A 72089-nucleotide genomic window follows, 5' to 3' on the forward strand; every position below is an offset into this window, starting at 1 on the left:
ACAATAATACCAAAATAGCTAGATGACTCACATAAACGGAATAACATAATAAAGTAGTTCAAGTAATATAAGAAAGGTAAAAGCAAGTAGAACGTGACACAACGAAAATATACAACTTATATAATTAGAAGCATGTAGCAGAAGCAGATATTGGATGAGAAATATACAAATCGAAACAAGTAACAATTAAACAACAATAAGAGGTAAGACATGGATAATAATTAAGAACATGTAGCAACTAAAGCATGTAACAAGAGATAACATAGAATAAAAGAAGACATGGAATTAAATAGCCCAATCCGGCATGCATTAACCCCACGACAGCACATATATACTCGTCACCTTGCATATACGTCGTTTCCCCACTGTATAATGCCAAAATTGGGAAGTTCGACTTTGAGGCTAATGTGTCGCTCCATGCCTAACCTCGAAGAAGTCTGAAGCAGAGCGTGAGGTATGACCCCAAGGTGTGTCCCTCGAGGGAGCACATCGAAGGCTTACTATGGTCGACCTCGGAACACTACAATTGATGATCATCATGGAAAGGCAGGAACGTTTCCAAATACACGTGGTTAGGGAGGGCCAGGTCTACAAGAATAGTACAAATCCGTACTAAGTCATTATACAGCTATACCAATAGCATTTCCTCGTTATTATTAGACATGTACTATGTTGGGATTCCCCCTTTGATATAAAGGGGACCTTTGTCATTTTGTAACGGACACAACATATTGAATACAATACAACATTCTCTGCTCTTTGCTTAAACAATTGTTCTACACATTTATTGTTTATTCTTTCATTATTCTTTCATTGTTCATTCATTGTTCATATGTTGTTCTTCATTTATTGCTCATCATCAACCCGTTAAAGGCTGCCCTCGAGGTTCCACGTCGCAGAGCTCGAGACCCTCAGCCTTATAACCACTTCGGTTTGTTTATCATATCTTGCTCATTTACACTTAGCATTATTCACCTAACAACTAGTATTAAGATCATTCACGTATTTTTAGAACCACAAATCAAATATATTGTGAATACTATTTTCAAGGTAAACACCCACATAATTCACATAACAAGCAGAACAACAAGTCCTAATTTCTTCAAGTCAAAGTTAGACACAACACTTACCTCTTTCTGCAGTCAAATCAATACCCAACTACGGTCTTTTCTTTAGAAATAGCCTCCAAACCAGTCAAATCTATCCAAATATGGTTCATATAATTCAAATTAAGCTTTAGAAACTACTCACGAGTGAAAAAGATTCAATCTTTAATGAATTTGAAAAAAGAACAAAAACCAACCCCGAGCCCGCTTGGTCAAAGTTCGAGATTCGGACCAAAATCCGATTACTCATTCATCCCTGAGCCTGGTTATGTGATTTGTTTTGAAATCCGACCTTAATTTGAGGTTTAAAGAATTTTGGATAATCCCTAATTTCTACCATGAAATTCATAGATTAAAGGTTAGAAATCAATGGGTGATTATGGAAATACATCAAAACTAGTTAAAAATCACTAACCAATGAAGTGGGGATGAAAAATCTCTTAAAAATCGCCTCTAGGCCGAGCTCTAGCTTTCAAAAATGGTGTAGAATGACAAAATCCCGATTTAAGGTTTTCATTTAACTGGATGTCAGGTGTTCTTCGCGTTCGCGAAGGCTATTCCCCAGCCAAGCCTTCGTGTTCGCGTCCCAGGGGTCGCGTTTGGATGAAGACCATCACCTGCCTCCCCAGCCATCCCAATGCTACGCGTTTGCGAGTGGTCAGTGGAGCTCACGAAGGGCAGTCCCCCCTGGGCCATTCGCGACTTGCCTCTCGCGTCGCGGAGAGCAACCAGCCCTAGCCCCAGCCCCAAACTTCCCCTTCGCGTTCGCGGAGACTAACCAGACACTAGAAAGGTAGTTCCACAAGTTCAAATGTGGTTCGAAGCCTATTCGAAACTCACCCGAGCCCCTCGGGCTCCAAACCAAACATGCACACAAGTGTAATAACATCATATAAACTCGCTCGCGCGATCAAAACACCAAAATAACATCTAGAACTATGAATCGGACATCAAAACGCATGAAATTCAAAAGAAAACTCAAGAACATCTAGAATCACAACCAAGCGTCCGAATCCTATCAAACCAACTCCGAATTACACCAAAATTTACAAACAATTTTCAAATAGCAAATCAGACCTATTCCAAGTCCCAAAACTAGAATCCGAACAAGATAACCATAAAGGCAACCTACGGTCAAACCTAGGGAATTTTCAAACATTCAAATTTCTAACCTTTGGCAAAACAAGCCAAATCAGCTTAGGGACCTCCGAATTCAATTCCGGATATATGCTCAAGTTTAAAATCACAATACAAACCTACCGGAATCATCATAATACCAATCCGGAATTGTTTATCCAAATATTATTATAGTCAACTCAAGTTATTTTTAAAGCTAAAAATCACATTTTCTTCAAATTTTCACGTAAAAATTTTCCGGAAAACAACATGGATTGCGCGTGCAAATTAAGAAACATCAAATAAAACTAATAGAGGTCTCGGAATACGTAAATAAGGGCTAGTATTCAAAACGGCCTATCGAATCGTCAGAGTATTGTTGCTTTATCACGGTGGAAAATCCCCAAAACGAAATTAGCATCAAGGATTAAAACATCGTGCATCCTAATATCAAAATAATCCTTGTTTTTCAACGTCTAGGATGGCGTTGAACCATCTGGTTAGACTACAGCTTCCAAAGGTCTAGTAAGTACGATATCTTTAAATTTCCACCGATAATTGGCTACATTCATAATTCTTTCACTTTCAATTATACACAATGTTATAATATTATTATTATAGTAATAATAATAATAATATTACCAAGGCCTCATTATTTGATTTTTAATAATAATTGGCTACATTCCTGAAGATAGTTATTTTCTTTGTAATAATAAATATCGCTTTTAGCAAAGTGATTAAGGCCTCATTTGCTTTTTTTAATATTAAGACGGTCTGAATCTGAATACACATCTGAATATCAAGATGTGTATTAAGATTAAGACATCTGGATCTGAATACACATCTGAATATATTAGGATGTGTATTAAGATCTGAATACTAAATAATTAAGACTGTTTGATTTTTAATATCTGAATGTATAAAATTTATCTTTGTTCGAAAATTAATAAACATAAAATTCAAATGAAATACTAACTAACCTAATATTCTATGAATAAAATATATAGTTTTTCAAAATATGATAGTTGTTGGTGGCAATGGCTAACAGATGAATGCCGACTAGAGGCGGTGGTTGGTGGTAGTTTTGGTTGATGATGGTGGTTCATGCTAGTAGCTAGTAGTGATTGGTAGTGGTGGTGATTATGATTGAGGATGTTGGTGGTGATAGTTAATAATGGCGGGTGGTGGTAGTAATTGTGGCTGAGGAAGGTGGTGGGTGGGTGGTGGTAGTAATTGTGGCTGAGGAAGGTGGTGGGTGGGTGGTGGTAGGTTATAATGATGGGCAGTGCCGGCTGTAGTTGTTGATGGTAGTGGGGTGGTAAGTTATGGTAGATGATGTGGATGAGTGTTGATTGTGGATGAGAACTGGTCGAAGTGGTGGGGATAGTTGGTGGTGATGGTCGATAATGGTGGCGGCTATTATCGAGGATGATGGTGGCGTGGTGGAGGTGGGGTTGGTGGGGTTGGTGGAGTATGGTGGTGGTGGCGGCATGGTGGTAGTTGATAATGGTAGGCACTGGTGGCAGTTATTAATGAATATGTGATAGCATCTTAATGAAATTAAGTCTCTGTTATAGATCTTAATCATACAGACCTATTCAGACTCATTAAGTGGTTGTGAAGTAAAAAAAATAAACACACTTAATGATTAAGATGTGAATAATTAAGATTCAGACTTTAAAAACAAACACACTTAATTTCTGAGATCTGAATGATTAAGATTCAGACCTCCCTTAAGTGCAAACAAACGAGGCCTAAATGAACAAATAAATAACCTACTAATTGAGAAAAGATATTTATAATTCAAAAAATGCCACACACACAAGCAAGTTTTTTTTCCTTTTGTCTTTTTTCGCGTGGAAAAGAAAAGAAAAGATCATCCAATGAAGAGAAAAAGAAGAATAAGGATTTCATCCAAATTGTCTCTTTCATATTTTACAACCTTTCTTCTCTTCTCTCCATTCCTTATCTTTTGGAACTTGGAGGGACTATATTTTCCTGTGCAATCCAAAATTATATATGTGTGGATAAGATTTTCAATATAACAAATTGTCTCAACTCATTTCTTCTCGGATAGTATAAGAAACCAACAAGTTGCAGTAGTACATGCAAGTAAACCGTCACACTCTCTCGGATAAAGGTACTCCCTTTTCCTTTATTTTCTTCAAAAAGTCACTTAAGCTTAAATTGGTTTTTTTCTTAGTGATTCTTGAATATTTTTTATTGGGTTGATAGTTAGTGTTTCTACTGGGATGATTTTGTTACCTTTTATCTTGTTTTCCCAGTTCTTTGTGTTGTGTTTAATGTTTTCTTGGTCTGACCTTTTCTTTTTTTGTTTTGAGAAATGGGTTTTTTGTAGAGTGCGTAATGCTTGTTTGGTTGATTGCAGAAATGGGTTAATTTGGATTTCAAAAATTTCTTGTGTAAACTCTTTGCCGTGTCTTCTTTAACTGTGGGGGGTTTGGGGGGGAGATGTGGTCATTTTCTCTTTTTAGAGCCCTTTTCTTGTGTTACACTAGTCTTGACTGATTGATCTTCAAATTAATTGATTTTGGGTAATTTCCATGAACTATGATTATCCTATTGTTGTTGATTAATTGTGTAGAATTCTACTATGTCTAGTAAATCAGTACTTACTTCCTGAAACCTGCTTCCAGAATTTTCACTATTTTGAGTTGACATTTTATATAATTAACTCTATAGCTGCTTTGGGCAGACTTACTTTCTATTAATTGCATCAGCGATAAAGGTAGTGTCAGCTTCAGTTTATAGAACTAGCCAACACTTGGAAAGGTGATGTTTATCTCATGTAGAATTGGTCTACAAAAGAGCAGCTCGTTCAAGTAATAATGGTAAATATCCAACAAAAAAGTCATGCTCCCTCTGCCTTGATATATTGAGTTTGTGAATCACGCTTAACACGAAAAGTTACTAGAAAGAAAATTGTTAAGATCATAGTCCTACTCATCTGAATTATTTTGGTCAGTGGACATGATTCTTCGTAAGAATCTGTTTGTTCTTGTTTTGGCTTGAAAGAAGAATATGCATGAATTCCCAAATTCAGGTGTAAATGGGTATAATTTGCAAGAATATGTTTATTCTAGTATTTCTTCTACAGATTGGAGGAGGATTAAGTTTTGAATCCCCAAATTTAGGAAATCACAGGAAGAGTATTACAGATATTAGATATTAGATCAATTCTGTATCTCCATTGAAATGCTTGCCTTTCATTCAGTGGATTCTCTAGTTTAGATGCTTCATATTTTGTAGAACTTGACCAAGTGCAAATGATAAGTCTCTAGAACTGGTGTTGTTTTAACATTTTCAAGCTTTATCCGAAACTGGAAATCAACCTTGAAAAGAAACCTCACTATTATTAAAGATTCTAAAAGCAACATTCATTTTCAACAGTGGGACAAATTCCGCACTTAGCTGGACTGTGCGACCTGAATAACTGTTCGGAAATATGTTCTGGACAGTGCACTGCAATTGTTGTCTACATTTCATTGGCCTGTAGGTATAATGGACTTAACTTACTAAATAGCAGTTTATGTTGGTTACTTGCTTCACATTGATCTACTTCAATTCTTAATTGTTTGTATACTTCCTGAGTGTGAATCTTTTGTCATTAGTAGGCCTTGCTTTAGGTCAGTTTCAGTGAATTACCCAGTGGAAAAACGTCGATAATCATATCGTGTTTAAATTCCTGCACTGATCCCCCTTAAATACACTTTCTCGTGATATTTCCTGCAGTCTATTAACTTCACATTTTTGTTACTGTTGTCCCTTCAGGGACATCTGATAATGTTTCTAGTTAATTTGTTTGTGGAGCTTCCAAAGTAAGCCTGTTTACATATTTTCTAAAGCCAATTGAGGACACCAGTATTCACTTGGCAAACATTTTCACATTTTCAGGAAATTACATGGATGATTTTGGAAAAGAAAGGCAAAACTGTGAAACATATCGCAAGAAGTCGGGTATGAGGACCCTTATCAGAAAAGAGTGGCTGCATGCATCACCAATCAAGGTACATTTAATGTGATAACATGTTACTCAATTCTTCCAATTTATGTGACCCTTCAAATTTTGAAACATTTCAAAATGTTTGATATCATACTATTTTTAGACGACTCTCACAACTTTCAAGAATTCAAATCCATTAATTTGACCTTAATTGTTGATATGATGTTTTCCCTATCTATCTAATAGTTCATTTACCTTCATTATCACTATTATGACATACAAATTAACATCTTAAACTTTGTGCCCAATCAAATGCCGACATACAAGGTAAAATGAAACGTTGGAGAATCATATTATGCTGTAGATTCTCTACTTTTTGGCATACTGCTTGTATACGGGAGAGTTTTCCATTCTTAATAAAATTATTTACATTTAAAAAGATCTGAAAACTTCAGTCTACCAGAGGACTACCTGTTCGTTTGCGAAAGTTTTTCTTTCTTTTTATAGTTTACGATTGTGATAGTGCATCTTTGTCTGTGTTTGTCCTACGCATGCCGCACACTATCTAATCTCTAGGTTGATATCATCAGTCCACATTAATTGACTAGTTAACACTCTACAATTTTAAGTCCTCAATCTACGCCACCTAACATGTGAAGTTAGCAGTCTATGTCAGTTGACTTGTCAAATCAACAGGCAATATTCAGCTCACCAGTAGTCTGTCTCAGTTGACATCAAGGCATCGACCCACTTTTACCTGGTGAGAGCCATTTCTTTGCAGTCAGAGCCACATCATTAAAAATCATCACCTAGTGTGGAACCAGCTTGCGACATACTTGTTTTTGTCAGCAATTTGATCAAGCTGGCAGCATAAATGCCTTTGACTTCTGTTATGTTCTACTGATTCACAATAGCGCTGTGGCCAAGTTAGTCTCATATTAGTGCCAAATCAATTTTATTTTCAGCAACACTTTCCAGTTTGAGTTGCAAATACAAGTTGCTTTACGTTAAGGGTGCATCTTAAAAATCAAGAAAATCTATTAGAGTATTTTGTAGAATATTCTTAATGATTATCTCATTATTGAAAATCAAGAGTCATTAAGAACTTTGTGAAAATAATTCCTAATGATTATGTCATAATAATCAGAAATCCCAAGAATTAGGTTACTTTCCCTTTATCATGTTACTCAACTCCTATAAAAGGAGCCCTCTTATATCTTATTAACCACCAATTTCAACATAATAGTTTTCTCTCCTTTTCTCCCCCACATTGTGCATCCGAGTCACTTAGTACACGGTCTGCCCATTTTGGGTAAACATATGAAGGGGATTATTGCAGAATGTTTTGAGTTGAGAGAAGACGGACACTTCCACCGGCATATGTTGGTAATTCTAGCCTATCTCCTGTTAAAAGTCCTTGGATTTGCTAAGAAGAAGGCATCATTGGTTCTATCCAAACAAATTTGAGGTCCACGTCGAGACGAGAACATATAATTGTGCCTTCTATGCCACTAGCAAGCCTTTTAGAATGTAGAATAGTTTTTCCATTTTTTTTGGTTTTGTTCTTTTCCTTCAAGTCTTCCTTTGGTAATTTGTTTCTGTACATTCTTTCCCTTGTCCTGAAAAGAATGATGGTTTTCATTATATATAAAACTGACTCCAAAAGAAATTGTCTTTAGTGTAAATATGATTATATGTTTGTATGATTGCCTGCGGTGTTAATAAGGTTGAAGGATGTCTTTTTCTTTTTTTTGGAGAAGCACTATAGAAATAAATGAAACCGCTAAATAATATTGCTTTGAACAACAAAATTTTTGTCATGGGTATTGAATTAGGGAGTAATAGAATGTAGGACTGGGCTTAACCTGATAGCAAGTCCTAACACAGGGTTGATGTTTCTTTTATTGATTCTAAATGCGGGGTTCCTTTTTCATTTTTCTCTAATAGTCCTCTTATATAGAGTACCACATGAAGTTGAAACATCAAAATCTGAAGCTAATTTATTAGATTTCATTCTTTACAGGTAACTTTTACAGTTATCTTTGATTTAACGGAAAAGGATTCAAAATGCCCCTAAACTATTGGAAAAGGTTTAAAAATACCCTTCATCCACCTATTGGGCTAAAAATACCCCTTCATCCACCTTTTTGGTTCACTTATGCCCTTTGACGGTTCGGTCAATGTTGAATTAAAAATAATTATTTAAACAAAAATATTTTGCAAAATATTTTCGTTTTTTTAAACTAATGCACTAGTAGTCCACTAATTTAGTAAAGTTTTCTTCTTCATTTTTCAGTTTCTACAAAAAAATATTTTTTTTCAGTTCTTTTTAAAGCATTTTTTGTAAAAACTGAAAAAAAATTATTTTTAATAAAACATTTTCGTTTTTTAAAAACTAAAAAAAATATTTTCAACAAAACTGAATTGTTTTTTGTAAAAACTGAAAAAAGAAGAAGAAGACTTTACTAAATTAGTGGACTACTTGTGCATTAGTTTAAAAAAAACAAAAATAAATATTTTTTTAAGTAATTATTTTTAATTTAGCATTGACCTAACGGTCAAAGGGCATAAGTGAACCAAAAAGATGGATGGGGGAGTATTTTTAGCCCAATAGGTGGATGAAGGGTATTTTTTTTTTCCGTAAAAAAAAGAAGATAATTGCTCTGCTGTTGTGGTTCAAGATCAGGGGTTGTTGCTAAAATATAAAAACCTTTATGACTGCAGGAAAAAGATCCAGACGATAAGATGCCACTGCGACCAACACCTGAATCTGGCCACTGCACCTTTTGTGTGAATGGTAATAGCTGTAGAACTGTTCGCTCAAGAACAAAACTGATGAACACTGTTTTAGAAAGAGGGAGGCCCAAGGAAGCCGAGCTGATCTTTGATAGTTTGATTAAAGGAGGGCATAAACCATCTCTAATTACATACACTACCCTCTTAGCAGCTTTGACAGCCCAGAAGCGTTTCAATCACATCCATTCCATTATATCTGAAGTGCAAGAAAATGGTATGAATCCAGATCCAGTTTTCTTCAATGCTGTTGTTAATGCGTTTTCTGAATCTGGAAACATGGAGGAAGCAATGAAAGCCTTCTTACAAATGAAGGAGAGTGGGATAAAGCCTGCAATCAGCACTTTTAATACTTTGATCAAAGGGTATGGAATTGCTGGAAAGCCTGAAGAATCTATAAAGATAATGGAGTTAATGTCGCAGGAAGTTAATGTGGAACCAAATCTGAGGACATACAATGTACTTGTTAAAGCATGGTGTAACAAAAAGAATTTTGCTGATGCATGGAATACTGTGGATAAGATGATAGCTTGTGGTTTACGACCGGATGTTATCACTTACAATACAATAGCAGCAGCTTATAGTCAAAATCATCAAACTGAAAAGGCGGAAAGAGTGATTTTAGAAATGCAAAGGAACAATGTGCACCCTAACGAAAGGACTTGTGGCATCATTATATCTGGATACTGTAAAGAAGGTAAAATAAAGGATGCCTTGATGTTTGTGTACAAGATGAAGGATCTTGGAATACATCCTAACCTTGTCATTTTCAATTCACTGATCAAAGGCTTCCTTGACATGTCAGACGGAGACAGTGTTGATGAGGTTAGTATTGGTATATCTTTTGATTAATAACTATTAACCTTCTATTGTATGTCAAAAAAAAACTGAAAGGGAAGTCAAAGAGTCAATAGAGTTTGAATGACTAAAACATTGTAAGCCATGAAGAAAAATTAAAAGCTGAGAGAATAGAAAGTCAAATATTCAAGCAGAGTTTGAACAACTGAAGCCCTCTCCCTATGCAGTCTCTAGTAGTTTGGAGCTGAAAGTTGAAAGCACCGTTCATAAGTTGCATACAAGAAACTTGAAACATCAAGCAACATCTTTAACTAACTGAAAATTGTTATAAAATGATGCAAATGATGCAACACAAGTATTATTCTTGTTGTACAAGGCTGACAATTTTCATTCCCCAAATCTGTATTGATTTACTTAAAAGTGCTGTTTGAAATCTTCTGTATATATATGTGTGTGTGTTAAGAACCACTTCACAAGTACATTTCCACTTGAAATGTTAGCATAGATCAGTACAGTCTAGGAGATAGGACACTAGTTAGAGCCACGTTTGAGGTCGTATTTGTGCATGTAAGCATGATTTTGAATTTGCCTGCGTCATTCATTAGCCAATTCATTCATAGAATGCTTGCATTGAATGGCTGAATGTTACAGTTATATGCTTTTTTAGGAATGTAGAACTTCTGCATCTTTTTCTGTTTCTCTTCACATGCTTGCCAAATTCAAATATTTTATTAAATATGATGTCCACTAAAAGGTTTTAATCTCCATCAATTTGATCAGGTTCTTACATTAATGGAAGAGTTCGGTGTCAAACCTGATGTCATTACATTCAGCACCATCATGAATGCCTGGGGTGCTGCAGGATATATGGCTAAGTGCAGGGAGGTCTTCGATGACATGGTCGAAGCTGGCATTCAACCTGATGTCCACGCGTATAGCATTTTGGCCAAGGGTTACGTTCGTGCAATGGAACCAGAAAAAGCAGAAGAAGTCCTGAATACCATGGTTAAATCTGGGAACCCTCCAAATGTTGTGATTTTCACTACTGTAATTAGTGGATGGTGCACTGCTTGTAGAATGGATTGTGCAATGAGGATCTTCGAGTGGATGTGCGAGTGTGGGATATCTCCTAATCTGAAAGCTTTTGAAACTCTGATATGGGGTTATGCTGAAAATAAAAAGCCTCGGGAAGCGCAAGAGGTAATCCAAATCATGGAAAAATTCAACATTCAACCAGAGGAAAGCACTTATATGCTTGTTGAAGAAGCCTGTCGTGGTGTCGGATTAGCTGAGGCAGCAAATGGAGTGGCCAACTCAGTTGAAAAGCAAAACTTGACTAGTAAAGTTGATATGGAAGGCGAGGCAGAAGTGGAGAACTTGGAAAAAGTCTACCAGAAGAATGCTGTCCATCATTTTTATCCCAAATTGTTGCAGATACCCAATGAACTAATTAATGAACCAAAGGGACCAGTAAGTGCAGCCAAAAGAAGTCGTATGGTGCTAAGGGAAGCTGAATTTTCATCTGATACTTTGTCTGCTGCGACAAGATCATTGCATATTAGCTGTAAACTTGGAATGCGGGCTCCTGTTGTTTGCCAGAGACAATTTCAAGTGCAGCTTTGTGCATCTGGTCAGGTTGGAAACTCATGTACAGCTGTGTTCTTGAACTGAAGAGAGAAAAGTTGTTGTGATTAGTGCACCTGAATGCAGCTGGTTGTGAAAGTAATGTGATTAGAGTTTTGTACATATAAAGGGTGACTTCAAATTGCTCATCTTTCCGAGTACATCTGTATCCACAGGTTTTGTAAAGCTTTACTGATCATTTAACTCAAATTTCTTGTTGTCCATTGTATCTGCATACTGTGCAGCTGTAGAAATCATATTTGGATATATGCAAAAGTCCATTTGTAAATGCACAGTCGATCCTCAGTACTCTTTACCTCCATGAATGACTCAATTGTAAGGGGCAATTTTATGTTGTTTGAAGTTTTACTGAGAACTATGTCTTTGTTTTATTCTTGGTTTTGATGAGAGGAAGTGGAGGTAGCAATACCCCAATCACTCCCTCCGTCCCACTTTATGTGAGTCCCACTTTATGTGAGTCCCACTTTATGTGACATGCTTTCTTTTTTACCCTGTTTCAAAAGAATGATACTTCGTTTTTTTAAACTTCCATTTAAGTTTAGCATCCCAATTTATATTGGGACTCTTACATTACTCATTTAAAATGAAAGTACATCTGAAACCTACACCACCACAGCACCACTCATTTAAAAAGATAATTTTGATACTTATATATATTTGGTTGTTTTCTTTAGTTCTTAAATTTTGTACTCAATCAAATATCGTTGCATAAATTGGGATGGAGAGAGTGACGTTTTTCTTTGACTTGTTTTTTGGATAGAAATCCTCCTAGTTAATAAGATTTCTTTAGAAAGACTAATAGCTTGTTTGGCAAGCTTCTAAATCTAACTTATTTTGAAAAGTGTTTTTCTCAAAAGTACTTTTGGTAACAAGCAGTTTGTATTTGGCTAATTCATTTGAAAAGTGCTCTTGAACAACAATTAGTGTTTGGCCGAACTTCTAAAAAGTGATTCTAAAGTGTATTTTTTTCAAAAGTGTTTTTCAAAAAAGTACTTTTGGGGAGAATTTACTTTTTTCTGATTCTCAAAAACTATTTCTGCTTCTACCTCAAAAGCACTTTTTTCGTCTAAAATCTTGACCAAACACATTAACTTTGGGGGGGGGGGGGAATACTTTTGGCAAAAACAAAACAAAACAAAAGATCATTTTTGGCCAAAAAGAATCTTGGCCAAACAGGCTATAAATAACCTTTCACTTTGTAGAAACTTATAAAGAATAACACAAGGAGAATGCAATGTATCAAAGTCTGTTCTTCCTACAAAGACTGATGTTAAAATGATTTTTACAAAGTTAACACAAGGAGAATGCAATGTATCAAAGTCTGTTCTTCCTACAAAGACTGATGTTAAAATGATTTTAACAAAGTTTGCTCTTATTGCAAGCCCACTTGTGGAAATACACTGGGTTTGTTGTTGTTGTTGCTGCTCTTATTGCTGTAAAAATTACACGGGGCGCCCTATTTGGTCGCCCCCATTTAACCTATACCCATTTTTTTTAAAAGTTTTAACTTGTACTCACTTTTTAAACAATTTCAGCCCCATTTCTCCTCCTCCTTCTCCAATACTCGCACCATTATAGAAAACCAGCTTTGCCATAGGAAACAAAGGCTTCTCCCATACTCGCACCATTATAGAAAAAATAAACAGTGCAGTCCCTGTACTTGTAAGGTCCAAAATTGGTGTTCTTGACACCAAATTCAGCATTCATTGTAATGTTGAATGAAGAGTTTTCTGCATTTTTGGACAACACATCAAAGGTAGCGGATCGGACGTTAAACTTGGAGAAGTTTTATTTTGTGTCTCATACAACTTACATTAGTTGTATGAGGCTCTTTTTTGTCTCACAAATTTGTGGACCCTAATCTTACACTTCTGGGTCCACAGAAATCTGGGTCCACAATAATGTGAGATAAAAAAGTTGCCTCATACAAGTAGTGTCAGTTGTATGAGACACAAAATAAAACTTTCCTGAAACTTGGAAGTACTGACTTTCATTATGTACAATGAAAGAGAAGAGAGATTGCAATTTGAAACAGAGTAGAGAGTGCAACAAAAAATAAGAATTTCTTGCGTTTCTTTTTGCTCAACTCTTTGGATTGTATGGAGTTGGCTGATTCTTCAGCTTGCTTTGCATGTCCGTTAATCTAAAGTTGATGTTCCCCTTCTACTGCCATTTAGTTTCAAGTCAAATTTTATTTCAAAAATTTCAGCTTATATAGTGCTGAAATTTTTACAAATGAACTAAATAACTTCAGCATCTTCTACTGATGTTTTTGAAAAAGCTTACCAGGACAAAAAAAACTTCAGCGTTTTTAGTGCTGAAGTTTTTACGAATGAACTAAATAACTTCAGCATTACAAAACTCAGCTACTAGAATGCTTAAGTCCAGCAAATAGAGAACAAAACTTCAGCACTAGAATGATTAAGTTCAGCAATTACAAACAAAACAAGTTCATCAAATAGAGAACAAAACTTCAGCACTAGAATGCTTAAGTTCAGCAAATGGAGAACAAAACTTAAGCACTAGAATGCTTAAGTTCAGCAATTAAAAACAAAAATTTTAGTACACTTGGTCTACTTCAGGCCTGGCTACTAGAGTGCTGAAGTTTTGCGTGATTGCCTTTGCTATTTCAGCCCCGTATGTTGAAGTACCGCAAAAAAGTGGGTACACTTGCAATTTTTTTTTGCAAAGCGGCCACAAGTTAAAACGTGACCCAAAAAACGGGTATAGATGCAAATCCCCCCTTATTGCAAGATCTATGAAGACAGATTGTTAAAATTAAAAAAGAAAATGCTATATTTTGATTTTATATTAACTGTTTAATCACAAGTGTTTACGAGACAAAATTGAATTTTGAAGTTAAATCAGCAGATATCCACCAGCTCAATGTTCACATAATCGGCAATATCAACAGCCTAAGGTATCAATATCCCTGCAGTTTAAACTGCTTCAAGTACAGAATGGAAAACACAAAAAATAGCAAGCATATGCATAAAGAGTTTTTCATCCACCATAACATATTACTATATCAAAAATAGAGGCAGAACATCGATTCACTGACAAAATATTTGTTTCAAAACTAGATAACTAAAAAAGATACAAAAACTAGACAGCCTTCATAGTGGCTTATCACTTGTTAGATTTATGTTCCATGAATCACTCAACAGCTGAAAAATCAGATAAACTTAAGTAGCTGTCTTAAGCTCAGCAGCTACAGTGCTCGAATAAACCGGGTGAAGCGCATGACCATCCTTGGGCTCAACATGCACCCATTTGCGCCCACTCAGCTTGTGGCGCTCAAACTTAACACAGCCTTCTTTCAAAGCATAAAGCGTGTGATCCTTCCCAATTCCAACATAGTTTCCAGGATGAAATCGGGTTCCCCTTTGACGAACAATAATATTTCCAGGTATCACTCTCTGCATGTAAAAAAACTGTGTTACAAAAAGAATACTGATGTTGGTAAGAAGGCATGCTCTATATGCAACATTGGAACAGAAAAGTTTCTCCTAAACTGATTAATGCTTCATCCCATTTTTCCACAAGCAGAGATTTTTTTACCTCTCCACCAAATTTCTTCACGCCTAGATTCTTCGGTTTTGAATCACGGCCATTCTTTGTAGACCCTGCTGTCTTTTTAGTAGCCCACCTCCTAAACATCAAGCTCAATCCATCTCCGGAAACATCTTAAATTTGCCCAAAGGAAACATATGTCAGAGTTTCTAAACATTTCATCTATTTCCAAAGCACATGCTTTAGCAAAGAGTGCAACAAGATACGTACCCCTAGCGGTATTGTAAGCAGGTGTGCCTGTTACCAGCTCTCTGATATTTAACCTCCTAAACAACGATGCTGCAGTATTCATCATGTAATTCACCAAAACCAAATCTGGGGTTGAAGAAACGGATTAGAAGTTACGTTAACTACAAGTCTACAACATTACTTCATCTATGCAACGGTATGAGCATTTGCAACTAATCAACTATTTGATTAAGCTCATATACAACAAATTCTGAACAGATCCACCGTATCATGTAAACGGTAAAACTAGGAAGAAAAGGAAAACTGAGTCAAATTGACACCTCGCCCTCCAGAGTCCTGCCATTGATTCTGGGGATCTGGAAAGTGAAAGTTCCAATTATTTGGATTTTCCTGTGGTTTTGCTTGCTGCCCCTTCTCTCAAACCCCGTTGGGAATTTCTGATCTCTACTTAATACTTACTTTAAAACCTTCCAACCACCATTTATTTCCCTAATACTCCACTCCGTAATGAAGGGGATTCTACCCAGCCACAGAGCAGCAGAGACAAAGCATTTTTTTTATTGATTCCACTTTCTACTAACTAGTAGTTCGGGGCTAGTTGATTTGTCTCTCTACTAACCAATAATCACATTCTAAATTGTTAGAGAATTTAACTATCAATTCTCTATCATATTAACGTCGCTCAGAGATCGGTTTAGATGAATTAATTTAATTCTATGGAAATTTTAAATTAATTCAAGGCTCATTTGGAAGGAGGAAACCCTAATCCTTTCAACCTGTCATAAAATGCCTAAGAAAATTTAGATTTGAAGCACAATGTCTAATCAAAATTTGGGTCTGTAATACAAACTCAATCCCGGTTATTTCAGCCTGTATTTGGAATTTTTTTTCAATTGACAATTAGATGACATTTCATCTTCTTTTTCTAAAAAAAATCCAGATATTTGCATCCAAACGGATCTATGTCAAATACTACCATTTGGGATTGTTAGAAATAGGAATTGTGTTGGCTGAATAATTAGAAAGATTTGGTAAATGACTTTACATTTTGAAATTGCACCCAACTGGTAAACGCTCAATATAACCTGTAATATAAGTTTTAGTCTTCAAATGATCAAATTACTAATACTCGCAAAAGAAAAGCAGATTAGTAAAGCAACAACTTTGGAAGTATTTAGGCAAAGTATCTTATGCTTCAAAGCGAGTCTCAAAGTGTGAGTGTAGGTATTCATTAAACAGCAGAATGCATAGTCAATAATACAAGTCTTCAGAAAACTGATTAATAGTGCTTAAAATGAGTGATTAGTACAAACAACCTCATTACCAATAGAAACAATTATCATATATAGGAAGCAAGCAAGAAGTCTGTACACATAATAATTTGTAGAAATCACATCTTACGAGATAGAGCGAGAAGAGGGCTTACAAGTTACAAGTCGGATATCGCAGGAGGAGGGGAAATTGGTGTGGACTTGGCCGGAGAAGATTACCGTAATTGAAATTGGGCCCCAAAGAATTGGGCCCAGTTGAGTCAAACTAACCTGACAGTTGTGTGACTTCTTCACAAAAAGACCAGATTTAAATGTAAAAATAGCACGGTATAGCTGGTTTTCGGACTGGTCATTCAAAAATAGTCACCGGTTACGAAGTCAATGAAAAATAACCACTATTTTTCTGCAACAGAGATCGGTCCAGCATAATACACTGGAGTTCGGTGCACCTGTGTATGAACTCCAACATATTATGCTGGACCGATATACTTTGCTGACTCCAGTATAATATACTGGAGACTGGAGCACCGGTGCTCCAAACTCCAGTATATTATACTGGACAATTATACTTGCTGGAACTCCAGTATATTATGCTGGAGTTCTAGTGTACTTATGCTGGAACTCCATCATATTATGCTGGAGTTCCAACATAATTATCCTGGAACTCCAGTATAATATGCTGGAGTTCAAACATACTTATGCTGGAACTCCATCATATTATGCTGGAGTTCCAACATAATTATCCTGGAACTCCAGTATAATATGCTGGAGTTCAAACATACTTATGCTGGAACTCCAGTTTAATATACTGACGTATTTTCTGGATTTTGAACGGTGTTTTCGCTCAAATTTATTTTTACATGAAAAGTGGCTAAATTTCGATTACTTTTGAAATTAGGCTATTTTTGAACGTTCAATTGTAAATCTAGCTATTTTTGAAGTTTTGCCGATTTAAATATGCTATGTGAAGAGTTAAAAGAGTTACTACTAAAACTAGAAAGAGACATTCTTAAAACGGAAAGTAAGACGCATAAATTAAACGGGATATAAGTTACCAGAAATTACTCTTCTTTTGAGTATCGGATTAGCAAGCTTAGAAACGTTCCCTTCTTTTTCTTCCTTGTTTCCAAAGATAGTTTATTTCTTAAGTTATGTCATGAACATAGTAATTAAGTATTCTTTTCACAACACTAATCAAAATTTTCCAACAGCATGTTGCTCAGAATTCTCATTTCACCACCCTGCGCCTAGTAAGAAAAGGAGGAAAACCTAATTAACCGGAACACATTTGGCCTTGAAAAAATAGCAGCCAGTTGATTATGCATAGGACAGAAGAACCTTTTCACAAGAGTATTTTGTGGTTTAAAGTACGGACAAACAATAAATAGGGACATGATCTAAAACCATCTAAGAATTTTACAAACACTAGTCATACAGGTGAAGTTACGAAAAAATTGTAGTAGTAGTAAATTACCGTTAGTATTTAGGAAAATTGTTACCAGCTGATCTCTGCATTAACTCCTTTTGATATCTTCTAACTGAAATAATTTCCACTGGTTGTATTTTGTATGCATTTTTTGACCACACAAAATCGGAAAGTCGGTGGGGTAACCGAACCAAAACTGGAAAAAGAAATCACTTAAAATTGGCCACCGAAAAATGTTAGTCCTCAAAAAGTAGTTTTTGCCTCAGAATCACAGGGCATGAAACACTCATCTTAGCATATGTTGTACAGAATAAGTAAACCCAAGTTTCATGGTTTGTTTTCTGACTCTTATTGAACTTGTACAAAATAAAATTACAACGAAATGTGAATCCACTAATACATCTAAGGAGCATTACAACAAGAGGGACATCTGAATGACTATGAAAAACCGAATTTGGACAAGGCTGACTGGAACAATTCTGAGAAGGCCTGAGATGTACTCTGATCATCAGCTTTGATCTTTAACTGTACTTTACACGACGATGAATTAACTATACATTCTACAAGATAGGTAGATGGTTCCTCTGCTTTTTGTGCGTAGAAGAAGAACTTGAAGTTCGGCGCTTGACCACCGGAAGCTATGCAGTGGATTGAATGGCCTTGCATGTGACGGATAAGCGCTTGAGGAGTTGTCATTGCTGCCACACCTTGTGGACTAATAGTGGTTTCCTGATAAAGAAGAAAAGGCAAAGTATTATGAAAATGAAGGAGATTTAACTGACAATGGGGGATGTCGTAATAGTAATGTTCCGATATATGTGCACCTGTGATATTGATATTGGCAGTTGACGCCATTTCTGCTGGAAAGTGTTGGGAGCTAGAACAGCTTTAGTATTGAGCTTCAAAACAGGACGCGGAGGAGGAGGGCTAGCTGCAGCAGGCAAACCAAGACCAAGTAAATCATCGATTGCCGAAGCAGCTGATGCCACACTTGGAGTAGATTTGTAATCCAAGGAAACAAGATCAGTTTGAGATGGTGCAGCCAAAGAACCATCATATCCAGGAGCACTGTATGCAGAACCATTGTGACTCGAACCTTTACTTTCTTCTTTATCTGAAGTACTCAAAAGTAAATCCTTGTCATTTGCCTCGATTCTCTGTGCTGGTACTACATTATCAGTCGATTCTGCCCCAATAGACAAATTTCCAATTTCCTCAGAGAAGGCAAACGGCCCTCTATGTTCCTTATCGGTGAACATGTAAGAAGGCTGCAAAAATAATTAAGCATGAGAAACATGTTTCAACATTTCACTAATGTGCAGTAGCATTGAAATTACACTTCTGACTAAGATCCTCAAATTATTATACAATTGATAGGAGTAAAGAACATCTTGCATACCTTTTGATAAACAACAGAGAGGCTGTTAAACTCATCAAAGATACGATCTTTAATTTCATTACTTTGTGTATCAGCAAAGACAGAAACAGCTTGCTTTGGAGGATTCACCACACGCTCTGCTACGGAGACATTGTACTGTAGAAGTCTATAGTATAGTAATGCCCTGTCATGGACATCCTGCAATAATACTTGCACATCATTAGAGGCACATAAAACACTTCATACTAATATTTGCCAATCAACTATAGCTCATTCTCAATTAAGTTCATTCTGTTCTATTCGGGCCTACTTCATTCCAAAACTAAATATATTGTCTTTTTATATCAGTAATTTTTCAAAATACAAAAAAGAAGTGATACCTGATGAAAATCATTAACACCAGCAGCTAATACAGCTCCCAAGGCTTTCTGAGTCTCTGGTGGTCTTCTGAAAAAGCACTTCACTACTGCTGTAAGAAGATGCAAACGAACCTGCATAATGCATAGAAAGCTAAGTCTAATAAGCTTATGCATCTGTTTTGTTTTATGTATATATTTTTAACTCTATGAGAACTACATTTACAAATGCCTTTCAATCCATCCGAACCTTCCTACTGTTAGAGGAGCCCACACAAGAAATTCACAATTTTAGTTCATTCATTATCAATCCCACAAGAAAGCTTTGTTTTTTCCATCACTCAAAAGAGGAAAACTGATGAACATGGATGACATGAATGATGCAGATGACCTCAAGCTATAGGATCAATAGATCTTAAATTGAAGCAATAAGGACAGAGGCAACTGAACAGGGGGGGGGGGCGCCTTTTGCAATTTTGACATCATCACCTTTGTACTAAGCAAGTAATGTATTGACTTGCATTAACAACCCACAAGGTAACTGACAAAAGTTAGCGAAGAAATGTTTTCTCCAAGGCACAAATCATTTTCAAGATTCAGAGCCTTACAAAATGAGACAACTGATTACATTCAGGTATTATGACACTCTTGGTGATGCTCAAAAATAAGAAAGATCTAAAGAAGAGCATAAAAGACTACACAAAAACCAGTCAATAAAAAAGGAATTTAAAAAAGAGACTAAAAACTTGCATAGGAAAAGAAAAAACAAACGCTAAAAAAGAAAAGAAAAATGCAGCTTGATTACCTCTGCAGAATGCTCCTCTTCCCAATTCTCAACAAGACTCTCCAATATATATGGAGCATCTTGCATGTCTTGAGCGTATTCCCCTAACATCCAAATAAGAGCTGCCTTGGCTTTGGGTTCCTGGACAGTTTTGCTACTAATATTCCCTACTACTGCTATACAATCATGACTCCATTGAGGATATTTCCTAAGGAGATCTTTTACAAGTACCTATATGAGCAAATGTCATGGTAAGACCAAACAAGAAGAGCAAGACATGAGGTTTCAGGTAATTTTACATATTTAAGGCACTATTCCTCCAAAACATAAAAAATAAACAACCCCAGAAAAGGAAAGATCCAAAAAGGAAAAAGGAAAACCAATGAAAATATACCAGAGTTTCCGCAGTCACATGGTCCTTCTCCATTTCCAAAAACTGGAGCAGCCTATCTACAATAGCATTAACATCATACTGTTGTAATGCTATTTTGCCAACAGCCCTGATCGATTCTCTCGCCATGGGAATGTCAACATTAGCAGCATATTCACATAGCTCCGTCACTGAAGTCAATCCACAAAGATAGCAATCAGTTTGGCTAATCAAAATATGCAAATTAATGGGTGCTGGGAGCGACAGCTTGAAGTTCTACAAAAGTTGGACAATAAAAGTCCTTAACAATACTCTGGTAACCTACACATCACCACACCAAAAAAGGGTTTATGGATTTAGTCCACAGAATTCTTTATATGTGGAGATCATACACTTGGGGGTCGTTTGGTAGGATGTACAATAATAATGCGGAATAAGGTGTATTAGTAATGCATGGATTAGTAAATGATGGGTTAGTAATGCATGCATTAGTTATGCAGATATTATTTCTTATCTACCGTTTGGTGTGGTGTATTAAAATTATAATGCATTGCATAATATTTAAGAAAAATAGTTGTTTACAAAAATATCCTCCATATTCTCTAGCTTTAAGGGACTTTAAGGATAATTTTGTCTTTAACCATACTAATGCAAGCATTAATAGCCTTGGTATTACTAATGCCATGGTTTTCTATGCATTACTTATACATAGGATAATACCAAGTATGATGTATAACTAATACAAGTATTAGCTATACACAAGTTGAAAAAATGTACCAAACAAGGTATTAGTAATGCATAGAGCTAATGCTTGCATTATTTTTTCTAATACCTCCTACCAAACAACCCCTTAGGATTTACTTGGTTTTATATAAAAGAAAATAGGCTCTTTATGAAACACTACATTTATTATTTACGCATTTGGTTACATTTTTGCTTTCGTGAAGATAATACCTGCATAACCTATGTGTAATCTCTGGCATTTGGGGTATAGTTGTTTGATTTATTGAGTAGATATGATAATAATACCAATACTAGATCGGATACAATTTTAACATAGGTGAAGGGTACTACTGGAATAAATCTGTGTCTAATTTATTACACACATGTTTTAAATAATGCATTGTGTATCCAGATTTAATACGACGAAGTTCACAATCAATAAGTCTAATAATGCAATGACTTTTAATCACTGTATATTCTAATCCTTACGTGTTAATTCATGTATAACTTTTCCACGAGCAAAACAACCCCTATACACCATAAATAATGGGTGTTGTAATTGAAAAAATATAACAAGTGCCTCCAGATTTATTTTAAATTTTTTATTTGATATTTTGAATTTAAGGCATTAATTTTGACTATACTACTAATAAAGAGTTGAATAACGGCTCTGGCCATTGCTTTTTTATTCCAATATAAGATGTGTGCCTAAGCAAAATCCAGACGAAACTAACTACTTCTAAAAAGAGTGAGGTTAATTTGTGAGGTCTATGTGTTATGTCTTAAGCTGGCACTAAACAATAAAAATAGCAAGTGAAGGGATATATTAACTGTTAACAAATTATAGAAAAAAAGTTAGAGATTACGGATAAGAAATTATCTTACAAGAAGACTACAAATAAGAAACTAAAATTTAGTAAAAGAAAACTAGTTAAAAATACATATTTGCATCTAAGTCAAAATTTAAATGGTTTTTTAAACTTGACTGGCATGGTTTTTACTTTATATTATCATCATTCAATTGCAGTTTGACCATTTCCTTTTGATCATATCATTATTTGTTTACCGCATATTTGCCTACAATTTACATATATATATCTGCGTCGTTTTTACTAAAGCACACGCTTTAGTTATGCTTTGCCGGTTAATGCCCAACCGTCTTGGCAGTTTTCTCAGCTTTTCGCCTTTAACAGGCTTCTACTCAAAGCTTTCTACAGAATTTTAAAAAGAAAAGAGAAAAACAAAACAAGTTAAAAAATTTGGATCGATCATGGTACAAATTCACAACTTCTCGTGGAAGGGGAAATAGTTCTACTGAATTGCATTCTCTCTGAAAACAAGTGAATGGTGAAATATCCACTAATACAGTAAATTATGCTTTATTTCTGGAGTTTTAACTACTTAAAATTCCAACTGTTATAGCAAATTAATGTTCAGACTAGTATTCGAACAGCTTAAAAAATCTTATTAAACCTATCTAAGTGAAATTATTTCCAACTACGACCAATACTTTGTTCTTGTTTCTCTATCATACTTATTGTTTAAAATAATAAAGACCTAGTAAAAAGTAAAATTTCTGTAGAAGGGAATTTAAATAACGGTTGTGTCTCCTCGACTATTCCACCTGGTACCTGCTACTTCCTACCAACATAGATATTGGGTAACTATGTCCACCAAGGCATATGTTGATGAGAAGAAATCACCTCGTGTTTTTTATTTCTGCTGGAATTTGCACAAAGGTCTCTAAGATTTGCACCCACTTTACTGACCACTATGCCACACCCTAGGGTGCAAAGGAAACTGATACTAGTTGATCTATTCTCATTTGCCTGAGTCTTCGGGCAGAGTTACCCGGTACTAGAGCTGATTGGAGGAAGTATATATCCGGTGGAATAGCCGAGGTGTCGGAAAGCTGGCTAGGCACCAATCGTTATAAGAAAAAAGTTAATAGGAAGTTAGATACCTTCCTATAAAATAGAAGTGAAAGAATAAAAAATAAAATAAATTGATGACCAATATAGGTACGGCTTTTTAGGGACGAAGCACATTTTTTACGAAGTCAGGAAGAAGCACATTTTGCAAGAATTTCCTTCCTCCAGATAAATTTGACCAATTTTTGGTGTTAGATAAGAAAAATGAGAACCTGCATCTAGTTTTTGGTAATAAAGTGTAATGTAAGAGTTTGTTTTGACAATTATATGGAACTTAAAAATTTAGCACTTCAGTTTATATTTACTAATCACCCTAAACATCAAAACCAACAGAACTTGCTTTCCACAGCTTTATTAACAGTTTACTGATTACTGTGCAAATTCACTCATTCTTACCTCTTCTCAAAAAAGAAATACTCTTTCTTACCTTATGCCCTTAATTATTTTTCAAAATTTTGGCTGGTGCAACACCAATATCCCTTTGACCATGATCCAACACCAGGAAATAAGGTACACACAAAGACGCTTAGGTTGAAAACTTCAAATTAGTTGACTGGTACAGATACTCACCAATTTCATATGTATTGCTCTCATTTGCCACAGCAGTCAGCATCTCAAGTTTTAGCTTTTTGACATAAAATGGCTCATTGTACTGGCAGTAGAAGTGCTTGTAGTCTGCTGAAAAAATATATGGTGCACGCATCACCAGCAAATGTAAATGGCTTAACACGGCATAGGATTGCTCTGGACCTCCTGAGCTAACTAATGTAAGTAGAGGTGCTTTTATACGCTCATATACCTAAACAGAAGAATGAGTAAACGAAAATTAGAACTCAGCATTAGTAAATTATAGGATGTGTCAATGATGAAAATAAAAGAAAATTTTGCATAAATAAAATTTTAAATAACATCATTTTGCATTTTTATGCAACTATTAGGTAACAAAGCTGTCAGAGCAATATAATAATTAAGTTGAGGCGGTTAGATAGCTAAGTGTGAGTACTTATACTTGTTGTAATATAGAATTTATGGCCTCCCTCGGGTAAATATAGCTACTAACAATGTAATGTGTGCCTATAAGAGGAATCAGATGTGAAAAATTAGTTTTCATGCATTAACTCAATATCTCCTTCTTGCTTATCTTAAAGCTCACAGAGAGTAAATCTGATGAAACATTTACACCAATAGAACGTGGGGATCCCATTTGTCTAAAAAATATACACTTGTACCAAAGGTATGTTCCGAGATTGGCACTGTCACAGCATCATTTCCAAGAATGAACATTTTTTGTTCTTTGTTTTAGATCATATACTTGGCTTCATCTGTACGTGTGAAAGTTAAATCTCAAACTGTATTGACTTTTCATGCTTCTTTTTACATGCACAGCAAAGATTCCCAACTTTTTAAGGTAAATTTTTTTATTGATATTGGAAAAATCCCTGTTTGAGAGCTACATAACAGAAAGTATAGAGCCCAATCTATAGAAACCAAGATCGGGTGCACCAAAATGGAACTAGAGACAAGAGGCTATTCCTCAAAAATAAAAAGTCATGCTCAAACACCCCTCTATACTATTTCACTTATTTAACATAACCCACATAAGAGCTAGGGGTGACATCCCATGCCATGGATTTTCTCTTCCTTCTTCTAAAAGCCCACTTAAACAGCCCCTCTTTTAATGTACTCAGCATCACCCAGTGTATTTCGAATCAATTCAAGATCACACACCACAAGCGTGCTGTTATTTGACCGTGCAACCGGAAGTGGTTCCACTTCTTCTCCTGAGCATCTACACATGTTAACATATGGCACCAGCTTATATGTATGATCCTCCTCTTCCTCAAATTTTCCGCTGTTAGTACTAGTCATCTAGCTGTTGGAAACCAAAAGAAGCGAGAAATCATCTCGTCCTTCACCATCAGTAATTTACTGAGAACATGACTTATCTCCTCATTTCCTAACAGTCCTGCATGGTATCTGGTACACTCTATTTTTAAAGTAACTCAATAAGACTTTGCAATTCGCCAATCTCCCAATCCTATAGGTTTTTCTTATAGTTCCAATGAACTCCCCCATCTTGTAGCGTGTGTTTGGGTCAAGACCTGTACATGTTAGGAAAGGCTATCTTCAACACGCTCTCTCCAACCCGAGGTACATATGGCCAGCTCTTCGAGTGTCTCAGTAATACAAACAAAAAAAGACGATGGTTTTTAACATGCCCTTGAAGCTAATTTTGCTCTCATCACTTACCCTAAAAGTAATTTGACCACTAAAGTCTTCCGTCCCATCATAATGCTCCTCCACAATCCATACCAAGATGGTAATGTAATAATCCTAGTCCTTCATCTCCCATCAATGGTATCATGCTTCTCCGTTATGACCTCCCTCCAGAAAGTCCGCACCTCAATCCGATATCTCCATAACCACTTTCTAAGCAGGCGTTATTAAAAATTCTCAGATCTTTTACTCCCAAGTCCTTCCCATTTTCTGGGAGAGTGGTAATTCCTGGTTACATGTGCATCATCGGAAAGGAAATTGCTCTTTAGCCTCTCCAACGTTTTTATCACTCTAACCGTGGTCTGCATTGATGACATGTATGTGAAACTACTAGACAACATGCTCTTGATTAGTACTTCCTCCCTCTTTCGACAAAGACTTCTTTTGCCACCCTACTAACCTATCCTCAACTCTCTCAATGACCGGATTCCACACTTTTAGGTCCTTGTTCGAACCGCCCAACAGCAAGCCAAGTTAAGTAGTAAGGAGAGCTCCAACCTTACAACTAAATACTTGTGCTAGATGCTCAATGTTGTTCAGCTCGCCCACTGATAAGATCTGACATTTTCTGGAGTTTATTCTGAGACCTGCCACAACCTAAAATCATATAAGTACCTATTGCAGGTATGTCGACTGAGACACTCTACATTATTAAGAAAAACCAAAAGTATTGTTCACAAATAAAAGATGTGTGACCCTTACGTTGCTCTGTCCATCCCTCGATACAGTAAAGTCCCTCAGGAGACCTCTCGATATAGCACAAGTCATCATCTAACTCGCCGTTCTTATTACCAAAATGAATAACATGGGAGATAACAAATCCCCCTGCCTCTAATCCATGAGCTGTCGAAGAATCACACGGACTAACAAATCCCCCTGCCTCGAACCCAGGAGCTGTCGAAGAATCCACATGGACTCCCATTCACCAGGACAAATGATTGACCAAATATATGCAGAATCTGTTCCGTACTCCTCCACTTGTCCTTGACTCTCATTCTCATCATGATGAAGTCCAAAAAGTCCCAATTTACCTGGTCATAGGCTTTCTCGAGGTCCAGCTTGCACAGATCTCCCTTTTTCTTCTAGCATCAACCACTTTATTTACCACGACCTCTGAGATTTCACTTCCTTCCACAAACACATTGGTCTTTAGTTGAAAAGCACCTTAAAAATTATAGTATAGATGCTTTCCACCAGACTAATAAGCATGTAGTCTTTAATGCGTGTCGCCCCCTCCCTTTTCTCGAAGAGCCCTGAAAGATGCAGATAAGAAATGGAGGAACCTAATTCAATCCCAAAAGCTAGCACGTGAGATGAGGATTTCCCAAGACCATATAAAGAGGCAACAACCCATTTCCGCCACCAATATGGGATACTTAACTCCCCACCCTCCCCGGGCACGCTTAGAGCTGGACAACATAACCCGGGAGGGGGGGGGGCAACATCGGGTACACCATGAATAGGAATGAACCTTAAACAGGGGTTATCATAAACCTACTGAATTTTATATCATCTCCTAAAAAAGACAATTTGGACCAAAAAGATATAAAGATATGTAAAAAATTAAAATGAACAGAGCTACCCGGAGCATACTCAAAAGAATAGTGGAAAAATAAATCGACTATTTGGTGAGTAGAAACTTTAGCTGATGACAAGTAAAAAGAGATGGCTATCATCATCTACTAGGGAAATTTTTTAGCTGAATACTAGGATGGGAACCTGTTGATGAATGTCAGCCATAGAGAGTGTCAGTTGTAAAAATAACTTGATTGTTGCCAAGACAACAGCACCATTAGCGTGTTGAAGCCTATCTTCAAGAAGATTCATCATGTCAAATATCTCATTATTGTCAGCAGGCACATACTTTGAAACCAGATCAAGAACAACACATTGAGCCCATTCACTGAACTCCTTGAACCTGCAGAATCATGTCTGAAAGATAAGGCAATTCTTCACTAGAAAGTCCAAACAACGCAACGACAAGGAAAGGGAAGCATTAATTCTACTTTTTTCATGGGATTTGATGAAAAAGATACTAAACATGCCACACTGAGATTTTATTATCCGTGTAGTGTAACTGTCTCCACAGATAAAAGAATTAACAGGCTCCCAGGAGTCTTACACTATTGCATGATCTTAAGCAGCTAGAGAAAAATATTAAACACCGCAACAAAATGGTAAAATATAGAAAGGAGAGCGGGAAGTATAACTACTCTCTCAAGTGTCAGCAAAAGATATCTATCCAAAAAGTTTCAGCAAAGAGATATCTTCACCAAGCAGTTTGAGCTAGTTTAGGGCCTGCCTGCTGCCTAAGTCCAAGTACATTAGGTTTTTAGACAATAAACCTTTGTTTCTTTGACAAAACCGCAGTCCATCTTTCCGTGAAAGAATCAGGATTTTAAAGAGCATTGAAACATTGCATTCCCTCCAAAAACAAGCACTCCCTCTGTCCCAATTTATGTGAGCTAGACCTACCCATGTTTTTTGTTTCTCTATGTTGCTCGAATTTGGATGTGAGCAACCGATACGGGTGCGAATCTAGAAGTTGGATTTGTCATCACCTTAATCATAGGATTTGGGGATACATATAGGAGTAAGGGTACGGGTGTTAAGATACAGCTAAAAATTGCATATTCAACATATATAAGTATATATTTTGACAATTAATTGAAATTATCAAATTAAGGCTAGAATAGTTAACTTCTCTGTACACACTTAATACTTTATTGATATATATAATTATATATAACCAAATAGCCAATCAACCTATTTCTTGGCCGTAGTTGTAGCCAAAGCACCAAATTTAGGTTGATCAAATCCATTGCGGATCCACGCCCACACCCTGTCTGGTCGACACGAGTGCGGCAAGCATTTTGAAGGGTTGAGCAAGATAGGTGTTTCCCAATTGTGGGACTATCAATATTGAAAATCATATTTTTGAGATTGACAATGATCATTCCTTTCTGAGTGAACTTTAAATATAGTATTCACGCTCTAGTTCTGCAGATCTAGGCATGCGAGAGGGTATTTGAATGCCCCACGTTGGTTGAAGGAAAAGTTGCCTTATATGGTTTTGAACAATCCTCACATCATAAGCTAGCATATCAAAACTACAAATGTCGCAAAAAAAGCTATATGCATCATTTTGTTTTGGAACATTGTAGTATCCTGATCCGTGTCCAAATACACCACACAATTTCAAGCACAGTACTTCTATAAAGATTACCTTTTGTTATGACCTAAAAATCAAATATGAAGGCACTCACAGACTTTCAGTAGTCACACATTCTTCTCCTATGAGGCTATGACTGCAAATAATATACTATGTAGTCCCTCCAGGAAAGACAATGCATAAACAAGTGCATATAACCTCTACTTTTGCAATCAACAAGATTCTTTAATTTTATCTTTATCCAACAAATTCTAAATTATACTAGAGTCCCTGAAGAGGACAAAGATTTTCATGCTACTGCTCATTCAAAATCTCTGCGACATATTAGTAAATTTTTTTGTCTATAAATAATCGCGACATATCGATATCAGTAATCTAAAAGCATGTTAGACTTTACGAATACAGATTTACTAGCAACACTTTTGTTCTATAGCATTCAAACAAGTGAAGCTACTAGCAACCCTCAAAGTCACATGTAAACACAAGACCTTCCTAATGATGAAAATCAATAAAAAAAAGTAAGACAAGAACCAGTATTGCACCGAGTAAAAGTTATATATCAACTTAATTCAGAAATGACTGCAGAAAAGTACACCATAAACTGTTTTTGCCCTTTTTGATGAATACACAGAGTTGATTATTCCATACACAGACATGATTGCCAAAAGTACAAAATATAGTGGAGATTTTATCACATGGTTCCGATAAGGTATTCAATCACATGGTTATGACAGCAATTCACCTATTCAAAAGGTAATAAATAAGTGGCTTGCTTAGTAGTGTTTCTCTTTCTGTTGATGCTTCCTCAGATTTTGTTGCTTCCAAACCCCAGATTTCCTGTAGGGAACACAAGCAGTTGGCTACAACCTGAAGAAAGAAGAAAGATGAATATGAGTAAATGATAATGCTAGAGATCATGAGATGGCTGCTTCTTTTACACATGAAATTAGAGTTGTTAAATTCTTTGTTGTTAAATTCTTTCTGGTGATAAATAAAGAGCTTTGACATTTGTTGAAAAGCATTGCATGTTGATGCATGTATATGAAAATAAATCATGAGTGGAAAAGCTTAAACGTATTGAAGACTGGCAGAACTCTTTATAATTGTGTGGAGCAAATGATGGAAGACTAACAGGAAAGAAATGTCATTACTAGTAGTATTCAATATACACATAAGCATAGTTAAATGACATCTCAATTCTCAAGGCTATAACATCGAAAGCAGCATATACTATAGGTTGGTAAAAACAAGAACTTTTTTTTGTGATAAGATAAATTGTATTAATCAAAAGGGCGAGAACTCCCGTAAACAAGAAGTATACCAAAAGATAGAGAATTTACATCAAAACATGATTCTCTACAAAAGACGTCCAATCTTCCATACAAATAGGGGTTATATGAGTGCACCAAAAAGTGATCAAAGATAAAAGACTATTCTTAAGATGTGAAAAAGGAGACTCAATCCCCTCAAAAGCTCTCCTATTTCTCTCCCCCAAACTATCCACATGAGAGCTAACGGGACGAACTTCCACGCCTTTTGCTTTCTTCTTCTGCGGAAACCGGCCCAGCAATATAGCATTTCCTTTACAGTGCTTGGCATCACCCATTGAACACCAAAAAGGTTCAGGATCGCCCTCCACAAAGCCGAGGACACAGGACAATGCAACAAAAGACGATCAACTTCTTCCCCTGAGCTTTTACACATATAGCACCAACTAACAATAGTAATTCCCCTCTTTCGCAGATTCTCAACAGTCAAAATCACTCCCCTCGCCGCTAGCCATGCAAAAAAGCACACCTTCGAGGGCGCCTTAGGAATCCAGATCGAGAAGTATGGAAAAAAGGCCTCCTCTCTCACCGACATACTCTGGTAAAAGGACTTTACGGTGAACAGACTATCGCCACGTAAATCCCATCTCCAAGAATCACAAGATGGCTGAGGCCTGTCTTGCCCATATAGCAGTGTCAATAAATCTTGGAGCTCCGCAATCTCCCAATCTTGCATGTTCCTTCTAAATGAGAGGTCCCATACTACCCCCCCTACATGCTCCTTACGAATTCGTTGGACCATCAATTCCTTCTGGTTTGAAACTCTGAAGACGTGGGGAAGGAGACCCTCAGAGTATCCTCTCCACACCACCTATGATTCCAAAAGCTGATTCTCTTTCCATCTCCCACCCTATAAGAAATGTTGCCACTGAAGGATTCCCAATTCTTCATGATGCTCCTCCACATGCCACACCCGAAAGGTGTTATGATTGCCTTGGTCCTCCAACCCCCTCCCATGGGATCGTACTTTTCTACTATGACCTCCTTCCATAGAGCATGCTCTTCTACCCCGAATTTCCACAGCCATTTCCCCAACAAAGCTCTGTTTAATACCCTAAGATCTTTTACTCCAAGTCCACCCCACTTCTTTGGGAAGTGACTGTCTGCCAATTCACTAGATGATACTTTCTAGTTCCATCCGCTGCATCCCAAAGAAAATTCCTTTGAAGCCGCTCCAGTTTTTCTGTGATGCTCACAGGAGCTTGCAACAGGGACAAGTAATAGGTGGACATACTCGATAAAGTGCTTTTAATGAGAACTTCCTTTCCGCCTTTTGACAAGTACCGTTTCTGCCAGCCTGCTAATCTTTTTTCAACTCTTTCGATCACTGAATTCCAAACCGTAGCATCCTTATGCGAAGCGCCCCATGGGAGACCCAGGTAAGTAGTGGTAAGGGAGCCCACCTTACATCCGAGAACATAAGACAAAGCATCGATGTTAGCAACCTCACCCACCGGGAAAATCTCACACTTGCCGAGGTTGATTTTGAGACCTGATACTATCTGAAACCATTGCAGGACCTGTTTCAGGTAGGTCAACTGATCCATATCGGCATCACAGAAAACCAGGGTGTCATCCGCAAAAAGCAAATGAGAGACTCTTCGGGCACTGGGCACCCCGATCGGAGCTAAGAATCCTCTCAAGAAGCCTCCGCCCACCGCTCGATCCATCATTTTACTCAAAGCATCCATCACTAGAATGAATAGCATGAGGGACAGGGGGTCTCCTTGCCTGAGACCCCTGAAGCTGCTAAAGAAACCACACGGGCTACCATTAACCAGGATAGAGAATCTGACTGAGGAAATGCAAAACTTGATCCATCCCTCCATCTTGCCCCAAACCCCATCCGCATCATAATGAAATCCAGGAACTCCCAATTGACATGGTCGAAAGCCTTCTCAAGGTCCAACTTGCATAGTAAGCAGGGATCTCTATTTTTCCTTCTGGAGTCTACAAGTTCATTTGCCACCAAAGCGGCATCCAAGATCTGCCTACCTTCACAAACGCATTCTGGGAGGACGAAAAAGACACGTCAAGAACCTTCTTGAGTATATTGGAAAGCACTTTAGAAATAATCTTGTAAATGCTCCCCACAAGACTAATAGGCCTGTAGTCACTGATAGAAGATGCACTTTCTTTCTTAGGCACAATAGTAATAAAGAAGCATTGATACTTCTCTCGAAAACACCATTCATATGGAAGTATTCAATGGCTTCCATCAACTCCCCCTTGATGGTGTCCCAACAGAGCTGGAAGAAAGCCAAGGAGAAACTATCAGGGTCGGGGGCCTTATCACCAGCACAACTCGACACAGCCTCGTGCACCTCCTCCTCCTCGAAAGCCCTTTCTAGCCACTCACTGGCTCCCTCCCCTATGTGGTTGAACTCTATTCCCCCAAAAGTCGGCCTTCAACTAACTTCCTCTTTGTATAAGTTCTCATAGAACCTCACTGTCGCCCCTTTTACCTCCTCCTCTCCCTCAATCCTCGCCCTATCCACAACTAAGGACTCTATGAAGTTTCTCCTTCGATTTGCAACCGCCACCCTGTGGAAAAATTTGGTATTTGAATCCCCTTCCTTTAACCATAGCGCCCTCGATTTTTGCCGCCAACTAGTCTCCTGAGCTATTGCTAACTCAACTATTTCCCTCTTAACCTCCCCCAATCTCTCTTTCTCAGATTCATCTAACTCCCTCGCCCCTTCCCCTCTCTCTAAATCCCCCAATTCATGCATAAGCTCCCTCATTTTAACCTCTACCCTCCCAAAAACCTCCTTATTCCACCTAATAATATCTCACTTGAGCAATTTAAGTTTCTTCGAAAGACGGAATGAAGGTGTCCTTGATACCCCGTAGCTTGTCCACCATTCTTTCACCTTCTCACCAAATCCTGGCACCTTCAACCACATGTTCTCGAATCTGAAGGGAGCACGCACCCCCACTCTCTGCATCCATCTAATTCTAGCAAGATAGGCAAATGATCCGAAGTCAACCTAGGTAAAGGAATCTGCAGCACATTCTGCACCAGCTCATCCCAGGATGGCGATATTAGAAATCTATCAAGTCTAGACCTTGAGTTGGAATCCTCCGCCCTGGCCCAAGTAAACCTTTCCCCTGACAGAGGAAGATCGATGAGAAAGTGATCATTGATGAAGTCAGAAAACTCCTACATGGCCCTCGAAATCATACTACACCCTAATCTCTCCTCCGGGAATCTAATAGTGTTAAAGTCTCCCCCAAAACCCATGGAATATCCCATTCCCCCATCATATTGGACAGTTCCTCCCAGAAAAACACCTTGGACCCTTCTCCTACCCGTCCGTACACTCCCCCAAATCCCCACTCCACCACACTCACTCTATTTTTGACAAGAGCTGCTAAAGAAAAAAGTCCCTTCTTATAGCCTGTTTGGCCAAGCTTCTTTTTGGCCAAAAGTGCTTTTTTGGGCCAAAAGTGCTTTTGGCCAAAAATTGATGTGTTTGGCCAAGCTTTTGGAAGGAAAAAAAGAGCTTTTGAGGAGAAGCAGAAGCAGTTTTGGAGAAGCAGAAAAAAGTAGCTTCTCTCCAAAAGCACTTTTTGAGAAGCACTTTTGAGAAAAATACACTTAGAAGCAGTTTTTAAAGCTTGGCCAAACACTAATTGCTGCTCAGAAGTGCTTTTCAAACTAATTAGTCAAACACAAACTGCTTCTCGCCAAAAGTACTTTTGAGAAAAGCACTTTTGAAAAAAAACACTTTTCAAAATAAGCTGATTTTTACAGCTTGGCCAAACGGGCTATTAATCTCCTTTACCTCCAAGCTTCTATCATCCCACATTAGAAGAATGCCCCGGCACTTCCCACTGCTGGAACCCACTTATATTTTACCCAACTACCTCCCCAGACACTGCTCATAATCACATTCGACAAAACTTCCATTTTTGTCTCCTGAAAGCAAACTAGGTTAGCACCCCACTATCTAACTCCCACTTTGATGATAGCCCTTTTGTTTGGGTCATTCATCCCCATCGCATTCCATGAAAGAATCTTAACTTCCATAAGAAACTATATCCCCCTTCTCCCCACATCCTCTAACCGAGCTCCCTTCCTCCCTGTCACACACCCGGCCCCTTCTCTTGTACACCATTACATCCCCTAAATTATTTTGCTTAACACCTTGACCCACCTCCCTCCCTGCACCATCATAACAAGATTGTTGCTCAATCTCCCTCAACAGTTCTAACACCCTATCTTCCTTCCCTTCAAAAGAAACACCAAGAAACTTCCCAAAGTTTAATAGTTTATCCTCCATCCAGAAAGACATATCCTCTCCTCCAATCCGAGATGAAATTGGACAGACGTCTTCTATATGTACCATTTCCTTGCCCTTACTGGAGGAATACAAGACCATAGCATTGCTAGCAATAGGAACTTTAGGTGCCGAAAGGATCTTGCCATTTCCTTGAGGGGTATCAATCTCTGAAATTAGCACCCCGCTGCTACATGAATGACCAAGAACACTAGTAGGGTAACAGGAAGGAGGAGAGCATGGAGCCCTTGGCGGCATCTTAACTAGAAATACTGGTCCGGCACTAACATCAGATGGGGCATGCTCAACGATCTTTCCAGAAGAAGAAGAAGCTTGAAGTGTAGCCTCAACACAACTAAGCCCAGGAGCAGATGAGGGGGCGATGGAGCTGGGTCCATCAGAGGCGGGAGATCGTGGAATAACAGCACCATCTATAGCCGGTGCCGCCCCTGAAGCAGCGGCCATCGAAGAAGGGCGAAGGTCACTAGAGCTCGGTGCAGAAATGCCACTGTGTGTAGCACCATTGGCAGAAGAAGGAAGAACGATTGTTCCCATATGCTTAGGAGCCTTAACAGACGCAGCTTGAAATAATCTGGGTCCCTTATAATCAATTCTAATAGAGTTGGGAAAAGTTGTTGGGCCCATGTGAGGAGGCCCAGGCCTATACTTGCTGAAAACTTGTCTGGCCCTAGGATAATTAGAAGATGACCAGCCCATTCTACCTTGCCAACCCGCATCACTAACTCATTCACGTCTTTCCCTCCTGTTGAAATTTTGTCTTCTTCTCCCAAATTCAAACCTCTCGTCTCTTCTCGATCTAACATCTGATTCTGGCTTAGACCACTGATCCGGTGAGCCCTCCCCTCCCCTCCCCTCAGAGACTGATTTCTCCTCCCCTCCCTTCTATTTGACCTTCCCTTTTCTTCCGCCACTATCACAGGCATAAAGATAGGGCGAAATTCAGGGCTCAACCACACCCTATAACTCAAGTAGCCATCTTCCACTACAGTGGAGACAAGGATTCTGCCCCTTTTTCTCACCACAATCCTCACTCGCGATAGATCATGTAGGTTGCAAGTGACATCAATAAAGCCCCCACATATTTCACCAATCTTCTTGAAGAGGCCAAGGCACCAAATATGCACTGGGAGACCCACCATGTTGACCACCAATGTTTCGCCGGTGAAACGATGGTCGAGACACCCATCGTGCTCCACCCATCTGTCTAGATGTAAAAAGTTCCCATCAAACCATCTATTTCCTTTAACAAGAATTTCTGAAGCTTGAGACTCGTCGAGAAATCGAAAGAGATATTGTGTATCCCCCAGTTGCGTTATTTTCAGCCCGTCATTGACATTCCATGCATCTGCTGCCCAATTCCTAACAGCCTCTAGAGAACCAACCCATTTGGAGAAAAATCCAATTAGACAAGATTTCAAGAAACCCTTGCGTCTGAGAGTGTGCTCCTCAGACAGCGAGAAGTGTGGCACCTGCCCTACGTCGAGCTTTCGATGACATCTTCCCTCAAGTTCTAGGGTTGGCCAAGAGGCAGCTTTGATAAAAGACATTTTTCCCAGTTTTCTAGATTCTAGTGAGAAGTAGGAGTTTCTCTCTGTAGAGTCCATCATTTCTAAAAGGCTGACTGAAGAAGAAAATCTGAAATCTAGTCGGAAAAAACCTCCCCCGTCGCCGGAGAATAGTGAAAGTCGTCGGATTTTGGAGAAAGTTAGATGGGTAGGCTCGGAATAGCCTTGTGAAGAGGCTGTCTGAAGGCGACCAGACGAGATCTAGCCGAAAATTGGCTCACGCGCCGGCCCGTGGCATAAAGGTCGCCGGAAGTGGGCCGCGCGTGAGGGCGCGTGGGAGGCTATCCGTCGAAGATTTTTCTGGGTTTTGGTCGCGATAGGGGTGGCTATCTGTGGGTGGTGATAGAATCCTAGGATTCATGGTACAGAGATGCCTCGGGAGTAGTGCCTGAGAGCATCTTAGGGTTTCTATTTTCTGTCCTAACCCTCTAGAGTATTGTTAAAGGAGCTGCAACACAAACGCCTCAGATAGGGAACAGGAAGGAGCTGAGATCCCCGACTCAGCCACTCTCTGTTCTTAAGTAAGTGTTCCCCTCTTCAAATCAAATGAATATGTTAGTTACCACCAATTTTAACTTTAGTCATTTGCGGATTATTGTTTCACATGATTCTCTTGTGACTAGGTCCCACCATCTTAAGGCGCCCATCTTTGTTAAAAATACGACAATTAGGGATCAAGTGCTAGAAGGCTCCCGTCCAGGCAAGCTCGAAGGAAGATGAATGAACACAACTTTACATCCTCATGGGAGAGAATGGTTTCAACTTTCAAGATTCGAACCCTGCCACCTGTATTAACACACAACGCTCTCCATTGCACCAAAGACCGCCTTCTAGTACCCTAATTACTAGTCCAAAAAATCAAGATAAGCATACTCAAATATCTCATCACTAGTCAAAGTTTTTAAAAAGTGAAATTCTTAGAGAACTTCACCCTGATGATAAAGAGACAATGTCACCATCTCCTCCATCCGTTATGCCTTCCTCACAAATAAACGTTTATTCTTTTCATTCCTTCCTTTATAGCATATCATTTTTTTGTTCTCAATTTATTTATCTAAATTCATACTATAATACAATTTTTTAATTAAGTAATAGTTTTATTATAAAGTTTGAGCACAAGAACGCCAGTATACAAGAAGTGCACCAAAAGGTAGAAAACCTAAAAAAGATATGGTTTCCTACGAATGTCACGTAAAGAATTAATCTTTATCCTAATCAGACCTTGGGTTCCCAAAATGAAAAAGATTTGTCTAAAATCACCCAATTCTGCGATGTTGTAACCTTTTCCTAATCCCATCCACAATATCCCAACATAAGAACTGCTTCCACGACCATACTATGTTCTTAAATAGACATATATATAATTAACATTGATACTGCAAATGAGATATGAATTTGGCAATAGAAATCACATGTACAACTCAAACACCAAGTTGATTTATCTCCAACAAAGTTGAATCATATAAACAGCAGCAAAAGCCTGGCAAACACAGAAGAAAGATTCATTTGTTAAGCAAACTAGCTATCTCTATTTCCCGTTGCAGTAGTGTAAACTAGTCATCTGTATTTCCCATTGCAGTAGTCTAAGTTCTACATGACTTTTGCCATGAGCTGCAAGGAACTAATTATAGTTTCCCGAATATAGATCTATTTCTCACACCTTTATAATAAAAAAATAACATTATCAAATTATGCCCAAGTATGCTGCAAATTGTTGGAACAATTATCCATTATGAGATGCATGGAATCCACACCATCTATGCTGAAATGCTACCCGATGTCATAGAGAGAGGGAAAAATGAAACCAGGAAAAAGGGAAAATCTATGGTTATATCAAAAAGTGTCTGCAACTATTTTGTTGTTATTGTAAATCATATAGCAACCAAACAGTAGGTAATAATTGCTTCGAAAAACTCAAGCATAAGGAAGTAGCCAAAAAAAAAAGAGAAAAGATATCATGTCGATCAAATTGCCAAACCTGAGCATCTCGATCATTAAGCATCAAATGCTTAAGCGTGACAGGAAAATCCGCATCCATGCAAGTTGATGCTGAGATATGGTACAACTTCAAAACACCAATGGCTGCAACTGTCCTGACATAGCTATTTGAATCCTTCAACCCTAAACCCAAGGGGCCGACCAAATACTCAACCAAATTTGTGACCCGCAGAGAACACAAGCTCCTTAGAGCCAAACCGCGAATCATGGGATCCTCATCTTTGCAGTCCTTCTGAAGAAAGTTAATGGTCAAAAGCGCGAGTTCTGGGTTGTTTTTAGCATAGTTCCCAACATAAAGGTAGCACATCTTTTTTAGAACAATATCTGAGGTAGCTGAGCACATAACCATTTCGCTGAAAACTGATGAAACGTCTATCCCAATTGTCATACACGAGATCACCTTCTTGAACAGCTCCCTCTTTGCATCATCAGTCCCGGGAGCTCGGCTACCTGCCAGCTGCCTTAGCTGCATCTTCAAATCTGAAACTTCCCCTTTTCTGCACCAATGAAAACTTACATCAGCAATTGTATATCCTTTAAACTGTACATAAAATTTCAATTTTTGCCATTCCAAAAGCCCTAATCTTTATTTACTGGAATCCCATAGAAGCAAGCAAAGCTCATTTTTTAACAAGGACATTGCCTTATGTAATTATAACAAAATAGAATGTATCATATAGCCATTAAATATAAACCATCGAGTTATTAATACAGTATAACTATGCAAAAAAAAAAGTAGTGATTTGAATAGGTGAACTTTTTAGGTCAATGTGGGAAATACCAACATCATGATCGAAGCTAAAAATCCAATCTTGATCGTTTATTGAGTAGTTAAGTAGTATTTTCGGCTTCCGAAATTCAAGAATTCAACTATAAACAATTCAATTTCATCGGCTTTCTTGAAAGGGTCACGAACAAGACTACGTAAAAGACAATGAAAAATAGGAAGAGTTCCTACTTGGTATGGATTTTTTTTAATTCTCCGTCTAAAAGGGTATATGAAAAAATTTTACAAAAAAGAAAAAAAGAAAGAAGAATTGTTTACCCGGAAGGTTGAGAAGGTGAAGGAGATCGATGAGTTTGAGCTGGAGGAGCCATTGATTGCACACTGGATCTTGATTCGTTTTTCTCTAAAAGGAATGGATCTCACAGTTTTGGTTATGTAATGAGTACAGCACTACACCCCAAAGAATCAAAGGGAGTTGTAGAGTTTTTGCTGGTGTTCTGATGCTTTCTCTGCTACTGTGATGTGGCAGGGATGTGGAAATTCCAATATCTACTGTTGTTGCCCTCCAATTTGGTGAATTAACCCATTGCAATCTCAATTTAACATAACTTTAATAAATAACGTTGAACCCCTTAAACTCAGTTTTCACAAGAATAAAACCTCCCTCAAGTAAAGAAGTACGTCATTAGGATATTGTAACTTTTATACAGGACTATTCAAAAATGTCACACAAAATTTAAAAAGATAGATCTAAAGTAATTTTTGAATCTCATTGACGATTTTACCAACAAAAAAATTACTTATGTTAACATATTGTATTGAACATTTCGCACAAAATAATTCGCATATTAATTTTGTCACATCGCACTAACAATATACTTATATAAAATTTAAGAGTTTAGTCTTTACGTACTAATAGGACATTTTAATGAACACACAAGAGACTATAATTCGCATATTGATTTTGTCACACCGCACTAACAACATACTTATACTAAATTTAAGAGTTTAGTTTTTAGGTAATAATCAGATACTTTTAGTGAACACAGCAGAGACTTAAGAAGGCAATTTTCTTCTATTGTAACCTTTTAGGCAATCACATTAATTTCTCTATTTAAATATATTTATGATACTCTTAAATAAATAATTTATTTTTAAACTTATCATATTATCCTTAATAAGATGATTGGTCATGTAAATATTTACTACTTGTTTTAAATCATAAATTTCAGAAGCCTTTATTTTCATTAAACTTTATACCCAATCAAATAATATCACATAATATGATGTATTTGAGAGAGAGTAACTATTTGTAATAAGTTAATAACCTAAACAATAGAGTAAATAACCTACTCCTTTACAATATTAGGTATATAGAGGGTGTTTGGCTAAGTTTATAAGCACTTTTCGACTTATTTACGAGTTTGGTAAAGTTAAAGGTACTTATAAGTTAAAAATAAGTCAAAAGTCATACCCCTAACTTATGAATTTTTAGCTTATAAGCATTTTAAGTTTGACAAAGATTTTTACTATTCTATCCTTAAAATATCTCTTTTTAGAGCAAAACTACTACATCGATACTCACTGCCTCAAATATTCAACCTAACCCCCTCCCTCTCCCCCTCCCCACCCTTTCAAGTCTTCAATTCTCATTGACTATTTAAGATAAGCAAATTCTCTATTCCTTTGCATACTTATATCTATGTAATTGTGTATTAATCTTTGAACTGTATGTAATAAATGAGGACATAACAAATTTTTTGTGTATTGTTTTCTAAGTATTATGGTGATGAAGACAATGTTTGCTTCTCTTCAAATAATTTGTCCTATTTAGGTTTATTTTTTACTGAAAAACTGTTGTCAATTTATTAATTATTATAACTATGATTATATGCTTATCATAAAATAAATTATATTTGTCATAAAAATTATCTTATCTAAGCAGATTTGTATTTAAAATAAAATGACAAATAGAATATTTTATATTTGAATCGATCTGAAATCTAAAATTTTGAAGAAATTACACCTTTAAAAGTTTAAACAGTTCTAAGGTTATTTAAGACATTTTAACACAAAAAGAGCTTATCAACACTTTTATATCAAATACTGCAGCAACTTATTATCAATTTTAACACTTGTACCTAAACACGTAACTACTTATTTATTAACACCTAATGCTTATCAGTTACTTCAAATCAGCTAGTCCAAACGGGCTAATAATAAGTTAATGGAAATTTTATTTTCTAGCACTTTTTTTTTTTTTTGTTAGCACATTATGAAACTTGAAAGGAGCAATTTCTAATTGTGATCATATCTCAAGGATGTTCTGAAATTTATCTTATCCCAAAGGACCAACATGAAAAAAAGAAGAAGTGGAAATATCTTTTACAAACCACAGCAAAACCCAACAATATCATGGTGGCAGTGACTTCACAGTGAGAGCAGAGAACCAAAACAAGATGTTTATCAGTCATCTTCCTAAACTCCATTCCCACTTCTCCATTTTCTGCCCAAAGCCCAAGATTCTCATAACATCCACACTCTTATCCAAATCCAAAACAACCCCAGTTTCCCATTTTTCATCAGTTACAGCAGCAGCCAACACACTCCTCCAAAACCCAGACTCACAAACCAAGAATTTGGAACTTGAAGATGTTCAAGAACAAAATACCCACATAGAAATTTCAGTTGAAAAGCTATTTGTTCCACCTGATACTGATATTTCTTCTGGTTCAAGGCCCTTGAGTGCTAGGATTTTAAAAGGGTCAAATATTGTGCTCAGCAAATATGCTGGGGATGCTCAAGTGGAGCAAGCTGAGTTTGTGAAGAGCAGTGTGGAGACTGAGGAATGTCCCTCTGATGGAAAGCCTGAGTTTGCTCTTGTTGGGAGGTCCAATGTGGGCAAATCTTCTTTGCTTAACTCGCTTGTGAAGCGTAAAAAGCTTGCTCTTACTTCCAAGAAACCAGGTTTTCATATGTTCTTTGCTTGAAATCTTTTGTAGAATGGCTGTAAATTTGATAACGTGTGATTAAAGAAAAGATGTGATTTATGAGGGTTCTTTGGTTCATTAAAAATAGTTTTTTCGAGTATAGCTAAGATATTAGGTTTCACTTGATAGAGAAATTTCTGATTTCGTTGTTGGTTACACATTTACATGTATGTGTGGCTTCAGCATTATGGTTAAAACTTTTGTATAGTTACTATTAATTTGATGAAGTGTGATTCTTGATTGTGGAAAAGATGTGAGTTTTGAGGGTGCTTTGGTTCATTAAAGATAGATTTTTGAGTATAGCTAAAATAGTAGGTCTCACTTGATGGAAAGTTGACAGAACCATCAATAAGATGTGGCAGATGATCCCAGCAAGTATATTTTGGTGTATTTGGACAGAAAGGAAGCGCAAATGCTTTGATGGCATAACAACTCCCAACTGCCCCCTGAGAGCAAAGTGCCTTAGGAATCTATATAACCGGAGCAACCTTTCCCCTGTAAATGAGTTAATTCCATTTCTAGATTTTATTAGCTCTTTGACTTTGGCTTGATTGCCAACCTTAGGTTTTTGGTGCTTTTGGTTAGCTTCCTGACTAGAACTGTATTTTTGTGTAAATGGAGCAAACCAACCTCTTTTGTAATGTTTTTGCATCTTCTTGATGCCAGTAATATAACATCTTACTTCATCAAAATAGGTTGTCACTTGATGTTGACAGAGAAATTTTGGAACTTTGCATAATTGATTGCATGTTTGTGTGGCTTCAGCAATATGATTAACTTCTCATAAGGTAAAATTTGTATGGATTACGAATCATATAGACTTTCGAAAACTTAATAGCCATGTTTTGGGTGAAGCTAGAAGGTAACAGGGGTAGCAGTAAAGATTGGGATAACATAAAGAAGAACAAATCGATTGAAGTGGCTATCAACAAGTTCCAAGCAATTAAATTATTTGAAAGCGAGCTTGGGGAAGATATGAACACCTTAGTTAAAGGGATTCCAGGCGACCATCAGATCTTTATTAAGGGAGATCTGAAAGGTCATGTCGATAAAGATAGTTGTCGAAGAGACAATTAAGTAAATAAAGTGTGCTCTCTCTAGTAGTATAAGCTTTTAGATGATATGGTCATACACTTCAACATGGTATGAGAGCAGGCAGAGGTCCGGGATGCGAGTCTCACCGCCGCCATTATAATAAATGACTTTTCATGTGCTTGGCAAATGCAAAAAATGAACGAAGCCGGCACGTGATGGGTGTGCTTTAAGAGACAATTAAGTAAATAAAGTGTGCTTTTTCTTATAGCTTATGCTTTTAGATGAGATGGTCACACACTTCAATAATAATGATCAAGTACACAAGATATGGTTATGGCACTAGGAACGATGAAGGAAAGGCTATCCTAGAGTTCACTTTAGCTTATGATTTTGTGTAGCTAACACATAATTTAACCAACAAAAAAAAAATATTAGAGTTAGGTTAAACATAGTCAAAATGGCTTTATTCTTACCCGAAGACGTTATAGAACATATAAGGACTGTATAGTTATACCAGAAGAAGTGATGACCACCTAACATAGGTTGGTGGTCTTGGATGTAAAACGCGAGGCGAGAGTGAGAGTGAGAAAGGACACAACTTGCAAGTAATTGAGAATTCAGTGGTGGGCATTAAAAGGTGCTAACTAGTTAGCATTCAAGAAAAACTACGGGAGGAGGGAGCATGGACCTAGAGGGGGATATTGACATCCTATGGGAAGAAATGTCATGTTCAATTAAAAGAGTAGCAAACAAAGTGTTAGGTGTCTCTAAAGGTTTATGACCTCAACCTCAAGAATCTTGGTGGTGGAATGAGAAGGTGCAAAGAGTTATTAGAGCTAAAAGAGAACACTATAGGAAGTTGCCAAAAGCAAAAGATAGAGAAGCCTTGAAGAGTACAAGAGAGATAAGAGGGAAGCTTAAAATACTAGTAAAGCTCGAGGGAGATACTGATCACACAAAAGAAAAAGCTCGCGGAAAAGCCGTAGATGGCTTTAACCAAAAGCTAAGGACACAATTGGGGAGAAAGAAATGTTTAAACCGACGCGACTAAGAGAGAAGAGAAGTAAGGACTTAACTCAGGGGAAGTGTAAAAAACGATTCTCAACAAGTATTGACAGAAGATAATGAGAAGGGGCTATTCTGATAAACTTATTTAACTCAAACCCCGATAACAACATTCTAGATCTCCAAACATTTGTGCACGATAGAACTTTAGCTTCACTTGTAGAATTAGGCCAACGGAGGTAAGGATGCTGTGAAATATATGAGGATTAGAAAAGCTTATGGCGTAAATGGTATCCCCATAGAGGTTTGGAAGAGTCTTGGAAAGGTTGGAGTAGGATAGCTTACCAAACTATTTACTGAAAAGTGGTAGGATGCCCGATGGGTGGAGAAAGAGTACCCTGATTCTAGTTTATAAAAATAAAGGAGGCATTCAAAGTTGTGCAAAGTGCAAACTATCATGACATTAAACTTATGAGTCATACGATGAAACTCTGGGGAAGAGTGATAATTAGTAGACTTAGGGACACTATAAGAGTGATAGAGAACCAATCTAGATTTATCCCCTATAGATCTACAATGGAATGAGGAGTCTATATTTTTGCTAAGGAGATTGATTGAAATTTATCGTAAGAGGAAGAAAGATATCATGTGGTGTACAATGACTTATAAAAGGCATATGATACAGGAGAAAGATTCAATGCAGTTCCAGCAGTTTTTATCTCATTCTTTCATCAGATTTCCGTTAAGTGCCTCTGCCATTCTCCATTATCATTAGCTGTCATTCCACTGTGAGAGCTGAGCAACAGTTTTAGAGTTTCCTGGTATACTACTTGATAAATGGTCCTCGTACCGCTCATCAAAGACCACAAGCACACTGTTCTGTCTTTACCTATCTCAATTTTACTAGATTTTTCAGCTTTGTGCTGCATGCCAAGTCTTCCTGGTGGCTAGAAACTGCCAGCTCCTTCTCTTGCTTTATTAACTCCAGTGAAACTGTATAGGTTCTAAGTTTTTGTTTCCATTAAGGTGTGGTAAATACGACATGGTTAATATGATTTGTTTAGTACCTCAGTACATGGAAATTTTGATAGTACATGCTTATTTAAATCTTCCTGAGAAATTTGATTTCTTGTAAGTGCTCTCTATGTCTAGATAGGCAAGCAAAATTTTCTGGGGGACTTGAATGAAAGTAAACTGTTTTTCTTTTATATGTAAAATTAAATCCGACCTGCAGCTACTGAAGCTCTGATATTTCACCTTTCAAGAATTTCTTTACAAATCTGCAATACGAAACCGTATAATTAAGCCTGTTCTTCTATCTAATTGCAGGGAAGACACAATGCATCAATCATTTCCGGATCAACGATAGCTGGTACCTTGTAGATTTACCAGGCTACGGGTATGGACTTCACTGCAGAATGTTTTAAGAAAGTTGTGTATACTTTTCCTGCAGCATTCGAAAGACTACTGTGAAATGTGACGCTCACATTCTGGCCTTGCCGATGTATTTTCATGATAGCTTATCCGACGGCTTTCTATAGTTGCATATTGAATAAAAAATCCCCAGTAGCTTGAGAAGTGAGAACTCCCTACTCTATCATTCTAGGTCTTTCAGAAATGTTGACTAAATTCACATATAGGAATTTTATTTCATGAAGAGGAAAATCATGATTGCTTCTGTTTGTTAGAAACTGTGAATCAGGACCTTGCATGATGCTGCGATTTTGGATTAGAGACTATTGTTAAAACATTGACCTGAACTGAACAATTACTCATCATATTATGAGAGCTTGATGCAAGGTTTTAGCCAGCTTGACTAGGTTTAGCAAGCTATCGAAGAGACAGAAGAAGATGTTCATAAATGCTTGAGCACCAAGCGGACATGTTCTTTAGAGCGACTTCATGCAACTGTTGAATTCCCTCTCTTCTGTGAATCCACTTCAAAACAAATTATTGCGCTCGAACTTTGTTTTGTATCTATTTTCACGATAATCAACTTCTCTACACCCCCTATCTCTTAGTCCCTTCCAATCATATTTTTGCAAATTTCACTGTCTTTATCACTCTCTCAAATAACATTGGAATAATCTTACTCCTTTTCATGCCTCAAATTGATATCGTTAACGTTATATGCTTTTTGTGTGCTATCTCCGTCTTCTATAACATTTTTAATAGTACTTGCATATTCAAGATCAAATACTGAACTTTTGTTAATACTGAAGGTATGCAGCTGCACCACATGAAGTACGGACAGATTGGGCTAAGTTCACCAAAGATTATTTCCTAAACCGGCCAACCCTTGTCTCAGTCTTCCTCCTCATAGATGCTAGCATCCCTGCAAAAAAGATTGATCTTGAGTATGCAAGTTGGTTGGGACAGAATCAGGTGATTCAGTCTAAATTATCTCCATTCCGATTTTATGAACAATGAAGTTGTAAGATCACATCATGTGAATATGAGGCCTCCTTTTGCCATGTGCTCAACATTTCAAGTTCTGAATTTTTATGTTGTTCCTTGTTTGCCTTTGCACTTTCTGTGTGATTCTATGAAGTGTTATTTTTAAACTTTCTACTCCAAGACCATACATCATTATACTCAATATTAGAGGAAAATGGATTACTCCCTTACTTTGGATATCATTTTGCCCCCACCTAAGCAATCAATTCAGAAACCGCTGACCAATTTGGTTTTTGGAAAAATATTGATGTTTTTCTGTTTATTTATGACGACACTTTTCTAAGTTTTGTGTAGTATCGTGGGTGCTCTTTTTCAGATCCCAATGACACTAGTTTTCACCAAGTGTGATAAGCGGAAAAAGAAGAAGAATGGAGGGAGAAGGCCTGAAGAGAATTTGCAGGATTTTCTAGAGTTGATACAGAAGTTCTTCCAAACTGTACCACCTTGGATTATGACAAGTAGTGTCACCAACCAAGGTCGAGATGAGATACTGTTGCACATGTCTCAGCTGCGAAACTATTGGCTCAAGCATTGAGTTGGCATCATATGATTAATAGGTGCTGCGGCTCGCAATTTTTGCCCAACATCTCTAAACTAACCAGTGTGAGTGTTTATGGAGTTAAAAGTGATGGTTAAGCGTGAGGACGTGCAGGGTACAATTGGCATCATCAAGAATCGTATGCCTTATAAGCCTGAGTTACTGGAACACTGGGGAAAAAGAGCCTATTGGTGACTGCCTTAGGCAATTGTTATTGTTATACTTTCTTACAACTAGTTATCCTTCTCAGAACTTACCTGGTCAAAGAGTATGGCACTAGGTTGAGCTTTGTTTGCTAGTGAAACTCAAAATGGAGAATGCCCAAGCAACAGGGCCGTGTCTCTTGTATATACAGAACTCTATTTTTCTTTGACCTATGTAATGCATGCTTTGACAAAGAAATGGATCATTAGAACTGCTGGCATTATTTATTTCGTGACTTGCTAATAAATTGTTTTTGAGCTGTGTTTGTCCCCAGCATCTATCGTATTACAATTGTTCAGCATGGAGGATTGGAAATAAGGGAATGTTCTTTAGGGTTTGGGTGAAAGTTCATTTACTTGAGTTCTCTCCTCCTGATTCTGAACAAGGTGGATAACAATATAGTATACAATTTAATCGCAACTCTGTTTGCTGGATTGTCGTAAAATTTTTAAGGGGCTTACTGAAGTTGCAATGAACTTGTTAATAGAGGTGAGGAAGAAACCAACAAATATTCATCATATGGCCCACAATAAATCTAACAGTATTCTTTTAATTGTACCAAAATAAGTAACGAATAAACCAAAAGCTGGCTATACAGAGTCCAGAAGTTCAATTAGCGACTCGGAAAATGCATGACCAGGTCCCCTCAAACACCATTTGACCTCACACTAGTCGCAAATTTTACACTAAAGTAGTTACTCCCTCCAAACATTTTATAAGACAAATGCCCACAGGATTGGGCACTCCAAAGCAATTTCAACTTAATTTAAGAGCAAGGCTCCGCAAAAGACCTCTCAACATTTGCAACAGTTAAGAGAACAAAGAGAGTATCTACAGGATGCAAAGTTCTGTGTAAAGTTTGTCTTTGAAGGACCACTGCTATGGATACAAGCTGTCTGATTTTGAAGGCACTTCTCTTCACAAAAGCAGGAAATTTTGTCAAGATTGTCCATTTACAGTCATACATCAACTAATAAAATAATAGTATAAGGTCCAACGAGAGATTGAACGTTACTTTTACGTGGAGGTTGATAAATGACTTCAGAGGCCAACCACCTTAGGTAACATAATGATTTCGGTACAAAATGGGAGTTTCTACCAGTCATCCAGATGATTAAAGAGGACATCATTTAATTCAAATTATTACGCTTAGGAATGTAATAGAACTATTATATAAAGGACAAAAGGCAATCATCATTGGATCTGTCTTAAATAGGAACCACTCCACACTAACAAATGAGAGATAATACTCGAGGTACAAATATCCAAGACTTGATTCATCAGGGAATGTAAAGCAAAAAATTAAAATGAAACAGATGAACTGCCTCTTTAGAAACTTAAGAGGACACAGCAGCACCCTTCTTCCTTGGAGTAGCCTCGGTTCCTGCAGTGCCCAAAAGAAAGACAAACCAGTTAATCCCACATATAACAGTATTGAAGTATGCAAGCGCGCCAAATATATTTAGAAACGCTGCAGTTATGGTTCCTCCTTTACATCCTGCTTGCATTTTGGGTCTATTCTATAATCTCAATTTGCACATTCAACCTTTACTTTGTTAGGACGATAGATTGATCCATCTTACGCAGAAACTAGGTAAGCTTAAATAGCCTTAGCCCACAACTTAAGCAACAGCTGAGAGCCATTTTGTAAACAGACATTTGGGGAAAAGGATAATTTTGTTGGATAAGAAAGAAAGGATTAAAGCAGGAATATATCAAGACAAGGGAACGCAGATAAAGAAAGGAAACTGAATCTGGGCAAAAAAAGAAACCCTTGAACTGAAGATAAATATATGCCCCCAGAACAAAGCCATCAAGAAATCGATTCTCAGATCTCTGTCCTTGTAGCTGAAAGAAGAGGCAGTTAGGGTAAAAATAATTTTACTATATGCACGTCATTAAAATAGTTGTTTATCCTCAAAATGACACCTACAAGATGAAATTGCCCTCTAGAAAAAGCATACATGAATACATGAGTTGTAGGTTAGTGTTGTTAGTATTAGCTAGTTTGTCTATTAGAGGATCTGCTAAATTGAAGGTTAGATGGGCAAGGTCGTAAAATTGAGGGTCCAAGAGAATATTCTCTAATTACAAAAGATAATAACAGACGACGTACCTTCTCTGAAGTTGGTCTTAAACCTACGTGGTACATTGCGGAGGTACCTCATGCGGCCAGTTCCAGTGGTCTTTCTCCTAAGTGCCTTGACGCTCCAGTTATCTACAGCAAAATACAGTAAGAAATCAGCAAATAAGGATATCCTTTTATTTTCAGAAACCATCCAAAACCACTTGGATTGGTATTCAAAACTAAACCATTGTAGCTATTGTTTGCAAACAAACAAAAAAACAATTGGATCCCTGAGTTGTTTCCGCAAATCAGCCACAAACCCTAATTTCAGTCCGTTTCTAACATGTAAAAGTTCCCAAGCCATTCAGTTCTTTTTTATAGGACAAACAGGGTTGTGCTTGAAACAGATACTTGAAAACAATCTTCATGAAGCCCCAAGTGGGGCTTAGACCCCTTTATTTCGTTTAGACATCGATATTTCAAAACCAGTTTTTATTTGCTTACCAGCTGTATAACCTTATGGCTGGACAGGCCATCTCCTCTTTATCTTTTACCCTGTTTGATCCATATGGCCAGAAAGAATTTGCTTTAAGATTTTGGAAATAAGTTCAGTAGCAAATATTTTAAACAATTTTTCTTTGTTAGTAATATTTCAGAGGTTTATACACAAATCCAGACACAGTAAATTAAAAACCAATTCTTCCCAAACCAACCCACACAAAATTGCTATTGACATACCAAACTTAGGACCTTCCAAACACAATCCAAAACCAAATAAAAGTGTGTCTAATCATACAACATCAAGGGACATAAAAAATAAGGGCAGCCCGGTGCACTTAACTCCCGCTATGCGCAGGGTTCGGGAAGGGTCATGCCACAAGGGTATATTGTACGCAGTCTTACCCTGCATTTTTGCAAGAGGCTATTTTCATGGATCGAACCCGTAACATCCTGGTCCCACTAGGGGGCATATCAAGCACAAATACTAAAGCATAGAAGAACAAAACAGTTAAAAAGTGTAGCGTGATATTGTGCAAATACTTTTTATACCATCCAATTTATTAGTTAAAACTCCAGCTAAAATATGAAGATTGAAGGTACAATTCCACGGAGACATCAATAACAAGAACATACAACCAACCAATACCAGCAGCTCAAACACAAAATCCGTTAGCATCTAAACGCATTGCTGTATTAAACAGGGAATTCCACGCAAAATAGTACCGTGCAACCACCACCGAAACCAACCCTACTAGATGGCTTGGACAATAATTCTTAGTTGTCTAGGTATGCTCAAGTATCAAGGAATTGACTTATAAGCATGCATGATAAACAACTTGGACTGGAGCTACAGGTAATCCACTCATTTCCTCTTGTCATTGCACCTACCAACTCCATCAAAGATCTGAACCAACTAATCCTAGTTTCATTTTACACCTGGTTTTATAAAGCCAAAAAGAACCCAAACAGTATGAAGTTTAGGACCCATTCGGCTCCCGTTATTTACCTAAGTTACTCAGTTTCCTGAACTGCACAAACAATTTAACAGTTAGAGCATATAGCAAATTGCTAGCTCAGTAAAAGTGACTGTCAGTCACTAATTTAATAGTAAGTGATTACATGTTCAACAATTGGAACAGTCAAAAACAGGCCCTAAGTTTTATGAGATTCAATACTACCCTCTTATCAATCAACTGACAAAAAACATCACTTTTCAACAACCCTTGAAAAAAAAATCCAAAAAAGTTCCCTAATTCGAACCCTCTTAAATCACGCCAGATCCAAAAAAGCAAAGGGAAATGACAACAAAAAAATCACAAAAGTAAAAAAAAGAAAAACCCAAATCACTGTGCACTTCGCGGCCAGTTCCATTATTTCACGCTATTTACCAAGTTTCCAATCACTGCTACACGACATTACAAAAAATCCAAATGTTTGACCTAATAGCAAACTACTAGATCAGTAAAACTGACATTTCAATCAGTTATCTTATGATTACTATGTAAACAGCCACTACCCTTTTTCTAACCCAAACCAAACAAGCTCATAATCAACTAAAAAAATACACCGATTTCCAACATTGAAACATCTCTCAATAAAATACCAGTTCCAACAGGCAAATATCAATATCAAAAGGGTGCTTCAAAAATGAAAACAAAATACATTTTCTGAGACGAGCAGCAGGATAAGCACAAGCTGAACAACGACTCTTCTGGATGTGGAAGCTGCGACGACCACATCTCACACACAGTGTGTGTGTCTTGTTCCTCCTCTTACCAAAACTACCTGTTCCTTTTCCCTAATACGATTCAACAAAAATAATAACTAAACATATATACACAATCAAAGTTGAATAAAGAGTTGATCGTTTATGCATTTGTAGATTGGACAGTTACCATTTGTGCAGCGGATGTGGGAAAACCTTAAAGCTGGAAAAATTATGCGAGTCGAAAAAGAAGAAGTAGGGTTTTAGGGTGTTCGTTTGTTTTTATTTGGTTTTCGTTTTGCGATTTGGGCCAGAATTGAAGTCCATTTGTTACTTTGTTCAGGCCTTCAACTGTTAGCTTCTTTCCTTTAGGTGGCTCTACAGAACAGGCCCAGCCTGACTGGACCAGGTCCAAGCCAGTACGCCCAACTTTGGCACCATTTGTGGGGGAAGTGCCCACATAGCCGTTTTAGGATTCCTATTAAAGGAATTGAATTTTTCATAATTGCTTATAGATTCAACAAATATTCCATAATATACGACCACAATTAGATTTTCATATTGTACAGCTTTTATGTATAATCTTAAAATATGGTAGAATCCCTATAGAAAAGGAATGCAAACTGTAACGTATCCCGTTTCTCATCCCATTCCATAATTAATGCCTACAAATTCACCATTTTGTTAAATCAACATTTTCATTATAAACTCATTAGATTATTTCTATTTCAATCTCCATCTTGGTCTCTAAAAATTCTCCATCGCCTTTATTTATATTATCCTTCAACACATTCTCAACAAATAATTCATTATTTATCAACTTCTCCTTCTCTTGTAGGAGAAATATTCTTCAAATAAAACTACCCAAAAAGGTGATGTATTATATATTATATACCAATTTCATAAAAGTTTATATTATATAATATATTGTACACCATATATATTAGTAGTATACATCAGATAAACTAAAGTAATATTATACGATGAAGGTATATTGCATTATATCTATACCAATATCATATAAGTTTGTATTATATAATATACTGTATACGATATTTATTAACAGTATACATCATATTTTTCTTCTCAATGTACACTGAGATACTAATGTATCATTTTCACATTACTTTATAATGTATAGTATATTGTATACTATATTAGTTATTAGCATGCATCATATACATATTGATAGTAGTAGAAGAGGATTATACAACTAAAAGTGATATTATACGATGAAGGTATGTTATATTGTATATTTATATACATGTTCTTATATATATATATATATATATATATATACACTATATACTATATTATACTATATATATCGAATATACCTTGATATATAATACACTTAGTATATATACTATACTATACTATACTATACTATACTATACTATACTATACTATACTATACTATACTATACTATACTATACTATACTATACTATACTATACTATACTATGCACTAAGTATTAGTGCATTAGCTAATATTATATCGTATATAGCTTATATATATATACACACATACATACATACATACATACATACATACATACATACATACATACATACATACATACATACATACATACATACATACATACATACATACATACATACATACATACATACATACATACATACATACATACATACATACATACATACATACATACATACATATATTAATTGATATAAGTCGAGACTTGCTATCCAGATTATATGACGCCAATATATTTTCAAAATTTGATTTAAAATCTGGTTATTGGCAAATTCAAATATTTAAAGAGCATACTTATAGGACTGCTTTTAATGTTCCATTTGGGCAATATGAATGGAATGTTATGCCATTTGGTTTGAAAAATGCCCCTTCTGAATTTCAAAAAATTATGAATGATATTTTTAACCCATATTTGGATTTTATCATCGTTTATATTGACGACATATTGGTATTTTCTAAAACTCTGGAGATGCATATTAAGCATCTTGATATTTTCAAGAAAATTGTTATACAAAACGGTTTAGTAATTTCTAAGCCTAAGATGAGTCTATTCCAAACGAATGTTCGTTTTCTAGGTCATAATATTTGCCAAGGAAAAATTACCCCAATACAAAGATCTATTGATTTTGCCTCAAAATTTCCTGATGTTATCACTGACAGGACTCAATTACAAAGATTTTTGGGTAGTCTGAATTATATATCCCCTTTTTATAAAAGTTTGTCACGAGATCTAGCCCCTCTATACGATCGGCTGAAGAAAGATCATAAACACCCTTGGACTAACCAACATACTGAGTTAGTCAAAAGTATTAAAGGGCGGGTTAAATCTCTACCTTGTTTAACCCTTGCCAATCCTACTTGGCAAAAGATTATCGAGACAGATGCGTCTAATGTTGGATATGGAGGGATTTTGAAACAAGTCCTACTAGGGGACGATCTTCCCCTACCTCTGCCCCTGGTGACCCACGAAGGGTCCATTCTGCAGAAATTGTAAATCATTATTAAGTAAAAAGGATAGCATAATTCCAGTGCTGATATTATCTTGACCGAAGGGACACACATTTTCAATTAACTGAACAATATCAATAACTTCTTGAAAATTAGAGTCATATTATATATTGTATCTATACTATATTAAAAGCACGAAGGTCTTTAGCGAAATATCGTTCGTCTTTTTTACCCTTTAAAAATATAATTCACATTAGACAAAACAGTCATTTAACTAATATTTAGGAATTTAGAAAAAAAACTATAACTTTATTTAATAAATTTTCCCTTATTTGAACTATATAAGAAATCCTAATATTTAGGACTTTAAGTTCAAATACGATTTACTTTCTATAAATCATTTACCTTTTAAATTAATGAGCTTTAATTTACACATAATTTTAAATTTTGAGAATATTGCTATTTGTGTATTTGTTTTTATTTTATTTTGTTAGAGTTAGAAGGATTGTGTTCTATAATTAGATATCACAACTAATTTGTTTAGTGATTCAATTATCACGAACCAATACTTAGGAGTTAGGACAAGGTAAACTATGATTCTACCACTTTAGTTAAAAGATTTTATGATCATTCGGTTTAAAAAATAATGTTTTAAATTTCTTAGATCATTTAAACTGTTAGTATTTCTTTCCAATACTTTATTTCACAAAACATGGGGTTACAGCTTAGATATGCTTATTCTATTTTCTTTGGAATATGATTGCTTGAGATTAAGCTTTTGTTCGAATATTTAGTAGTTTAAATCAACTAAAGTTTGTGCATTAAATTCTTCATTATTTGAATATATAAAAGATTTTCATATTAAATACCTTGAATAAAACTTTTTCTTATTTGAATTATGTAGTATAATTTTTTTTTTTTGCAAAATATAAAAATAATCTAAAATTAAACGGCAAAGTCCACGAAGAATAAGTGAGAACTAACTATTATTAAAGTCGGTAATATTAGGTGACACTCCTTCAATATTTAAGGATATTTAGGTTCTCAGACTCTAAGTCTTTTGCTTTGTAAATATATACAATATTTAAAGTTCTTTTTTGGAAGGTGTTCTAACACATATCAATTATGGATCTTATTAGTTCATATATTTTTATTTGCCTATGTTTTATAACTATAACTACTACAGTAATAGTTATACCAGCTCAAATGGCTAGCCACCTAAATAGAATCGATATATATCATTTTCAGAAACTTTTCTTATTTTTAGCTTATATTTAATAACTCAAACATACTGATTAATAATATATGTATAATTCTTAAAAATTATGTTCATTGATATAGGGTGCACGCACAACGCGCGTACTCTAAGACTAGTACTATATTAATTATTAGCATGCATCAGATACATATTGATAATAGCATAAAAAGCTTGGGATATACTTGAATTTTTTTAATGGAGAAATTGGGGAAGAATTAATACGGATAGATACATTTTAGGTGAGATATAATTTTCTAAAAGCAATTGTAACATATTTAACTAAGTTTTGTTCTGCATAAATTCCTCTTAAAGGAATAGCCAAAATTTGAATGGGGCATTTGCATCTATACCCGCTTTTTTGGGTCACGTTTTAACTTGTGCCCGCTTTGCAAAAAAATTTGCAAACGTACCCACTTTTTCGGGTAACTTCAGCATACAAGACTGAAATAACAAAGGCAATAAAGCAAAATTTCAGCATTCTAGTAGACGGGTCTGAAGTAGCAAAGGCAATATGCTGAAGTTTTTTGTCCTGGATAAGCTTTTTAAAAAACTTCAACAGAAGATGCTGAAGTTATTTAGTTCATTTGTAAAAACTTCAGCAACTGGATTCATTAGTTCAGTCATAAAGTTTTTTCAAAAACTTCAACAGAAGATGCTGAAGTTATTTAGTTCATTTGTAAAAACTTCAGCACTAACTAAGCTGAAGTTTTTTTGTCCTAGATAAGCTTTTTTAAAAACTTCAGCATAATGGCCGTTGGCTATTTATAAAATAGCCATTTAACCTCCCCCCCTCCCCTCCCCCAACTTTGTTTTAACCCCAAACTTTTTATAATTACACTTTTCCCTATTTTTAACTATAAATACTCCCTCTTTCTTTCATTTTTCTTCACTAAATCATCAATCTCTCTCTAATTTTCTTCTAAAGTTTGTTACTTTGTTGTTGCAACTTGTGTGAAAAATTGTGAAGTTGGTGAATTGAAGTATTCAAGTCTTCAACGATAATTAATTTTAATAAATTGTTCGTAAATTCGGTAAACTCGTTCCAACTCTTTAGTTTTAATATTATAGTTTTGTTTGTTTCATTTAATTACTTTGTATAATTATAATTAAGATGTATTTTTTGTTAAAAAATGTTTGGTAAAAATAAGGGAAAATCCAAGAGTGGTGAATCTAGTGGCCAATCTATTTCTCCTTTAATTCCCCGGCCTCCCCTACCTAACCCCCATACCCTCCCTCCACCTGCTTCTATTCTTGATAGTGATAATACTTTATTACAATTTATTGAGAGTCAATATGTGCATAATGTTGGTGGTGGTGAACGCTTAGATGATAAATATATGAATTTTCTTTATGGTAATCAAGCTATAGATGAAGAAGATGAGCAGGAAATAGATTTAGATGAAATGCAATCGGATGATGATACACCCACTAGTCCTGTTGCTCAAGTTAACCCAACTAATCCAAATGATACCCCGGTTGACCCCCCTGTTACTACCCCTACTTTTTCTAGACAACCTTTTAAACGGACCGAAACATCTCTTGTTTGGCCATTTTTTATTCAAATAAAAGAAAAAAATAAAGCTAAGTGTAAAATTTGTGGCAAAGAGTTAGCCTTTAACTATGTTGATCGGGGGGGGGGGGGGGGGGGACGGGAAGTTTGAGGAGACACATAATGATACACCCTCAAGATAAAGCTAAATTTTTTCGAATGAAAGTTGTGGCCGGGGGGCAAGTCCAACTAGTCAGCCTGACCCTAGTACCGGGCCAAATCAATTTCAACCGGGAATTAACACTGTTACCGGTGGTATTTTATATCATGGCCCAAGAAAAGATAGGGACGAATTGGCAAAAATGGTTATTGTTATGTGCTTACCCTATAGTTTTCTGTTTAACCCCACTTTCTGCATTATATTAGAAAAGTTTTTAATCCTACTTATAAAGGATGACCTCGCACAACCGTAAAGAGCGATATTTATAAATATAAACATGAATATGAACAATATTGCGCTATTATTTACTCATATTAATTTTCGTGTTGCTATTACTACTAATATTGGTAGAAGTGGTAATGACTGTGATTATCTTACTGTTACAAGTCATTGGATTGATGAGGAGTGGATAGTGCAAAAATGCATTATTGCTTATAGAATAATTAATTCACGTCACACAGGGCAGTTTATTTCTAGTACAGTTACAGATATTTGTAGATGTTTTTGCATTAGTGGTAAAATAATGTCAATTTTAATGGTTAATGCTACTAGTAACACTAATATTGTAGCCGTTCTTACCACTACACTAAATCCTGCATTTAGTAACATTTTTCATGTTAGATGTATTTGTCATATTTACCATTTAATTGTGGGTGATGGTGTGAAAATTTTAAATGTTGAAATTGAAAAGATTAAAATGGCTCTTAATTGACTTTTTTATTTAAACCATAGAAGTAGACTTAGATAATATTTTAAAAGATGCGATGAATTTGGCCTAAGAGAAAGAAAGGTTCCTAAACCTTGTCCAACTAGATGGAATTACATGTATGACAGTTTAGTTGTTGCATATGAATATAGAAACCTCATAAACTCAACATTTAATGCTCATGTAAGTGATGATGATGAGCACCTTACAAATGCGGATTGGGCTAATGTAAAATGCTTGTAGATTTTTTAGAAACATTTCATGTTGCTACTGTGATGACCCGGCCAATCCTCTCATGAGTTACCGCTATGTTTCCCTATTTCCGCTTCTTATTTCTTTGTTTATCGGTTCTATAAGTGGTCGGGTTGGTTGGCTCGGGTTCGGAAAGGTTTTGAGAAGGTTTGAGACATTTAGTCTCGTTCGAGGAAGCTTACGTTAGAAAAGTCAACCGGATGTTGACTTATGTGTTAGAGGGCTTGAATGTGAGTCTCGATGGTTCGGATAGCTTCGGGAGATGATTTGGAACTTAGGAGCGTGATCGGAATGTGTTTTGGAGGTCCGGAGTAGATTTAGGCTTGAATTGGCAAAATTGGATTTTTGACGTTTTTCTATTGTTAGGTGAGATTTTGATATAGGGGTCGGAATGGAATTTCGGGAGTTGTAGTAGTTTCGTTGTGTCATTTGGGATGTGTGTGCAAAATTTCAGGTCATTCGGATGTGATTTGGTATACTTTTTGATCAAAAGCGTAATTCGGAAGATTTTGGAAACTTGGACTTGAATCCGATGTGTTTTGGTTGATTCGATGTTGTTTGAGGTGTTTTGAAGATTGGTACAAGTTTGGATGGTGGTATATGACTTGTTTGTGCCTTTGGTTGAGGTCCCGAAGGCCTCGGGGTGATTTCGGGTGGTTGTCGGAAAGAATGGCAATTTGAGATGGCAGCTGAAGTTGTAGACTACTGTCATAACCACATCTGCGGTTGGAGGCCGCAGGTGCGACCCCCGCAGATGCGAAAAGAGTCACAAAAACGGAATGAGGCTAGGAAGGCTATGACCACAGAAGCGGTTGGGTAACCGCACCTGCGATGGCATAGGTGCGGAGTGTGCATCGCAGATGCGGAATTTAGGACTTAAGTGAAAAGCCGCAGAAGCGGTTCATTGACCGCAAAAGCGGTACTGCAGAAGCGGTAAAAGGGCCGCAAATGCGGAATCCCTGGGCCAAAAGTAAAAATGTTTCCTTCACGAATTTTTGGCTAAGTTCTCCATTTTTGAAGACGAGAAGCGAGCTAAAGTAGTGAATTCAAGGGTAAATCAAAGAGAATCAGTTGGGTAAGTTCCCTAAGCTTCATTACTTGACTTTATGATAATTTTTCTATTGGTTAATCATGGTATTAGTGGAGATTAAGGGTTAAAAATTGGGAAAACTAGGGTTTAGTATTGGAGACCTAGACTTGAGGATTTGAGGGGCCATTTGGGGTCGGATTTTGGGACTTCTGATATGTATGAACTCGTGGGGAGATAAGTAATCTATTGATATAAATTTTATCAAATTCCGAGACGTGGGCCCAGGGGTCGGATTTTGGTAATTTCGGGATTTGTGTTGTAAATTGATTATTTTTGCATGGGCTTTGTTCCCTTAGCATATTTTGACGTCGTGATTCTGATTTTGGATAGATTCGACGCGAGTTGAGGCCGATTCGAGGGGCAAAGGCATCACGGGCTAGAGTTTGGACCGAATTGAGGTGAGTAATGATTGTAAATGTTGTCTTGAGGGTATGAAACCCTGGATTGCACATCGTGGTGCTATATTGAGGTGACGCACACGCTAGATGACGAGCGTGAGGTCGGACACCGTTGGGGATTATGACTTATTCCATCCTGAATGACTGTTTTATTGCGTATTTGACTGTTTTATCGCGTATTTGATTGAAAACTATTAGCTATCATCATGTTTTGGGTTGAATGCCATATTTGGGTCTCGTGCCAACTATTTGGACCCTTAGGGGATTTTTACTGATATTTCCTCATTGTTTTGACTTTATACTTATACTCAGTCATGCTATATTCTACTGTTTTCATAACTCAGCCATGTTTACTCTGCTTTAACACTTAAAATGATATTTTGGGCTTAGCATCATATTTTATCGTTGCCTGAGTGGCTTGTGAGATTCTGACTGAGTAAGGCCGAAGGCCTATGTTGTGAGGAAACACTGATTATAATTATGAGGCCGAGGGCCTGAGATTTGTACGCCACGAGGTGGCTTGTTAATATGAGGCCGAGAGCCTGTGTGATTATGCCACGAGATGGCTTGATATTGCGCTTGGGCCATAAGGGGCTGGTGTTGTTCTATGATATTGCCCGAGGGGCGAATTTTGTTGACATTGTGCCCGAGGGGCGGTTCTTTATGTGTTTACCTTTCCTAGTTGCCTGTCATTTACTTGCTTAATTATTTAAAAAGGCACTTCAAGAAGTTTAAACTAAACTTAAGAGACTTTAAATATTATCACTGTTTCATTGCTTTTACTGCTTCTTTATAGCCTGCTGATGTGCCTTTACGTGATTTCTTATTACTCAATCTGCATTTATTATTATTACTCACTGAGTTGGATTACTCACTTTACTCCCTGTAACTCGTGTGCAGATTCAGGTGTATCAGGTCCTGCTTGTGAGGATCGAGAAAGCTTCTAACAGATTTCGGAGATTCACTACGTAGCTGCTCGGCGATTCGCAGCCCAGTGCTTCTCCCTCTATCTTATTTTCTTCTGTTTAGCTATGTGATAGTTATGTCGACTCTTTTCAGACTTGTAGTTTTATGATAGATGCTCATGACTGGTGACACCCCGATGTTGGGCTATGTCTTCTTCCGCAAACTGTATTACTTACCTTATTTTGGGATTTATTGTTTTAGTTCCATTATTTAATTGCTTAAAAATAAATTGAGAGTGTGTCAGCTGGCCTTGTCTTCATGAGATGCGCCATCATGATCGGGTTCAGGTTTAGGGTCGTGACAGCTACAAATGAATTTTTTGGGCAATATTATCCTACTATTTCGAATTGTTTAGTTTATCTTGCAGATCTTGCAAATTTGTTTGCTCATTTTTTTGAGGGTGGAGAAATTTATGAAGTAGCTATTTGTCACGACCCGGATTCCCCCCCTCGGGAGTCGTGATGGCGCCTACTAGTGAAAGCTAGGCAAGCCAACCGTTTGAAAAAAATACTTTTTTCCCATTTTAATCCTTTAACAAATGTGAATCAACAGTTTACAAACAACGAAATTTAAACAAAGCGGAAGAAATAATTAAACTATTTAAATAATTCCAATACGATTTCTTAAACAAAAACTACCCAGAACTGGTGTCACAACTTCACAAACGGTCTAGGAATACTACAAACAAGGTCCGAAAATAAAATAAATGCAACACTGTTTCTGAATTATATAAATGAAGCAGGAAGAAAAGATAGAGGGAGACGCTAGGGCCTGCGGACGCTTGCAGGACTACCTCGGAATCTCCGATTGGACTGAAGGCAGCCACCCAAAACTACGGTCCGTATGTTGCTGCTCCGGGATCTGCACACAATGCAGAGTGTAGTATCAGCATAACTAACTCCATGTGCTAGTAAGTGCCTAGACTAACCTCGGCGAAGTAGTGACGAGGCTAGGATCAGACTACCAAATAAATCTGTGCAGTTAAATCATATACAGGGGAAAATAGAAGAACAGTAATGTATAGTTAAGAATGGGAGGGGGAAACATGTTGCGAGGAAACATCGAATAATAATAGAAGGACAACAGGTATATACAAGGAACACCATGACTTAATTATCAACAAGAATCAGAAATCAAACAAGTACACGACATCACCCTTCGTGCTTTTACTCTCGTTCTCACCATAAGAATCAATATAAACTGCACGACATCACCCTTCTGGATTTTACTCTCGTCCTCACCATCAAATCAATATAATCGGCACAGAATTGTACATCATGCGGCACGGCATCACCCTTTGTGCTTTTACACTCTTCCTCACAAAATCATACACGACATCACCCTTCGTACTTTAACACTCTCTTACCAAAACAATGCACAACATCACCCTTCGTGCTTTAACACTCTTCCTCACCCAAACAACAATCACAAACAACAGGGCAAGGAAATAAATAAAACTACAATAAAATCCCGGCAAGGGAACAATAGTTCAACAACCAAATCCCGGCAAGGGAACAATATCAAAGGCATAAACATCCCGGAAAGGGAGATAACATTAAAAACAACAACATCATGGCAAGGGAAATAATATAATAATCCTCTTCTCTTTTTCACATTTACTTCACAACTTATTTCACAACTTGAGACAATGCTACATAAGGTTAAATTGCCAATTATACTTCCACAATTCGTTATACAACTTGAGCCAACGCTCGTCAATGTTCAAATATCACTAATACTTCCACAAGATTTGCTTAACAACAAAAATCATCACTTAAGGCATGAATAATATGAACGGAGTCACATTAGTCATATAATAAGACTCATGGGCATGCTTGACACCAACGTATAGATACTCGTCACCATTCCTATACGCCGTACTCAACAAATAACACATAGCAAATAGGACTCAACTCCTAATCCCTCAAGCTAAGGTTAGACCAAAAACTTACCTCGATGTCACGAACTCAATTCAAGTCTCAACTACCGCTTTACCTCTTGATTCCACCATCAATTCGCTCGTATCTAGCCACAAGTTACTTAACTATATCAATAAATGCTAAATGAATCAATTCTAATGCATGGAAATAAGTTTTCTAAAGTTTTTCCCAAAAAGTCAAAAATTGCCCCCGGCCCACATGGTCAAAATCCGAGGTTCGAACCAAAACCTGATTACCCATTCCCCCACGAACCCAAATATATAATTTGTTTTCAATTCGGACCTCAAACCCAGGTCCAAATCCCCAAAATTTTAAAAACCTAGGTTCTACCCAAATCACCCAATTTCTCCCCTGAAAACCTTTGATTTTGAGTTGAAATTATAAGAAAGATGTTTAAGATGGGTGAAAACAAGTTAGAAATGACTTACAATCGATTTGGAAAAGTACTTGTCTTTAAAAATTCGCCCAAGAGTGTTTTGATTTTGAAAGGGTTTGAAAAAAGGAAGATTTTCGGCTAAGTTATAAATTTATAGGTCGTAGATGTCGCAATTGCGACCTGGGTTCACAATTAGGAACCCTTAAGGAACCTGCTACCTTCGCATTTGCGATCATATGTTCGCAATTGCAAGCTCGCATTTGCGAAAGGGGTGTCGCATTTGCGACAACTGGCACCTACTGAAGACATCGCATTTGCGAAGTGTACCTCGCATTTGCGAGGTAATGCTGGCCCTGGGCTTTTTGCATTTGCGACATAATTCTCGCATTTGTGAGATCGCATTTGCGAGCCAGGCGCCTGCAGGCCTGCAACATACCAATTAAAAGCCTGCAACTTCTTAAGTCCAAATTTCACTCTGTGGCCTATCTGAAACTCATTCGAGCCCTCGGGGCTTCAAACCAAACATGCATGCCAACCTAAAAACATCATACGGACTTGCTCGTACAACCAAATCATGAAAATAACATGTAAAACTACAAATTAAACCTCAAAACTCATCATTTTCGTCAAGAACACTTTAAAGTTCATAACTCTTCGACCGGAGGTCCAAATCACGTCAAATAAACTCCATTTTCCACCAAATTTCACAGTTATCTTTTAAATACTATAACAAATTTGTATCGGGCTCAGGAACCAAAATACGGGCCCGATATCAATGGTTTCAAAGATTAATTTTTTTTATTTATTTCATAGATAATTCATCAAAACAATTTCTTTCAAAAATTGATTTATAAGGCTTGGGACCTCAAAATTCATTTTCGGGCATACGTCCAAGTCCCATATTTTACTGCGGACCTCCCGGGATTGTCAGAATACGGATTCGGGTCCATTTGCTCAAAATGAACCATAATCAAATTTAACTTTAGAAATTTCTAGTTCTCATATTTTCACATAAAAGGCTTTTCGGATATAGGTTCAGACTATACACGTAAATCGAGATGAGTAAAAGAGGTTTTAAGACCTCAGAACGCAAGATTTGTTTCTAAAACGAGTGATGACCTGAAAGGCCATCACATCCTCCAGCTCTAAAACAATTATTCGTCCTCGAACGGACATAAGAAGGAAGTTCCTGAGTCGGGGAAAAGATGGGGATAACGTCTCCGCATGTCAGACTCGGACTCCCAGGTCGATGCCTCAGCAGGCTGACCTCTCCATTGAACACGAACAGAAGAGAAAATCTTCGATCTCAACTGACGAACCTGCCGATCTAGAATAGCTACTGGCTCCTCCTCATAGGACAAATCCTTGTCCAACTGGAGAGTGCTGAAATCTAACACGTAGGATGGATCATCGTGATACTTCCGAAGCATGGACACATGAAACACTGGATGCACGACTGATAAGCTCGGCGGCAACGCAAGTCTGTAAGCCACCTCTCCCACTTATCTCAAATGGTCCAATGGGCTAAGCTTGCCCTTCTTCCCAAATCTCATCACGCCCTTCATAGGCGACACCCGAAGCAATACTCGCTCACCGACCATGCCAAATCTCGAACCTTACGGTTGGCATAATTGCTTGGACTGGTCCGTACGAAGCCTATCCTGAATAATCCTGACCTTTTCCAAGGCATCCTGCACTAGATCTGTACCCAACAACCGAGCCTCTTCCGGCTCAAACCATCCAACCAATGACCGACACTGCCTCCCATATGAAGCCTCATAAGGAGCCATCTGGATACTCGACTGGTAGCTGTTGTAGTAGACAAACTCCGCTAAAGGAAAGAACTGATCCCATGAGCCTCCAAAGTCAATGACACAAGCTCAGAGCATATCCTCTAAAATCTGAATAGTCTGCTCGGACTGCCCCTCCGTTTGAGGATGAAACATTGTGCTCAACTCAACCCGTGTGCACAACTCCCACTGAACTGCTCTCCAGAAATGTGAGGTAAACTGTATACCTCGGTCCGAAATGATAGACACGGGCACACCATGAAGACGAACAATCTCCCAGATATAGATCTCAGCTAACATCTCGGAAGAATAGGAGACTGCCACAGGAATGAAATGTGCCGAATTGGTCAGCCTATCAACAATAACCCACACTACATCGAACATCCTCTAAGTCCGTGGGAGTCCAACAACGACGTCCATAGTGATACGCTCCCACTTCCACTCAGGAATCTCAATCTTCTAGAACAAACCACCAGGCCTCTGATGCTCGTACTTAACCTGCTAACAGTTCAAATACCGAGCCATATATGCAACAATGTCCTTCTTCATTCTCCTGCACCAATAATGCTGACGCAAATCTTGATACATCTTAGTGGCGCCCGGATGAATAGAGTACCGGGAACTATGGGCCTCCTCTAAAATCAACTCCCGGAGCCTATCTACATTAGGCACACAAACTTGACCCTACAGCCTCAAAACTCCATTATCTCCTAATGTAACCCGCTTGGCACCTCCATGATCCACCGTGTCCCTAAGGACACACAAATAGGGATCATCATACTGCCGACCTCGGATACGCTTCAATAATAAAGAACGAGCGACTGTGCAAGCTAATACACGGCTGGGCTCAGAAACATCCAACCTCACGAACTGATTGGCCAAAGCCTGAACATCCAAAGCAAGCGGTCTCTGACCGACCGGAATATAAGCAAGACTGCCCATGCTGGCTGATTTCCTACTCAAAGCATCGGCCACCACATTGGCCATTCCCGGATGGTATAAGATGGTGATATCATAGTCCTTTAATAGCTCCAACCACCTTTTCTGCCTCAAATTTAGCTCCTTCTGCTTGAACAAATACTGTAACTCTTGTGATCCGTGAACACCTCACATGACACGCCATATAGATAATGCCTCCGAATCTTCAACGCATGAACAATGGTTGCTAACTCCAAATCATGAACTGGATAGTTCTTCTCATGAATCTTCAACTAGCGCGAAGCATAGGCAATGACCTTGCCATCCTGCATCAACACCACACCAAGTCCAATACGAGATGCATCACAATAAACTGTATAAGGCCCTGAACCTGTGAGCAAAACCAACACTGGCGCCGTAGTCAAAGTTGTCTTGAGCTTCTGAAAGCTCGCCTCACACTCGTCTGACCACCTGAACTGGGCACCTTTCTGGGTCAACCTAGTCATCAGGGCTGCAATAGATGAAAACCCCTCCATAAACCGACAATAATAGCCTGCCAATCCCAAGAAACTCCGGATCTCTGTAGCTGATTGTTACACCCCATATTTTCGTACATGAAAATACGCCATAAATAAATTAATGAGATCCCGAAAGTGAGATGTCACGTCTCGCAGTATTACATTACGGTGATGTTACGCTTTGCAGTATTAAGTTACGACGATGTTACACCCTAAAGTATTGTACGTTAAAATTTCGTTTTCAGATAACCGACGTAGACTCGAGGATGAGATCATCTTGACGTTAACGTACTTATGCTATTTATAATAGGCGATAAATAAGTGTTATGAAGGATAAAATGAGTACACAGATTAAAGAAAACGAGTTTCGATGGAAGTGATCAATTTGGAATAAAATATGGGTCGAGCGATAATACCCGATAATTATGAACTAGTATCATGCAAGGTACCATATGACCACGGTAGTATAATATATAAAGTATATATGAAGCATTTTTAAAAATAAATAGAATTTTACGTAATTTGTGATAATTCTTAAATTATGCGGGTAATAGATTAATTACCGGATAACGAAACATTACCCAGTTAACTAATAAGTTGATAAAAATTTATAAATTCCACCCTCAAGAAAACGTGGCAGTTGGCCACAATTTAAAACAAATGACTCCTTAGTCATTTAATAGGTGGCAACCAAGTAAGCAAAGTAAAAGGACACTTTATACTTACATTCGTATATCATCATAATAGTAGTCATCTTACTACAATGAGAATTTAGGAAGTGATTTTTAAACAAAGTTTCTTTAACAGAACAAACTTTTGCCATTCTCAATTTCAAACAAAAGAGAATAGAACGTTGCTATTATCAAATTCAAGCAAAGTTCTGATTCTTAATACTTCATTACAACGAGAATTCTTTGCAATCTTTTCCAAAGACATTACACGGATTTTCCCCTACTCCAAGTATGTTAAGGCTATCCCTTCTTTCTTTTGTCATGATCCATACGATACGAACGAAATGTGGAAATGCACAAATTCCATGAGTTACTCTATTCATAGAAGTATTAGAGATATCTATGTTCTTGAAATTCCATGTGTCATAATATTTTATCATATGTTCCTGGGTCTCAGAAAAAAATACGAAAGTTGAAAAAAGTTTACTTGATGATATTACTCAAAGGCAAAATGGTCTTATGAGATTCCGAAAGATTTTATTAACGTACTTTTCATGTATTGCATTCATGTGCATTGACCCATGACCAGATGGCGTTATATATACGTATATATGTAAATATATGTATATGTATATGGGAAAAGGTTACGGCGTTATATACGCACCACCACCTGATTAACTGGTATATGATGATGATGTTGCCCACAGTGGCTGAAATATAATTCAAACGACATTATATACGCGTATATGGGTATATATTCAAATGGTGTTATATACGCATATATGTGTATGTATTCAAACGGCGTTATATACGCGTATATATGTATGTATATATATGTATATGGGATATGGGAAAGGTTATGACATTATATACGTACCACCACCTGATCAGCTGGTATACAAAGATGATTTTGCCCACAGTGGCCGATATGATATGATGGGATGCCCTCAGAAGCTAATAATGTTATGAAACATGTACCTATGCATGACATGACATTCATACGCATATGTATGACGCTGAAAGTAATTTATGATTTACAAAGTTATTCAGACTCACAGGTTAAGTCATGTACTCCATATGTCTTCCATATCTCTTATGTATTTATTTATGTACCTTACATACTTGGTACATTATTTGTACTGACGTCCCTTTTGCCTGGGGACGCTGCGTTTGATGCCCGCAGGTCCCGATAGACAGGTCGAGAGCCCTCCAAGTAGGCTATCAACTCAGCGGAAGATATTGGTGCGCTCCATTTGCTTCGGAGTTGCTTGTTTGGTTAGTATGATTTAGACGTGTATTGTTTGGTATGGGGGGACTCTATCCCGACCTCTATGACATTTATGTATTCTTAGTGGCTTGTAGACATATGTCGTATACGTGAAAGATTGTACGGCCTTGTCGTCCTTTGTTTTGAGTTTGTAAATGATAATGTTGGCCTATTAGGCCCGTATGTCACGTGTATATGATGATGTAATATGAAAGATACGTTACGTTGGTACTCGGTTGAGTAAGGTACCGGGTGCCCGTTGTGGTCCATTGGTTTGGGTCGTGACAAAAGTGGTATCAGAGTAGTTCTGTCCTAAGAAGTCTACAAGCCGTGTCTAGTAGAGTCTTGTTTATGGATGTGTCGTGCACCACACTTATAAGTAGGAGGCTACATGGCATTTAGGATTGTCACTCTTTCTTCTTACTCTAGATCGTGTGGTAGAGCTCACTTATAAGAATTCAAATTCCGAAAATCTATTTTATTCATAATAAGACGATGCCTACATCCGGAAAGAAGGTTGGAAAGAGAGATAGTTTTGGAAGAGCTGAGTCAGAGGAATCGGATTTTTGTATGATGCCTACGATAAGTAAATGAGGTCTTTAGCAGATCATTGGTGTAATGAAACGTGTAAGCTTCCTGATAAGAAGTCTTAAGGCAAGAATGTCTATCCATCTTTATGGTAAAGGACAATGAGAGATTAAGAAGATAAGTACAAGTTTCAGCAAGTAAAAGGAGCAAGGTGAAAAAAGGGTACGAGATACCCAGTTGATGAAGGTTAACAACGCTTATAATTGAGGCAGAGGAACATAAGCTTTTTGAGTTATATTCAATAGTAACAGAAGTATATACAATTGGTCACACCCCTTCCAGATATGCCCTATGGGGGTTAACAAAAGTAGTATAAGAAGATATGATGGATTAATTGATTGCATCAGTTGACATTTTCGAAGGATATTGCAAATGTGCTAATAGATTTCTTTATGAGACACCTAGATAGTGCACTCTAAAATAGTGCAGCCAGATATGTGTACTACAAAGACATGCACTATAAGCCTTAAAGTTATACATATTACCTTAGTGTGGTTCGCGACCCTAGTAAAGTGAGAACTTTAAGCAATTTGAAGAGCCACTGGATGGAGCAAAGGAAAGCTAAAAGAGAAAGAATGTCGTATTGAAGTTTTCACAAGAAAAGGGATATGCAGAAATATTAGCAGAGTAATGAGAAGAGAGATAAGGAAGCATTATGAATAAGGTGTGATACATGGATGAAAACTGTAGAATGTTACAGAACCTATAGTCAAATGAAGGAAGAGACGAAAAGTGATGGGCCTTAAGACAGCAAAAGAGTATTGGCCATAAGGTTATATCCTCATTTCGAGAAATAAGTTCGTGACTCCAACACGACTACTAGAGGGGAGAGTTAATCCCCAGAGTAACAGAAATCAGTATGGACTGGTAAACAAGATAAACTAAACCTGAATTAGGGACTGAGTGATTCTATAACGGTCGGCATCATGAGAATTTCAGATTGCATTCCGACGACAATAGAATGGATAATAAAAGAAGATTCATGGGAAATTCAGAGAATGGTCATTCAGGAAGACGTTTCCCTAGCAAGCAAGGGGAACAAACTTAAGCTCAAGCGAATGTATGTGCCAGTTACACTAAGTGTCACCATTGTGAGTAAGGAAATTTGTATCCTTGGTACATAAGGATTACCGCAAGGTGAGTAAGGGCCATCGATGATGTAAAATAATGGCAAAGATGAAAAGGTGAAACATCTATAGGTAGGTCGTCGTAGCTCCAACTCTTAGTACTCCCCTAAAGGGGGGAATATGGAATGATAAAAGGAAGAATGCGATAAAAATAAGAAAGGGATGATATTGCACTTATCCAAATGCTACAACTATACTATAATTCCAGAACATTATGCAAACGCAACGTCAAGGAGAAGAAGTAAAGGTTCCTGCCCGAGATGTTATTGATAATTAAGGAGCCAATGCAAGACGTAAGTTAAGACCAAGGAAATAACCCAAGAAAGATTTCGCGGAATATTGATATGAGGATGGGTCAACGAGTAGTTAGTAGTTGATTCAGAAAGAGCCTAGCCATGTCTAGTCAAGAGAATACAATACAAGATAGCAGGTCGTGCAAGATAAATATAGTAAAACCCAATATAGTGAATTTAGCCCCACAGTTATAACATTGTAATACTTGAGAAATATTCAAATAGGAGTTGGAGTAGTTAAAGGTACCGTATGAGTGTTACGGAAATAAAAGATAGTCCCACTGGGAAGACAGTCAAAACTTTAGTTCAGAAGAAGCTGTACGAGCAGATGAGTATGGAGGTAAGTAACTAAGGATAATTACAAGTGAGCACGAACATCAAAAATTCAATCGGGAATACAGGATAATAAGCTCACATCTTTACAAGAGTCAGAGGGTCTTCCCTAAGTACTACGACGAAAGACTAGCTGAGGAAATAAGGAAGAAGGCTTCAACCTCAGTACAACGACCTAAAGAGGAAATGGTCGCGTGACAATAGTCTCAAAACAACATTGTATGAACTCCCTAAGAAAGTAGCACCTACAGTGGCCAATGAACATGGAGTAAAAATTAAAAGTAATATTCGAGATCATATGAGTTGTATAAAAACTCTGGCAAGTGTGGGCACTAAGATAAGCTAAGTATAGACACAAAAAGGGGGTAAAAAGACCAGGAAAAGTAATAGCTCACATTGAAAGAAAACTAAGATGGAACGGAAGAGTTACTCGATCAATGATTCAGAGTTAGTACGTTATAGATACACTCAAGATTTTGGAGCATTATCCAGGTATCATATTTGTTGACAATTATACAGCCACAGAAGGCTCCGGTATAAGTTAAAAGAAAGAATTGAGCCTAGGGCATAGACAAAGGATTGAATTGTTAGAAGATTGTATCATGGATATTCCATAACGCCCATGAAAGGCTAAGGTAATAACTAATACCATGAGCCACAGATTGGAAGATAACTTAAGCCTACATAAAGACTGATCAGAAGGAAGAGGAAACTAAAAGAGTTACATTAACGAAGTAAATCAGGAATCCGATTATTGGACCCAGAAGTTATAGGAATCATGATTGAGAACATAACATAATCACTCTTAATATTAGAGGTGCAAGAGAGATAACACAACTACTATATTCTATAACGACTATACGATAAAGCCAGTTAGAAGAAGTACCAGCCTCATAAGAAGTCAGTATGGAACTCCCATCGGATTGTATAGGCACCAGAGGTGCAAGTATTATAATAGAGTTTTAAATTGTAGATGTGAATTCTACCTATGCGTAAGGGAGGTTATGAAAGAAAGATAGAAGAGTGTGAGGCAATATTTTAAGGTAAGTAAGGAAAATGTAAAACAACATACAAGATACTCAAATACAGAAGGTTATGAATACTCCATACTGCGGATAATGGGCTAGAAGCACGGGGATTCAGTATCCAGGAATGATAGCAGCGTCGTCGGTGGCATACCTTCCAGCCTATGGTTTCTAGGTACCGAAAGGTCTAATTAGAGAGTGAAAGGAGAGTTAGAGACGATGTAATATCTCGATGTTCCAGAAAAACATAAGGAAATCGGTCGCAAGCTAAAGTATGATAGAACAACAGGGTTTTAGAAAGACAGGAGTAAGGATAAGAAAAGGGCAAGCGAGAAGATGATGAAAATGGATAAATCCTCGGGATTAAGCCCGTGAAATCAAGGGAGTTGATGGGTTATCTAAATTATATAAAGCCCAGTATAGCATGAATGAGCTCAAAGGAGTCTATGACTAGTATCATTTAGAAGAAATAGAATGCTGACCTGCTAATAAAATAAGGATGTAATTGTGACAGTTAAAAGATGACGTTTGGGCCGTTGATTGAATAATGATTTGAAGGAAAAAAATAAAGGGAGGAAGAGAAAAGATTTTGCGGATGGCACAGGATTAGAATACCCTCATAAGGTGAATCACAATGAGATACCATGAAATACGATTATGGGAATCATTTCATGTATTTATCGATGCAACGTAAGCCCTAGTAGCAAGATATTACGTAAGAGGTTTCAATTATCAGTGGTGGATTGTAGATAGATATTGAGGTGAATCAATAATGGATGGATAAAAGTTACAAAATATGAAATGAGGTTAGGTCATCGCTCTTAGGATGAACAGTAATGAGGAAGCATTAAAGGACTTAGACTTATACATATGGGATAAGCAATGAGAGCAAGTTGGGATTTGGTAATAGACCTCAGCAATGATAATTAAAGTAAGAGTTATGGCAGTAAATTCATACGAATGGCTAAACGGACCTATGCGATGAGATACATATTCGTGAATTCAACAAAGTACCGAGCAAAGAACTTCAGTATACTCATAGATGCCTAAAGGGACATCTTATCAAGCTCTACGTATGAAGCCTAGAGATTGGGCACACTTACAAGGTCAAAATTG

At 37.2% G+C, this 72089-nt stretch overlaps 5 protein-coding genes across 11 annotated transcripts; 2 read left to right on the top strand and 3 right to left on the bottom strand.

The window, feature by feature from the left end:
- Positions 1-4120: 4120 nt before the first annotated feature.
- LOC104233944 (pentatricopeptide repeat-containing protein At5g25630) lies at positions 4121-11769 on the top strand. 4 transcript variants are annotated; one of them, XM_070153115.1, is made up of 5 exons: positions 4121-4362; positions 5634-5739; positions 6138-6250; positions 8911-9804; positions 10558-11769. In XM_070153115.1, exons 3-5 carry the CDS (start codon positions 6146-6148, stop codon positions 11446-11448), a joined length of 1890 nt encoding a protein of 629 aa, XP_070009216.1. In that variant the 5' UTR covers positions 4121-4362; positions 5634-5739; positions 6138-6145; the 3' UTR covers positions 11449-11769. The 4 variants fall into 4 exon arrangements, with proteins under 4 accessions (XP_070009216.1, XP_009785708.1, XP_009785711.1 ...); XM_009787406.2 differs by lacking the exon at positions 5634-5739; XM_009787409.2 differs by lacking the exons at positions 4121-4362; positions 5634-5739 and adding an exon at positions 4394-5074.
- A 2651-nt stretch (positions 11770-14420) lies between these two features.
- On the bottom strand, positions 14421-16745 carry LOC104233942 (uncharacterized). 4 transcript variants are annotated; one of them, XM_009787405.2, is made up of 4 exons: positions 16610-16745; positions 15205-15309; positions 14983-15107; positions 14421-14840 (listed from the first exon to the last, which is right to left on the bottom strand). In XM_009787405.2, exons 2-4 carry the CDS (start codon positions 15287-15289, stop codon positions 14607-14609), a joined length of 444 nt encoding a protein of 147 aa, XP_009785707.1. In that variant the 5' UTR covers positions 15290-15309; positions 16610-16745; the 3' UTR covers positions 14421-14606. The 4 variants fall into 4 exon arrangements, with proteins under 4 accessions (XP_009785707.1, XP_009785706.1, XP_070009244.1 ...); XM_009787404.2 differs by having other exon boundaries at positions 16585-16639; XM_070153143.1 differs by lacking the exon at positions 16610-16745 and adding an exon at positions 16508-16541.
- Positions 16746-18077: 1332 nt separating this feature from the next.
- Positions 18078-39408, bottom strand: LOC104233941 (beta-adaptin-like protein A). The gene is made up of 11 exons (XM_009787402.2): positions 39112-39408; positions 38047-38563; positions 29614-29738; positions 27419-27617; positions 23993-24221; positions 20793-20959; positions 20420-20629; positions 19639-19749; positions 19280-19456; positions 18705-19148; positions 18078-18609 (listed from the first exon to the last, which is right to left on the bottom strand). Exons 1-11 carry the CDS (start codon positions 39162-39164, stop codon positions 18319-18321), a joined length of 2523 nt encoding a protein of 840 aa, XP_009785704.1. The 5' UTR covers positions 39165-39408; the 3' UTR covers positions 18078-18318.
- A 1788-nt stretch (positions 39409-41196) lies between these two features.
- Positions 41197-47295, top strand: LOC104233940 (GTP-binding protein At2g22870). The gene is made up of 4 exons (XM_009787401.2): positions 41197-41760; positions 45153-45222; positions 46046-46208; positions 46597-47295. Exons 1-4 carry the CDS (start codon positions 41253-41255, stop codon positions 46813-46815), a joined length of 960 nt encoding a protein of 319 aa, XP_009785703.1. The 5' UTR covers positions 41197-41252; the 3' UTR covers positions 46816-47295.
- A 901-nt stretch (positions 47296-48196) lies between these two features.
- LOC104233939 (large ribosomal subunit protein eL37-like) lies at positions 48197-51603 on the bottom strand. The gene is made up of 4 exons (XM_009787399.2): positions 51487-51603; positions 51254-51389; positions 49139-49240; positions 48197-48406 (listed from the first exon to the last, which is right to left on the bottom strand). Exons 1-4 carry the CDS (start codon positions 51487-51489, stop codon positions 48360-48362), a joined length of 288 nt encoding a protein of 95 aa, XP_009785701.1. The 5' UTR covers positions 51490-51603; the 3' UTR covers positions 48197-48359.
- Between the last annotated feature and the right edge of the window lie 20486 nt (positions 51604-72089).

Source organism: Nicotiana sylvestris, chromosome 8 (genome assembly GCF_000393655.2).
Source record: "Nicotiana sylvestris chromosome 8, ASM39365v2, whole genome shotgun sequence".
NCBI lineage: Eukaryota > Viridiplantae > Streptophyta > Magnoliopsida > Solanales > Solanaceae > Nicotiana > Nicotiana sylvestris.

Excerpts from the sequence above, each read along its gene's own strand:
- LOC104233944 (XM_009787406.2), top strand. The coding sequence starts at position 4,329 with ATGCAAGTAAACCGTCACACTCTCTCGGATAAAG. Across the intron at positions 4,363-6,137 it reads TCACACTCTCTCGGATAAAG|GAAATTACATGGATGATTTT; the intron begins GTACTCCCTTTT and ends TCACATTTTCAG. Across the intron at positions 9,805-10,557 it reads ACGGAGACAGTGTTGATGAG|GTTCTTACATTAATGGAAGA; the intron begins GTTAGTATTGGT and ends CAATTTGATCAG.
- LOC104233942 (XM_070153143.1), bottom strand. Across the intron at positions 15,108-15,204 it reads TGCTTACAATACCGCTAGGG|ATGTTTCCGGAGATGGATTG; the intron begins GTACGTATCTTG and ends GGCAAATTTAAG. Across the intron at positions 14,841-14,982 it reads TGAAGAAATTTGGTGGAGAG|AGAGTGATACCTGGAAATAT; the intron begins GTAAAAAAATCT and ends TTTTACATGCAG.
- LOC104233941 (XM_009787402.2), bottom strand. The coding sequence starts at position 39,164 with ATGGCTCCTCCAGCTCAAACTCATCGATCTCCTTCACCTTCTCAACCT. Across the intron at positions 29,739-38,046 it reads TTAATGATCGAGATGCTCAG|GTTGTAGCCAACTGCTTGTG; the intron begins GTTTGGCAATTT and ends TTCTTTCTTCAG. Across the intron at positions 20,960-23,992 it reads GAGCAATACATATGAAATTG|TGACGGAGCTATGTGAATAT; the intron begins GTGAGTATCTGT and ends GATTGACTTCAG.
- LOC104233940 (XM_009787401.2), top strand. The coding sequence starts at position 41,253 with ATGTTTATCAGTCATCTTCCTAAACTCCATTCCCACTTCTCCATTTTC. Across the intron at positions 45,223-46,045 it reads GTAGATTTACCAGGCTACGG|GTATGCAGCTGCACCACATG; the intron begins GTATGGACTTCA and ends TTAATACTGAAG. Across the intron at positions 46,209-46,596 it reads GTTGGTTGGGACAGAATCAG|ATCCCAATGACACTAGTTTT; the intron begins GTGATTCAGTCT and ends GCTCTTTTTCAG.
- LOC104233939 (XM_009787399.2), bottom strand. Across the intron at positions 49,241-51,253 it reads TGCTGCTCGTCTCAGAAAAT|ATAACTGGAGCGTCAAGGCA; the intron begins GTATTTTGTTTT and ends ATTTTGCTGTAG. Across the intron at positions 48,407-49,138 it reads TAAGACCAACTTCAGAGAAG|GAACCGAGGCTACTCCAAGG; the intron begins GTACGTCGTCTG and ends TGGGCACTGCAG.